At 38.5% G+C, this 65,040-nt stretch overlaps 1 protein-coding gene across 1 annotated transcript; it reads left to right on the top strand.

Moving 5' to 3' along the window:
• Window positions 1–21,275: 21,275 nt before the first annotated feature.
• onecut3b (one cut homeobox 3b) lies at window positions 21,276–45,808 on the top strand. Its single transcript, XM_060906283.1, has 2 exons — window positions 21,276–22,323; window positions 45,516–45,808. Exons 1-2 carry the CDS (start codon window positions 21,276–21,278, stop codon window positions 45,806–45,808), a joined length of 1,341 nt encoding a protein of 446 aa, XP_060762266.1.
• The last annotated feature ends 19,232 nt before the right edge of the window (window positions 45,809–65,040 follow it).

The raw sequence follows: 65,040 nt of genomic DNA, 5'->3' as shown, positions 1-65,040 counted from the left end.
AATAATAATGATAATAATAAACAAAAAAAACCCTAAATAATGCAGAACTGTCATGTCCAAACATACCATGGCTTCCAACAGCTGGCCGGCCATTAGTCTATTATTAATTTACTTTACTTTCACCAAAGTGTGTTTCAATGACAATAAACCAGCCTCAATAGAAGAACACCAATAAAGCTACTTGGTGAAATCCTAAAAAGCACTTTATTATATAAATAGGTCACTGCACACGATCTACAAGTCCATTATTTCATCTTCTGATGTAGTGCACTTATATAGGGAGAAAGAAGAATTTGGGATTCAACCAAGAGCACATGATCAAAGCCTGCTGAGGAGGTGAAGTTGGTGCTGACAGAAAAAACAGCCAATGGTGAATGTATCTGAGGGAAACTTTTAGACATTATCTTCTAGTGTTATCTAGACACAGTGCTATCTATAAAAATAAACAAATTGACAACACAGAGCTTAAAAATTAGTCATAGTTATATCAACATTGTGGACATTGAACACATTACTTGAGGCATTATGGCACTTGGAATGTGACAAGAGTTTTTTTTTTTAAATATATATTTGATTTATATACACGTCATATTAAATACATTTCCCCCTGTGTTATGGTGTATCTAATAAATTGACAGTTGTCGGAGAAGCTCCTTCATGTTGCTGTTTCTCCAGCAGGTTGTGCTAAAGTCCTGTAAAACACTGCAAAATGGAACTTCTAAGGGTCGTTGCCATGACTCCCACTGTCTCCTGGGGCAGCGGCGTATCCATGGAGACAGCTCTGTCCAGTGATTGTTGACCTCAGAAGGTGACCCTTGACCCCAGGATCAGCAGAAGAGGTCAAAGGGTCAGCACTAGCCAGAGGGCACTGGGCACTTGGCTGATTGGCTGAAGCTTCATCTCAGTGATTGGAACATTGACCAATTTGCCAAAAGATCTAGAGCTTTCTGAAGAGCTCTCTCTCTCTCTCTCTCTCTCTCTCTCTCTCTCCATAAACATATTTAGTATATGAATATATGTGCTGAAATATAATTATATAGGATAAGAAATCTAGTACATTTCTTACACCAAAGGCCGCTTGACAGAAGACAATCAAACTACAAATATGTTCCACAAACAGACAGAAAATATATTAATCAATCAATCTAGACTAGGATGCACGGTAGATTGTGATCACCTTCATTTCTGCTAGGCATTAAACACGATTCCATAACCTTACGTTTGCACACATGGACTTCCTATCAGCAAACACAGACAGCCTGCCTGCCAAGCACATTTCAAAATGGCACCTACAGTGAGTGGAGTGTCCATCCCTGAGGGGGTGTGTATATCATTATGGATGGTAAAAGTCACGTGACTGAAGCCTTCTTCCTTCCAATAATTTATGCCTGTGGCAGATGGCTTGTCAATATCAATATATTAATTTAAAGGCGGACCATGCTCTGGAGAGAGCTCTGTGTTAGAGCTCAGAGATGGAGGAGGATGAGGGCAAAGAAAGGAGACGGAGAGAAATGAAAATAAAATAAAGAATGCCATTTAGGAAGTCCTATCCAGGAAGATAAAATGCGAATGGTTTGTGTTTTGTGGTATGATTAAAAAGTAGATTAATAATCCTGACCAAAGAGATGGTCAATAGTCTAATAAGTGAAGGCTGCAGGGTGGATTTGAGAAATTCAAGCAGCCACTCATGACTAACCTGTAGTGTTTATATGCTTAGTAAACTCGACACTACACCCTGAGTGCCTGTGAGCTCATTATAGCAATTCATGATTGAATTCTTGATCATTCTTACATAGTCAGTAGGCTCACGTCAATACGATCTTTGTGTTATGAACAGGCCTGTGCACTTGAAGGGACTCTCACTGTTTTTATGGTGCACTTCCTGAAAACGTGACAGAATTGATAAATACCGATTTGACAGTAAAATTTTAGGGCTTTGTATTGAGCATGTGTGATTTATAGGTAAGTACCCCGTTATTTAAAATAAGGGTTAATACTCCTTGAACCCTCTTGACCCCTCGCTAAAATGCTTCCTTTGAAGCGCTGATAAACCATTTCCCACTTGTGACAGATCATAAACATGGCCATCCAGCTCGATAGTGAGTGCTTACGTAATCCTCCTTCTGGACAATTTTACACACACCGTGCACCTTTGACCATTTTTTTTTCTTTCAACCCTGACCTCTGAACCTCAATTTCACAGGTCTATTTGGGGAAAGATGCCAAAAGTGAAAGAGTCATTCATCCTCTTCTTCAGCGAGAGTGAGTGATTTCATAAAGTGCCTCTTTACTCTTTTACAGAGTCCTGCATTATCCCAGGCTTTTGAGTTGAGAATAGTGGGATAAGGAAGATATTGGAAAAAGAAGTGAGAGGAGGGGAATCATGATGGATGGATAGATGGATGGATGGACTTCTCAAAGAACTACAGTGTAGTTATGATCGTATGTTATCCTCCTATCAAAAGTGAGAAATTCCAGCAGGGAAGAAAAGTGTCTCTCCATTGCTCCGATTTAATTTCACAGAGACCCAGAGTTGCCTTTACATTGAATTGAAAGCCAGTGAGAGGATTTAAAAGAAACTAATATAATATGAAAATAATATGAAACACGTCAGCCATAAAGGTAAAAGACAGGAGATGTTTTGTTTGGGATGGCTGCAGTGTAAGTGCTCTTAACATCTGAATTTCAAAGAGATGATCAGAGTGATGTGACTCAGAAGCCTGTGCCTTGTGACCTATGACCTCTGGCATATAGCCAGGACACTCACTATAAATACAAACTGTAAAATTTGATGCGACATTTAATGTTGGACACCCAAAGCACACAGATGTTGCTTATGCTGGATCTACCAGGGAATATTTCTTATCTTGTTTATATGATTTTTTTGATACACCACATACCGTATGATGTTAATACTGCCTGAGGATGCATAAATTTATTTAATATCTTTAGGATCCATATCGTATCTGTGTACACAATCTAATTCTCAATGTTTTCTTGTTCAGCATTTTCAATACACTCAAGACAAAATGCCTTATACGTATCTGCCTTCTTATATCTGCCTTATTTGTAAATTAATGGACATTATTTCAAATTATAGTATTATACATACGCTCACCAGCCACTTTAATAGGAACTTGTTCTTGATTCTAAGGTTACTGTTCTTGGCTGCAGGAGTGGAACCCAATGTGGTCTTCTCCTGTTGCATGCCGAGTTGGTTTTCTGCTCACCATGGTTGTAAAGAGTTGCTATGAGTTACTATAGCCTTCTTGGCAGCTCGAACCAATCTGGCCAGTTTCCTCTGATGTTTCCACCCACAGAACTGTTGCTCACTCAGTGTTTTTTTTTTTTTTTTTTTGCACCATTCTGTGTAAACTCTAGAGACTGTTGTTGTGTGTGAAAACCCCAGGAGATCAGCAGGTTCTGAAATACTCAAACGAGTCCATCTGGCTCAAACCAACACCCATGCCACAGTGAAAGTCACACGTTGAGATCGCAATTTTTCCCATTCTGATGGTCGAAGTGAACATTAACCAAAGCTCTTGATTTGTATCTGCATAATTTTATGCATTGTGCTGCTGTCAAGGGATTGGCTGATTAGATCACTGCATAAAACAGCTGTACAGGTGGATGGGTGTTCCTAATAAAGTGTGCACAGTGAGTGTATACAGAAGGAGAGTATTTATATTCTTTAGGATGACATGATGGTCATAGTAGCAGTGGTTTCTCATAGTTTAATAGATTTCCTGAAACCTTACATAGGATGACCTTTTGTCAAGCAGAAATAGTCAATATGATAAGAAATCTACCAATTAATTAATGACATATCAGGAGTATACCTGTCAATATACAAGTGCAGCTAATAGAATTCTGTAGCACAAGATGGAGAGCTGAAAAACAGATACTGACAGCATTAAAAATGCACCCCATGTGATTGCGATTTCACTGGAATCATGCTCTTTGATGACAATTTCCTGGAGCTAAGAAACTAATATAATTTAAGCTTTTGATTCCGTTGTTTACAGATAAGCAGACTGAACGACTAAAGCTTCAAAACACAACTCATCAAGTTACTATCGGCTCTTGCATGCTAAAGCAATGTGTCTGAATCAGAAGGGAGACGTTGTCCCAGATACATCGTCCTAAAAGCACAGAAAGATTAGCAGCTAGGCCAGGCAATGCAAAGTGATCACTGATTGAGCAGCCATTTTGCATTTGAAAATACACATTTGTACTATTTCAAATAAAGGATCTGAAAACTTTAAAGGAATACTTCAGTGGTTTTGACATCTCTATTTGCAGCATCTGCAGCTGATTACATTAATTATTTACACCTTTCCCCATCCTGAGAAAAGAAATCATAAATCATGGAATAATATGAGCAAATGTTGGGGCAGCCAATAAGTAAGGAATAAACCAAGAAGGTATGAGCTGTTATAGGAATATGTAGAAAAACAACATGATTCAAAATGTTTTATTCCCCTTATACCACAATAATTTGCCAGTGATTACATTTTTTATTTGAAAATAACAGCAAATATTTGATTTATTTTTAGTTCCATTTACAACCCCGATTCCAAAAAAGTTGGGACAAAGTACAAATTGTAAATAAAAATGGAATGCAATGATGTGGAAGTTTCAAAATTCCATATTTTATTCAGAATAGAACATAGAGGACATATCAAATGTTTAAACTGAGAAAATGCATCATTTAAAGAGAAAAATTAGGTGATTTTAAATTCATGACAACAACGCATCTCAAAAAAGTTGGGACAAGGCCATGTTTGCCACTGTGAGACATCCCCTTTTCTCTTTACAACAGTCTGTAAACGTCTGGGGACTGAGGAGACAAGTTGCTCAAGTTTAGGGATAGGAATGTTAACCCATTCTTGTCTAATGTAGGATTCTAGGTGCTCAACTGTCTTAGGTCTTTTTTGTCGTATCTTCCGTTTTAATGATGCGCCAAATGTTTTCTATGGGTGAAAGATCTGGACTGCAGGCTGGCCAGTTCAGTACCCGGACCCTTCTTCTACGCAGCCATGATGCTGTAATTGATGCAGTATGTGGTTTAGCATTGTCATGTTGGAAAATGCAAGGTCTTCCCTGAAAGAGACGTCATCTGGATGGGAGCATATGTTGCTCTAGAACCTGGATATACCTTTCAGCATCGATGGTGTCTTTCCAGATGTGTAAGCTGCCCATGCCACATGCACTAATGCAACCCCATACCATCAGAGATGCAGGCTTCTGAACTGAGCGCTGATAACAACTTGGGTCGTCCTTCTCCTCTTTAGTCCGAATGACACGGCGTCCCTGATTTCCATAAAGAACTTCAAATTTTGATTCGTCTGACCACAGAACAGTTTTCCACTTTGCCACAGTCCATTTTAAATGAGCCTTGGCCCAGAGAAGACGTCTGCGCTTCTGGATCATGTTTAGATACGGCTTCTTCTTTGAACTATAGAGTTTTAGCTGGCAACGGCGGATGGCACGGTGAATTGTGTTCACAGATAATGTTCTCTGGAAATATTCCTGATCCCATTTTGTGATTTCCAATACAGAAGCATGCCTGTATGTGATGCAGTGCCATCTAAGGGCCCGAAGATCACGGGTACCCAGTATGGTTTTCCGGCCTTGACCTTTACGCACAAAGATTCTTCCAGATTCTTTGAATCTTTTGATGATATTATGCACTGTAGATGATGATATGTTCAAACTCTTTGCAATTTTACACTGTCAAACTCCTTTCTGATATTGCTCCACTATTTGTTGGCGCAGAATTAGGGGGTTTGGTGATCCTCTTCCCATCTTTACTTCTGAGAGCCGCTGCCACTCCAAGATGCTCTTTTTATACCCAGTCATGTTAATGACCTATTGCCAATTGACCTAATGAGTTGCAATTTGGTCCTCCAGCTGTTCCTTTTTTGTACCTTTAACTTTTCCAGCCTCTTATTGCCCCTGTCCCAACTTTTTTGAGATGTGTTGCTGTCATGAAATTTCAAATGAGTCAATAATTGGCATGAAATTTCAAAATGTCTCACTTTCAACATTTGATATGTTGTCTATGTTCTATTGTGAATACAATATCAGTTTTTGAGATTTGTAAATTATTGCATTCCGTTTTTATTTACAATTTGTACTTTGTCCCAACTTTTATGGAATCGGGGTTGTAATGTTGTAGATTGTCCATGAGACAAACGAGCTTATGTTATCACCTACAGTGTCAGTCAAAAGTTTGGACACAGGTTCTAATTCAATGTTTTTTTCTTTATTTTTATTAAATAAAAGACACTTCATGTAATGATGGATGTCGTTTCTCTTTACTTAGTTGCAGTGGCGAACTGTTACTATTTGAGCTGGGACTTGAGCTCAGTCAAAACTTAGCCAGACACCAAAAAAGCAACAGGATAAAGGATTTTGCAAGGGGTGCCAGGTAGCTCTGTTGTGTGTACTTGTTGATGTTGATTTTAAAAGTAACTAAGCAAATTACATAGGGAAATGAATACTTAAGTCTGAGTGAAAAATAATGTGGCGAGCATACATGGAAGAAGAGTCTGGAGACAGAAATCTTAGTTTCTTGGTCGTTAGCCTGTGCCACTTACTCTCAAAAGCACTGGCTTGACCGCTTTATTAGCATTTGCTAGCACTACTGATGAACGCTACACCGGCTGGAAGGTGACTTCACTGCTGCGCTAATGGTTAAGCTAGCGTTGGCCTTTGAGTAGGCCTAGGGCGATAAATTTTTGGTCCTTCCCACTATAAATCAAAATCTGATTGGTTAATTCATCTGTCACTTCCTACATAAACATACACTGCCATGGCCTTCTGTCCCAGCAATAAAGTCCTAACCAATGAGTGAGACAGCTCTAAACTCTTCTCAGCCTAGAGACAACAAACAAACAAACAAACAAAAAATCTCATAGAGTTACCCAATTTTAATGCTTTCAGGACAATAACCCTTTCATTTCTGAAGTAAATTTGATAGAAAATGAGGCCAAATTAGAAATAGAAGAGAAAAAATTATCATGAAATTATGAAAGAATGAAAGAAATTAAATATAATATTTGAAATGCTGATATGTTTTGGCCTGCTCTGAAGGCCTAGAAGACCCTGATGGTTCCCCCCTGCTTCGTTGAGCGGTTCTTGATGTAATATGGATTACTACAGTTTACTGCGTTTTTATTATTTGCTATTTATTGTTTGATCTCAAACACATTAAGAAGGCAAGAAACTTGTCCACTAATTAACTTTTCACAAGGCACACCTGTTAATTGAAAAGCATTCCTGGTGACTACCTCATGAAGCTAGTTAAGACAATGCCAACAGTGTGCAAAGCGTCATCAAGGTAAACGCTGAATACTTTGAAGAATCTAAAATATCAAATATATTTTGTTTATTTTAACACTTTTTTGTTTACCACATAATTCCATATACAACCCTGATTCCAAAAAAGTTAGGACAAAGTACAAATTGTAAATAAAAACGGAATGCAATGATGTGGAATTTTCAAAATTACATATTTTATTCAGAATAGAACATAGATGACATATCAAATGTTTAAACTGAGAAAATGTATCATTTAAAGAGAAAAATTAGGTGATTTTAAATTTCATGACAACAACACATCTCAAAAAAGTTGGGACAAGGCCATGTTTACCACTGTGAGACATCCCCTTTTCTCTTTACAACAGTCTGTAAACGTCTGGGGACTGAGGAGACAAGTTGCTCAAGTTTAGGGATAGGAATGTTAACCCATTCTTGTCTAATGTAGGATTCTAGTTGCTCAACTGTCTTTGGTCTTTTTTGTCGTATCTTCCGTTTTATGATGCGCCAAATGTTTTCTATGGGTGAAAGATCTGGACTGCAGCCTGGCCAGTTCAGTACCTGGACCCTTCTTCTATGCAGCCATGATGCTGTAATTGATGCAGTATGTGGTTTGGCATTGTCATGTTGGAAAATGCAAGGTCTTCCCTGAAAGAGACGTCATCTGGATGGGAGCATATGTTGCTCTAGAACCTGGATATACCTTTCAGCATTGATGGTGTCTTTCCAGATGTGTAAGCTGCCCATGCCACATGCACTAATGCAACCCCATACCATCAGAGATGCAGACTTCTGAACTGAGCGCTGATAACAACTTGGGTCATCCTTCTCCTCTTTAGTCCGAATGACACGGCGTCCCTGATTTCCATAAAGAACTTCAAATTTTGATTCGTCTGACCACAGAAGAGTTTTCCACTTTGCCACAGTCCATTTTAAATGAGCCTTGGCCCAGAGAAGACGTCTGCGCTTCTGGATCATGTTTAGATACGGCTTCTTCTTTGAACTATAGAGTTTTAGCTGGCAACGGCGGATGGCACGGTGAATTGTGTTCACAGATAATGTTCTCTGGAAATATTCCTGAGCCCATTTTGTTATTTCCAATACAGAAGCATGCCTATATGTGATGCAGTGCCATCTAAGGGCCCAAAGATCACGGGCACCCAGTATGGTTTTCTGGTCTTGACCTTTACGCACAGAGATTCTTCCAGATTCTCTGAATCTTTTGATGATATTATGCACTGTAGATGATGATATGTTCAAACTCTTTGCAATTTTACACTGTTGAACTCCTTTCTGATATTGCTCCACTATTTGTCGGCGCAGAATTAGGGGGATTGGTGATCCTCTTACCATCTTTACTTCTGAGAGCTGCTGCCACTCCAAGATACTCTTTTTATACCCAGTCATGTTAATGACCTATTGCCAATTGACCTAATGAGTTGCAATTTGGTCCTCCAGCTGTTCTTTTTTTGTACCTTTAACTTTTCCAGCCTCTTATTGCCCCTGTCCCAACTTTTTTGAGATGTGTTGCTGTCATGAAATTTCAAATGAGCCAATATTTGGCATGAAATTTCAAAATGTCTCACTTTCGACATTTGATCTGTTGTCTATGTTCTATTGTGAATACAATATCAGTTTTTGAGATTTGTAAATTATTGCATTCCATTTTTATTTACAATTTGTACTTTGTCCCAACTTTTTTGGAATCAGGGTTGTATGTTCCATGTGTTATTTCATAGTTTTGATGTCTTCAGTATTGTTCTACAATGTAGAAAATACAAAATACAGAAAAACCTATGAATGAGTAAAATGGGGGTGTACAAACTTTTCATTGGTACTGTATGTTATAGCAATTCTAAACTGTTCCTTCTTCAGCATCTATGTTTTCTCTCTCTTGAGGTTAATAACAAAAAATCCAGCTTGTTAAGTTCCCAAGAAACTGGACAGTGCAAGCAAAGTTACAGCTTTACCTTACAAAGCGCTGACACTGGAGACTCCTTCCAAGAAACAAAAAAATGTTAAATAAACTTCTCCTCACAGAAAACCTCACCATACCACCAACTACAGTCAATGTATTATTTGGTAAATAACACTTTTGATTTGTTTATTATTAGGCTCTGATGATGTGGAGCGTCCAGTGTATTTTGTTATGACAGAAACTCGAATGTACTGGAGCGAGTTCATTAATATAAACTTGTGTTTTATCTTATCTTGTGGCCAGAACTATTGTTAAAGCTTCTGTTATCGAAAATTAATAAACAGTTTCTCTCCAATCAGAATAGACAATTCAACATCACATACATATAAATGTTTATGCAAAGCATACTTCTGTAAGACGCTTTTTTGGATTACTTTAGACAAATGTATTTGAATATAAATCAATAAATCTGCATAATTTGTCCTATCGTGGTGCTGTGGGAGTGTGTAATGAAAACTGAAATATATTTTTTAATGTATTAGTTAAGGGCGGCATGGTGGTGTAGTGGTTAGCACTGTCACCTCACAGCAAGAAGGTCCTGGGTTCGAGCCCCGTGGCCAGCAAGGGCCTTTCTGTGTGGAGTTTGCATGTTCTCCCCGTGTCTGCGTGGGTTTCCTCCGGGTGCTCCGGTTTCCCCCACAGTCCAAAGGCATGCAGGTTAGGTTAATTGGTGGCTCTAAATTGACCGTAGGTGTGAATGTGAGCGTGAATGGTTGTCTGTGTCTCTGTGTCAGCCCTCTGATGACCTGGTGACTTGTCCAGGGTGTACCCCCCCTCTCGCCCATAGTCAGCTGGGATAGGCTCCAGCTTGCCTGCGACCCTGTAGGACAGGATAAGCGGCTACAGATAATGGATGGATGGATGGATGGATTGGTTAAGTGTTTGGTCTGGCAGCTTTGATAGGACTTTGCTTATAATCTTCACAATGTAATTTAAAATCTGCATAATGTAATCACGGGTGGCACAGTGGTGTAGTGGTTAGCACTGTCACCTCACAGCAAGAAGGTTCTGGGTTTGAGCCCAATGGCTGACAAGGGTCTTTCTGTGTGGAGTTTGTATGTGCTCCCCGTGTCTGTGTGGGTTTCCTCTGGTTGCTCCGGTTTCCCCCACAGTCCAAAGACATGCAGGTTAGGCTAATTGGTGGCTCTAAATTGACCTTAGGTGTGAATGTGAGTGTGAATGGTTGTTTGTCTCTATGCCCTGTGCTGATCTGGTGACTTGTCCAGGGTGTACCCCACCTCTTGCCCATAGTCAGCTGGGATAGGCTCCAGCTTACCTGTGACCCTGCACAGGATAAGCGGTTATGGATAATGGATGGATGGATAATATAATCACATAATATTAAAACTACTGCCCTTATCCATCCATTCTACGTTTTTAGTGAATTGTTTTTCCAGGTGCAGTTGAAATTCCAGATGTGACAGATGTGACAATAAACATCTAAGTATTCCTTTTATGTTGCACACCTTGTATGGTTTCAAGCAAATCTAATAAAAACCAGTAAAACACTTTGCTTGTACAGCTATTTATACATTTAAGAACTGAAATGTTTATATCCACAACCATGGTAGGTTCTCTTCACTGAAAATTCAACCTGAGATTGGAGAGCTGTTGCGTGTGTCTAATCAAGGACAAGAGATCGCACACAAAGAAACAAGCAATGCTGGCCTTATAACAGGAGACGTTTTCACACCCAAGTCAAGGATTTAAATCAATAATATTAACCATGCCTTTGCAGTCCTCATGAGGCTTTCCCACCATTGTTAGGCGAGCTTCCTCTTGGCATTCTGGCCTCCTCTGGTGAATGAGAGCTCTTCAATCAGTTTCGAAAACCATCATCCACTGCAGATACTGATTACTAACAGTGTTTTGCTCAAGAACTCTGCAATGACTCTGAGCGCCGAGGGCAAAAGTTCATTCGAACAAAAGAGACAAACAACAACAACAACAACAAATAAACCCCACCCGTTTGGCAACCCAAAAGGCGTGCTGTTTGAAATTTAAACGCTATTTCAAATGGCTGGAGAGTAATGGATCATCATTTTATTGGGTTAAAAACGACATTATACGTGATTGATGGCTTTGGCTTGCCATATTGGAGCAGCGAAGCAGTCAGTCTGGCACACGAGCCAGAATTGCTTCGTTCCTTTGTAGATGTTGAAAATAACATGTCTGCCTCTGAATGAAGGATTGTATGTGAGGTGTTTGCCGTTTATTTGACACAATGCAGAGCTCATAAAGCCCCATCAGGAAGAGAAAGCAGCGGACTGCAGCCGCGCCATTTCAACGCCATCAGAGTCAAGCAGAAGTATGAGTATTTTCCTGCTCCCTCTAATTCCAAAGATTATTTGTCATCTGCAGAGTAAAGGATTTTTAAAAGTCAACCTGCAGCCCACTGCCTCCCTCTACTCCTTCCTCCCACCTCCAACCCCCAATCCCCCTGACACTACCCGACTGCGATCAATACCATATTGATCAACTCTCTCTATCGCTGGCCAGCCAGACTAATCACCTACACACAAGCTCAACACTCTCAGTCTCATACTGTAAGAAAATAACCCCCCCATACATATGTGCACACAATCACACATTGTTCACACACACACACACACACACACACACACATTTATATATTATCAGAACATAGAGATCATATTCTTTCTGTATCTCTACATGCGATTAGTACTTAACCGAGATTCGACTGGGTTCATTAGCAGATTCATTTCTGCATCTTAAAATAAAATTACACAGGAATTTGGCAATGGAATGACAGAGTGAAGAAAAAGTTCAATTTGCCATTCTGTGCATTGTGAAGCAACCTTCCTGGACTAAATGGCATGCTTTCTGCACCCAGCATTTCTGCTCCTCTCCATCTTCTTTTGTTCCCCCTCACAAAATCAATATGCCTGTGGAAAAAAAAAGGCAGCCATATTTCTCTTCCGGTTATGAGTGGAGATTTGAGGAGATACAGATGCTGGGAGGGTTAGAATTAGGACATCTTTAAAATCTAAAAAAAAAAAAGAACATTTCATTGCTTAATGAACACATTTTTGTTGTTGTTGTTGTTGTTTAAAAAAATATATATATATATATGCATGCAAGCATGTGTGTTTGTTTACCAGTACACCAGATGTTGGTGTGATGTTAATATTACGTGATCATGCATATGTTCAGTGAACGTTTTCTGGGATGCATGCTGCATTTTGTTTACATGGCCACGAAGAAGGACAAGTGCGCTCAATCCAATTCCCATTGTCTTTGATTACTCCAACACCAATGTATTTCTAATTGACTCACCACATCCAACAGATCCCGCCTCCTTCATGCTGTCTGTCTTGACCTACCTTTGTTCTAATTGGCCAACATTATCCATCTAATGCAGGACGCTGACTCGTGATTGGTCGGAGGTGCTGAGCAGGCGGGTCTAGAATGTTTTATCTGCTGGTATTAGCGGATCTATTAATCCCCATTGTGAACGCCATCAGTGATGGCCCTGTGTGTCTGATTGCATACGGCTTGTTCCTTTGCGATAAGACCGAATGTGTTCGCTGTACTGACCAGCCAGGCAAAATCAAATAAATCCCCAAGACCTCACTGGACATTCTGTGACCTCACCAGGTGCCTATGTCCTAAGGGCACTAGCTTTGAGTGTTCACTCAGAGAGGTCATTTCAACATACACGCTCACACACACTGGCCACTGATGGATTTGTTTGACAGGATGTGAATAAAATGCGATAAAACAGGTGAATGATTGCACTCACTACCCACACTGCACATTTTATCACTCCTATATCTCCAGCTATTGGACTGGTGGTTCAGAAATCCCTGTAATGTAAATAAGAAGTATAGCCTGATGGTCATTAGGTCATTAGTTTAACCTGTGAAAATTCAACAGCTTACATACAGAATGACGTCACTGTCTGAATATTTACGAAGGAGCAAAGTGGGACATGCACAGGGGTTCTCCACTCGCTCGCTCGCTGTTTCCATAGAGATTGTGGTTATTTTGGTCCTAATATAAATTTTGCACTCTGTCTTTTGCTTCCTTTTCAGAGAGACTCATCCAGTGCTGTACCCTCTTTTGAAACAGACATACGCACAGAAAAAAGCGAGACAGAGAAACAGAAAAATGGAAACGACTGAAAGAAGGAGGGTAGGAGTTTGACATTTAGTGTTACTGTAGCCCAGAAATACTATTGTGTGTGAAGAATAGAGATCAGATACAGCAGGCTATGAAAGACTGGAGCTGACTCGGAGTCGAGATCAATACTCATTCTCGATATGCACATGCATAACGCCGCGTGTGTGTGTGTGTGTGTGTGTGTGTGTGTTTCCGAGCATGCTCCTGTCTGTGACTGCATGTGTGTGAGTTTTTATTATATAGAAAAAGCTATATAAGTCTGTGGATGTGTAGGTTTAGAATAATCGTTCTGTGTGTATGTGAATAAAATAGCTAAAAGCAAGGAAGCAAGTGTATGATCCTATATGAAGATAAACATGGTGGCATTTAGTCACCACATACATGCAGAGAATAAAACTTTCTGGCCCTAATAGATAATAAATTACATTTTTTTCTTATTGCACAACATGCACACTAGAGCATTTTTGAGCAAACATAGAATCTGTCTCACACACACACACACACACACACACACACACACACACACACACACACACACACACACACACACACACACACACACATCTCCCTGAAGAATTGATCGACTATTCCTTCTTAATCCATCTCTCCCTCTGTTTCTTAGCAACCAGTGCTCCAGTGAATTTAAAGGGTGGGCTGTTTTATTATTATTATTTTTTTTCTTTTTACATTAAGATGCTCCTGCTGGCATGTTTTCTGCCCAATACAGTTTGGACATTAATGCAAATTCCGAACGAGACACTGGGCAAAGTGCAGAATTCCAAATGCAGCTGGGTTTAAGCCCAAGAGAGGACTTACTTACTGTACAATCTAAAGGAATTCAATTGTGGTTTTTAATGCAATAACTGTAATGAACAGGAATAAAACATTAAGTAGTGAGCTACAGCAGAAAGCCTTGAGAATGTCTATCTATCCTTATATGAACACTGAACTTGTTCAACTTCACAACTAAGGAGTTTGAAATGAATCTAGTCTTCGAGGCGAAAGTTAATTCTTGCATTAATAGTTAAATTTCTAAAAAGGCAAGTACGTCAAACTAGTTACGAGCAAATACTGTATGAGGATCTATTTTTAAGACCGCAATTAAGTTTTGAAAAGATTGTCGTTCAATAATAACCATTCAAATTATGGATGATACAAGAAGAAAACCATATCCTACATCACCTTAAGGGCCTTGACTCTCATATTAACATGCTCTATAGCTTTATGATACATTTATATTGTCATTCAACCCAGTATTTATTTATTCATATTTGTAAATCTTATTTTATTTCATTTCAAACTGCAAACTAGTCATTATCAACAAAAATGCACTTGAGTTAAGTTCTCAAGGTTTTTTTTCCTTTTACGCTGTGCCTCACCCTGTTAACACATTATGAAACATTAAATAAACAAATTTTTAAAAATGCCAAGCCACACATAAACATAAACATAAACACAAACACTTTCACCTGTAGTCAGCTGGGATAGGCTCCAGCTTGCCTGCGACCCTGTAGAACAGGATAAAGCAGCTAGAGATAATGAGATGAGATGAGATAAACACAAACACAAATCTGTAAACATATGCAGTTAAAGCTTACACCTAGAGGTCCACAATCTTTTGAAGAAGAATCAAAGTAATAAAAACAAATCAATTATAGCTGATATAAAAGAAAACCATTTGCTCATGCATAGACCTACTGTATATACAACAACAAATGCATACTTTATGCACATAGAGAATGAAGAATTAGAGAACAAATCACTTATAGTATATGTGCATTGCAGACTACTTTTCTGTCTTGCTGGAGTACATTCAAGGGTGTGTTTACTTTTACTTTTGAGCTATCTGGTGTGCTTTTAATTAACTTTTAGAATATAGCTTTAAAGTGGTTTAATTATGTACCTTTGGTCATTTTTAAAGGTACTATTTCTACCTGAAAGGTACTTCAGGTACTTAGTGAAGGGTACAAAAGATGTACCTTTGAGGTAGCACCCGAGGAACAAGGAAAAGCCTTTATTTCTGAGTGTGCTTGTTAATGGTATCATTTATCATGGATATGGAAAGGCCAAGTACTGTAGGTTGGTTCGAAATGATTTTAACAAGACAGCCCTAAATCACAAATGAATAATTATTATTATTTTTTTTTTGTATTGGCACTGTAACTGTGACTGTATCAAGTCAAAACACAATTAACATAGCTTCTACTTGGCTATACACTCAATAATTGCTTTAGTGTAAACTGAAGAGCATTTGGATTCAAAGTTCATATTGATCTAATAAATAAATAAATAAATAAATCTTGGCACACTTTTTTTTAAAATAAATAAAATTATATTGGACCTCGTGAACACAAAAATGATTGAAAGGCTTGAAAAAGGGAAGTTTTGGCAGATACTTATGGGCTGAGTGAAAAGTTTTTCTTTGAAGGGGTATAGGAATGACAGCTATACAAGACTTCACTTAATATTGACAATATATGGTTCTGGATCAAGATCAAGATGAGGAGTTGCCCAGGAGAGGCCCAAAACCCACATCATTTAATGGTCTGATTTAAGTCCACCATTGCAGGTTAAAGAATACAGCAAATATCCTATTCATGGATATTTCACTCACTGACAACAAACTTCATCTTCATGTCTTCATTTTATATATATATATATATATATATATATATATATATATATATGAATGAATAATGAATACTATTACCTGTTTCACACATTCTCACCTGGCCCAACAGCACTTTTTCACATGCATATCTTTTTGTTTAACACGTGATTTTTATTTTCTGCATACCATTCTTTGATTTTTAGAGACTAACTTTTCTCATGAAGTTGTATTTTTCATTTTTCCCCCACATCCGAACTTGATGTGTTTTCTGTGTGTGTGTGTGTTTAAAACTAGAATTCGTACGTGCAATTTCAGGGTATGACCTGGTGAAATCACGTGACCACAATCCCATGATTATTAACATTGAAATAATAATAATAATAATAATAATAATAATAATAATAATAATAATAATAATAATAATAATGCGTTATAAAAACAGATGGATTAAAATTGATCTTATGATTAAATGGGTATGATTTTATCCTTAAGGTGAACAGAAGTGGAGGATCTCAGTATGAGTTGAATATTAATCCCTTTTCCTAACAAAAGGTAACATTTCCAGCTTTCATTACTAAATAAAGCTTCATCCTACATGATATGGAAATAAAATCTGGAGTGTTCTGGAATTCCTGATCCGTTTTTCCCTCCTTGTCCTGTTGTCAATTGTTGAAAAGCACTTATTTGACGCACACTATTAAGACCCAAGGCTTTGGAGTGCCTTAAAATATCAAGTAATCTGTCCAAGCCGAGTTCAGGACTCCAAGCTTTGTGTTTTATTCGAGCAGGACAGAGAGCTTCAGATCCGCGATTCCATTGACTTAAAGGATATTGATTCCCGATCACATCGAAGCAGGAGAGAGCAACGCATCTTCATCTTTACCACACACACACACACACACACACACACACACACACACACACACACACACACACACACACACCATGCTTTTCCTCTCTATTTCATAAAGCGGCTAGAGATAATGAGATGAGACTCTCTACATAAACACCTCCTAAACTTCTAACACTTTTTCTATTATATATATATATATATATATATATATATATATATATATATATATATATATATATATATATATATATATATATTGGTTTAATCCAATAACTAGGCTTTTTTTTGTATTTTTAAAAAAATCTCCTTTTCCCCCCACATGTAAAGAATTTATTAATTAATTCATTCTCAAAGGAATAAAAATGTAAAAAATCGATTCTGAATTAGAGCAATAAATAACAGATTCATTTGTTTCATTTCATCCAACTGTTTATTCGACTGATTTGCTGGTTTGTAAGAAAGCATGGGAATCAAACTTTTTTTTTAAATAAATAGCACCTTGAAACAACAACAACAATAAAAATATCAACACTCGTCTAGAGCAATGGAGCAAACAAGATAGCTATAGAATAAATAAGACATTCAGCTTAATAATAATAATAATAATAATAATAATAATAATAATAATAATAATAATAATAATGCTAAAGCTCTTCTTCTCACACGGTCATCTCCTGATATACACCATATTCTCATATTATATATACGAAAATAATTTTCTTAGTCTAAAGACCAATTATTATCTTACATAATTGCAAAAAATAAAAACAGTAAAATTGCTTATGAGTTAATTATTGTAAGGCTACACGCAATTACATATTTCCATCAAACAATCCAAGGTAAAGAAAAGAAAAGAAAAAGTAAAAACAGCACCTCAGTCTAAAGCAATATCCATACTGAGAAATTATGAGATGAAAAATGTGAAGCTTGTCAGTCTTGGCTTGTGCATCAGTTTAGCCGATGATCTTCCTATAGGCTCGGATCAATAGTTCATCAATGCAACAGCTGCTCCACATTTCATCAATTCGGGGGGAAAAAAAAGCATCAACAAATAAAAGATTGTGCCAGATTCAGATTTATCGGCCGTGAAACAGGGCGGAAGAAATTATGGAGTGCAAATGCTTTCGGCATTGCCAAGATTCCCTTAATTATAATGCATTTAATAAACACTTTTTTTTCCTCGGGCATAGCCATTTTTCTTCCACTATGCAGACTGGGCTGAATATAGAGTCTCTCGAAATCATAGACAAATGAAGGGATTAGAAAGGACTTCACAAAGTCTTAAAGCTTCAAGTTGAGTGAGTTGAAACTGAGACTCATCAAAATTCGAACAAGTATTTATTTAGTTAAAAAAAAAGAATATCAGAAAGAATCATGACTTATTCATGAAGATTTCCCCTTATACACATAACTATAAATGCATACACTATAATAACTACCCTGTGCTATTTATCAGGTTATTACAGCAATCATTTTTTGATTATTGCTCCAAAAATTAAATACCGGAAATACCTACACGGGTCATTAACATAATCTCTTATAACGCAATTATTTTTAAACATATACAACTGTGTTATTGAGTTATCATGAAATTAACTTTTGTAGCCTGTAGTAATGTTTATGCTGTGAATTGCATTTCTGTTCGGATCCTAATGAGAAAAAAAAGGTGGATATAATAAATAAGAGTTCATATTAATCGCTTATAATTCAGGCCAAAAAAAAAAAAAAAAGAGTTGGGTTTATTCAGCTTTATATAATTAGAAACCTGTCCTTGTTGTAAAATTGTGAAAGAGTCAAAGATGCTCAAACGTCTTCAAGGAAGCAGATTTAATAGTTGAATAAGTCTATTATAAATACTGTATCATAACGCGCATATCATGATGCATAATAAAAGCCATGCTGTTGAATTAACACCTGTACTGTTGAATTCTTGCACATTGGTCATTGATGTCGGGTCTGTCTTACAGAAAAGGAAATAATTTAACTGATTATATATATATATTTTTGAGCAAGCTCGATTCATATAGCAGAAAATTAGACCGATGAGTCTGAGTTTGTTCATGCAAGGAATAAAATGTTATATGAAAACATACTTGTGGATTGTTTGATTAAGTCTACACTAATTATTTGAGTGCATTTGGACTTACAAGAAGTGACAGTTTAGTCCTAAGAAACAGAAACTCCTCTGTATCATTCTGTAGAGCTAGAAACACAAAGATGGACTGTTTTTTTTTTTTTATAGAAAGTTCATCCACAGCCACGGATACGAGCATGAAAAGTTTTAATGAGTTATTTTATAATGCAACAAAACACATAAAGGCCCATGCAGTGCGCACACAGTCGAAACGCCCCCTCCACCCACCCGTTTAAGGCTCAGTGAGAGAGCTTGTGTGTGCATAAGTGCAGGTGAATTAAAGGAGAGAGAGAGAGAGAGAGAGAGAGAGAGAGAGAGAGAGAGAGAGCGAACATCCATCACCTTGTGTAGTCAGGGCGCCGATGCCGGAGCTCGCGCTTGGCTGTGCCGCGCGGATTTAACGGGAACCGTAATTTATTTCCGATAGAAGGCGCTCATCGATAGAGGGACATTAAAGCGAGGAGACACGGCGCTCATTTGTGTGCACCGTTCACTGAGACAGCTCTAAAGTGCGCCCATTACCCTACATCTCCAGGCCGCTTCCAACAACTTAGAGCACTTAAGTTCACTGTTAGAGATTTTACTGCACAATAATACATGCTTTGTTTGGGCATTGCTTATATTTAGGTTTATACCACTACTCATATTTATCCACACATCAGCATCCTTTATGAACTACACCTTTACTTATAGGCCTAGATGGTGCGTAAAATAGCCTCTGTACCTGTAAGCATGACGAATTTCATCATCATCATCATCATCATCATCATCATCATCATCATCATCATCATCATCATCCACTTGATTGAACACCAGTGCAATAATTTGGTTACATGTTTACAAGCCAAAAACACATGAGAAAACAATGTCACAGCAATGTACGTGGTGTCAGGTTTACCTCTTGACTGTCCGCTTTGCCAAATCCTGTCCGTTTTTGCACCGCGCTCTCACTCCTTTCTCTGCTCCCAACTTTCTGACCTACACGGTTGCTCCTCACCCCGGGTCAGAAAACATCATTAATCAGTGTCAGTCAATATATTGATCTGATTTATCGATGACCACGGAAAGTGAGCGCGTGCTCTCCTGTGCAAAACATAGGCCAAGCTTTCATACTGTTACCCCATTTTGGTATTTTGGCTCGAAAATGATATATTAGGCAACTGGAAAGGACATTTCGTGGGTCACATATTTAATTACTGAATGAATGAATGAATGAATGAATGAATGATCCGCTGTTAAATTTAAAAAAAAATGTCATATTTGTCCTTTAATGATATGCATCAAGGACCCACTTTGGATTAATTTATTAAAGTTTTAACGCTTCCAGTCTTAATGTTTATCTGTTTTGAGCTGGCCTGTATGAACACAGCCTAAGAGTTTGCTCAAGATTTGGTTGATTCAACATTTAAAATTTCGCTGTGCTCCATATTTAGTATTTATATGCATTGGACAACATACTTAATTGTACCGTATATTGTACTTCTGAAATTGCAGCGGCTACAAAGTTCATATTTTATGCATAATGTGTGATATTTAGACAAAAAATATTAAGCTTTTCCACAGAGAGTGAAAAAAAAATGTAGAAGATGCTGGTGCAGAACCCGCACACATACAAATATCGCAAGCGTTCACTGGATTGGTGGGAAAGACGCGACTTCAGGACCACAGACAGCGTGCGCGTGACCGAGAGATTTTACACACGGGAGCGCGCGCTCGCGCTCGGGCGCGGACACTGCGCCCAGCTCTGGTCTCTCGGTAGAAGCGCTGTTGCACAGTGAATAAACTGCACGCGTAGCCTACATCGTCCACTCCACACACACACACACACACACACGCATTCACACACGCGCGCGCACACACACACACACACACACACACACACACACACACACACACACACACACACACACACACACACACAGTGACCCTGCTGAAAGCGCGAAGGCGGCGAAGAAGGTGAGGGAGAGTGTTTACAGCATCATGCTCGACTGACTGATCGTCGACGCTCCGAAATCGATGGATTGGTTTTGAAATTGTTTTCGTGAAAAGAAGAACTAAAAAGAAGAAGAAAACAAAAGAAGAAATCTGCTTCTGTGGGAGGTTTGTGGAGAGCGCGCGCTGTGCGTAGAGCGAGTGACAGAGCAAGAAAGGGAAAGCGCGAAAGAGAGAGAGAGAGAGAGAGAGAGAGAGAGAGAGAGGGAGGGAGGGAGGCAGAAAGACAGTGTTTCTCAATATGGAACTTACAATGGAGAACATCGGCAACATGCATGGCGTCTCGCACTCGCAAGCGGGAGAACTGATGAACGCATCGCACGGGAGACCGTCATCATCAGCGTCCCACCGGAACCTGGTGTCGCACGGGCGCTCGGCGATGGTCTCCAGCATGGCTTCTATCCTGGATGGCACCGCTGGAGAGTACCGGCCCGAACCAGCACTATCGGGCCACCTGCACCCAGCCATGAGCATGTGTGAGTCGGGTATGAGCCTGTCCAACACATACACTACGCTCACCCCGCTCCAGCATTTACCCCCGATCTCGACCGTGTCGGACAAGTTTCACCACCCGCACCCGCACGCGCACCACCATGCCGCGCACCAGCGCCTCGCCACGGGCAACGTGAGCGGCAGCTTCACGCTCATGCGAGATGACCGCGGCCTGGCTTCCGTCAGCAACCTGTACGGACATTATCCTAAAGACATGTCTGCCATGGCGCCGCCCTTGTCGCCGCTGTCCAACGGACTCGGTTCTCTGCACAACTCTCAGCAGGCTCTGTCCGCATACGGGCCAAGCGCGCACCTCGCCAACGACAAGATGCTCTCCGGCGGCTTCGACTCTCATGCAGCGATGCTCTCGCGCAGCGAGGAGCACATAGCCCGCAGTCTGGGGGGCCACGGACACGGCATGATCTCCAACCTGAACGGCATGCACCCCCACGGACACCTGCACTCGCAGGCCAACGGGTCCATGCTGGCCGAGCGCGAGAGGCACGCGGCTGCAGGCGGGCATGGGGTCGGTGGGAGCAGTGGTGGCTCTGGCCAAGTGGAAGAGATCAACACGAAAGAAGTGGCTCAGCGCATCACGGCCGAGCTGAAGCGCTACAGCATCCCACAGGCCATTTTCGCGCAGAGGATCTTGTGCCGCTCGCAGGGCACCCTGTCGGACCTGCTGCGCAACCCGAAGCCCTGGAGTAAGCTGAAGTCCGGTCGCGAGACCTTCCGGAGGATGTGGAAGTGGTTACAAGAGCCCGAGTTTCAGAGGATGTCCGCGCTCAGGTTGGCCGGTGAGTGCGCGCTCACGTTTGTAAGTTTTGCAATTGTTTAATGACCACATTGATAAAACGCTACATGTGACAGAATGAAAGTCACGAGAGCATGCCATTATACCAGAGTAATATGTTCAGCGTTGCCAGATTGGATCACAATTCTTTATATGAAATATCAAATTTAAATTTCACAACTATTAGAATACTTTTGCTTCAATTCAGTAGCTTTTCATTAAAAAAAAAATACTAAAAAAAAAAAAAAAATCTGGCAACACTGCATATCTGCTCATGCACCATGCCACTGCTTATCTTATTTTCATCCTCTGTCCAGTGAATTCAGGGCGAGTGGGTCATGTTTACACTTTAATCCTCAAGAGAGGCAACGTTTACACACACACACACACACACACACACACACACACACACACACACACACACACACACACACACACACACACACCTTAGGCTGAACTAGACCATTGTCCAATCTTATTCCAAATAATTTATTTAGTGTGAAAATACAAGCATGCAAACTATACAGGATTTACGTCCTATCAAAGCATGCATGATGGAGCTGTTTATTATACTGTATATACATTCACATGTGAAATGTTGATGAAATAAATGCAACACTTTTAAAAACGTCAAACAACAACAACCTTCTACCAAACAGACAGGCCATGCATACAGTAAAATCCCCAGTGTTGAACGAACCCATAGGATCCAGTTCAACTGGACACCAATAAACATTAAAGACTATCAGAGATCTGTGCAACCGTTTGAGTTAATTCAACACTCAGGTGTTAAGTCAGTGCTTAAGATTTTGCTGAGTGTGTAATTAAAGCAGTTGCACACGCGACTGAGGCCTATTCGCGCTTTTTAAAGATTTAACACAGAAAAAGAGAGGCTCTGAATGAGTGCTAAACTGGATGGCCATCAGACATTTAAGAAACGATTTCCTGTCAGCGACTTGATGAGTGTGTACAGACCTCTCTCTCCCATGCACAACAGATGGGGGATCTCTCTCTCTCTCTCTCTCTCTCTCTCTCTCTCTCTCTCTCTCTCTCTCTCTCTCTCTCTCTCCGAGGCTCTGCACAGGGGGCTTTCCTGCAAAAAGGTCACTTTTTGTGTTTTCGGCCATGTTAACCCTCGCACCCCCCCCTCCAGTCAACCGGAAATGAAACCTCTCGAGATCCTCTGTAGTAAACTCTTTCACTTGATTAAGCGTCCCTGTGCCCTGTATCTCTCTCTCTCTCTCTCTCTCTCTCTCTCTCTCTCTCTCTCTCTCTCTCTCTCTCTCGGTGCATACTTTCCTAAAAAGAGAGTGATCTTTTAAAATACAACTATAAACTCTATCGTTATTAGAAGAATAGTAACTATCTGGCTGTCAGATTAGACATAGGGTCTAATTAGCCTACTTAAGACTATTAATTATGAGCTCGTAGATTGTCTTTTGTTCTTCCTCTGCTCTCTTTGAGCTTTTAATTCTGCCCATTGTCCCCTGTGGTGCCTTATAAGGCTAATATGTGTAACTTTTCAGAAGGTTAAAACAAACAAACAAACAAACAAACAAACAAACAAACAAACAAACAAACAAACAAACACAAATCCCGACAATTTAAATAATTTAAGCTCCCAACCCTGAGAAGTCAGACACTTTAAAAAAATATTTATTTATTTATTTATTTTTTAATTTATTTATGGCATTTTATTCTGTCCACTGGCCCCTGTGGTGTCTTAGAATGTTACAAGTCCACAACAGTTTAAACTGTCAACCCTGTTTAAGAAAGCAGCTATTTTCACAAGAAAAATACACCATAAATAAACAGCCCAGACCTCGTTTTGCGACCTTTGGGTTTGCGTCATTTTCCTTTTTATATGTCTTTATTTTTTATAGGTACAACACACTTTAGTGCTCTTGAACGACCAGTGATGAACTCTTTCCTAATTTCGGAGATTAATAAAGTATGTAAAAATAAATAGCCATGTTTAAATGATGATTACGCACAGGACAGAGGGACCCCAAGCTGGCCTCCGATTTATTTATTTCCGTCCTCATTTTTTGCATGAACATTTAGCTCTCTTAACCCAAACTATTTTACCAGTATTAGTGCATGGTATAGGGACAAACTACCTCACCGACCACCTCAGGCCTTTTGAGTGTTCACCTCACGTTGGGATCCTGTGTGACCTCCAGCCGATCAGAGCCGCGTCTCTTTAAATGGAGCGCAAAAATCAATACTCGATTGAGAGCTGGAAGCGCAGATAGAACCGCACTGCTGCTGTCCGGATTTCATTTACCTCGCAACGCTTTCCTGTTAAACCATGACACGAGCATTTATGCATTTTATGACGAATCCTGGCATCTGGATTTTGGCTGTGCAGCTGTTGCCATGTGCATTTTAGCCATTCTTTAGTAAACAAAGCCATTAGGGTGAATATAAATATTAAAAAGCAATAATTACACAAGTTGTTTTTTTGCACCTATAGTGCCATATCACTAGATGGAATGATACACTCTTAGACAAAAATGCACTGTCTTACTAAACTGTATCTTTCCTTGTGGTATCCTCAAAGGTATCTTTTATCTCTAGAAAGGTGCCTAGTGGTCCATTTATATACCTAAAATAATTTTAAAGGTCAGGTAAATAAATAATAAATAAAATAATAATGGTATAAATAATGATAAAAGTACAGTACCCACCCCAGCAACAAGGAAAGATACAGTTTAGTACCTTTGTATCTCGTTGTGTAGATATTTTTCATATAGGTTTGGGAAGCAATCGAAATGGGTTAATATGATAAAGTCATGAGCATATGGTTTGATTCGAAGTAAATCCCAAAATGAAAGGTTGATAGAGATGCTGTGCCATGAAACCACCCAGAAATATTGCTTTCCAATAGGGCTATGGGAAATTCAATGACCGCTTAGACATCCCTACATCTATTTATTGGTCAAACAATGAATTCTGCAACTGCTGGATAGTTAAAGCAACCAAAACAATAAACAAGACAACTTCAACCATTTTGAATCAATATATAATGCAATACAAATAATAAAAAAAGGACTTCAAATTGTATCTACTTTTCCAAGATGTTGTTTTTCAATGCCAGCGTGATTATAAAATAGCACGACTAGGCAGGAAAGCGATGTAATAGCTTTAAAAATGCATGCCTCTACAGACAATGAAGTGTAAATATGGTAGACAATATGGCTGAAACCCCATCTGTTCTCCATCCCACTATCCCATCCACAGATACTTATTCATCTGATGTTCTCCATTCAAATCAACTCAGAGTTATTAATCTACAGAGCATGCTGTGGTGAAATACTTCACTCTATAGAGTTAGAGTTATAATATCAAATTTATTATGATCCCAATCGATGCAAGATTGGAATCTCTTTCTCTTAGGCTTGTGGAGGTGGTATGGATTGCCCGGTCCTGGACCCTTGAGACAGGGTCTCGTGGTTAGGGAGGGCAGCATTAGTGACCTGCACGCGGACACACGTCCAATGTGGGCGCGTTTGAATGCCTAATGGATAGCCGTGATTAATTGCTTCTCAGCACAGTCAAGACACTCTCTCTCTTTCTCTCCCTCTCATCCATAATGATTAAATTATTCATTAACAGAAATAACAGATGTTTTAAGACCTAGAGAGAAATAATTGCTAAAGTATGGCATTGAAAGTAAAAAAAAAAGAAATTAGTTACAGTTTTGCAGATCTGGTGCACTTTCATAATAGATCTGATCTCATTTCTTTTAATGAAACATGATACTGAATTACCTCACAGATATGGATACAACAACGCACCTGTGTGGAATAAATCAAGAGCACGCCAAGTCAGACGTCTGACTTCCTGCTGTATCTAACAGACTTCTGCTCGAATTATTCTTGACTGCATGCACTCCAGGCCACAAGTCTGAACAGGCTGAAGTGTGACAGTGTGAAAAAGTAAAAGCTTGTTTGTGAAGACCCCATGCAGGATCACAGTGGGTCGATTATAGTGTTGTTATCGCTTTATGGCTTCAAGGTGAAGTGTGGTTCAATCATCTAGAAGATGACAAGTTAAGAAGTGGTCTAAAGTACTGAATGAAATTAAATTTTACTTGTCAGAGCACTTGGTTAATCTCTGTCGCAAAGCTAAACTCCTGCTTAAGTGAGTTGTAGCCTACTCACTTTAGCTAAGTTTGCTCAATTTGATTATGTCTTGAATAAAAGTAAATTGCTAAATTAATTAACGTAGACCTAGTTAGCAGGTAAAGCATATCTGAGGCCAAGCTGTCGATGTTTGAGCATTACTACAGACCATTTAGCCTAATCTCACGTGCTAACAGGCCCCTATTAGCTTTCTTTCATTATACACAATGTTAGCATTATTGTATGAGGTAGCTATTCTTTTACGGAAAGTCAATGTCGAATGTGCAATAGAAAAAAAACCCTGTCTCGGTAGAAAAATACTTGGGTGAAGTCCAGCGCTTCTCTAGAATAGGCTATAGCTTAGAGAGATATTACAAGCGCTCTCCAGACTGAGGAACATACTCAAAATAAGGCCTTCCTAGTCCTTCTAACACCGAGTATCTGTGTAGGATTTAATTAAGAAAGCCTCAGCAATACCTTTTGTCTTAGAAACGATTTTCCTGTGGATCAGAGCTCATAAGGGTGTAATAAGGGGTAGGATTTGAGTCATTTGGACCAAGAATGAGTGGATGTTAATACTTAAAGCCTTATATAATCAATAAACGGCCACTCATAATCACCAGAGCGCTCTGTTTGATAATGAAATATAATTCGAAATATAATTGGATGTAATATCATAGGCAACTACGTCTACATATACGCAATCCTGATTGGCATTTGAGCAACTATATCAACATATTGATATTGTGATCTATACCCATCCATAACAAGGCAATAATTTACATTCAATTACAATAAATAAATGAAAAATGAAAAATCTTGCGCATCATGTAGAAAGAAAACAATGACCTTTGTCTCAGTGTGCGCTGCATGCGTCAGGCTTTGATTGCACTTCTGGATGCAGACGTATGAATTTATATTATTATTTGATCACATACATAACGTACTGTCTCGTTATGCGACCTGCACAAGAATTAAAGTAAATTCAATTGCACATGCAATATCTGTGCCTTTTCAGCATGAATAACAAGCAGCAAGGTAACAGGTTTAGTGAAGCAAATACATGAGTACATCAAATTGCTCATCTCAGGAAATCTCATAATTAAATGTAAGTCGAATCCAAAAGTGAAAGTCAGCAGTTGGTGGGTATCGCTGGTTGGGACAGAATGACAGAATAACAGAATGACAGAATCCGTCGCTCACGTTCTGCTCGGCCACACAGCGCCGTTTAAGCTTGTGCTGCTCCTGCGGCTTTGTCATTCTCATATGTTTGCCTGGCTTTGCACGTATGAGAGATCAATAACATAGCTTCCCATCCCCCCTCTCTCCTCTCTCGCTCCCCTCTCTCTCTCTCTCTCTCTCTCTCTCTGCAGCACATCACACAAAAAAATGGCCTGCCATCTATTACGACTGCCACAGTAGTACTGAATAAGATCTGTTGATGGGGTAGATTTACCAATGCAGGGAAAAAAAATGACAATACTCCTTCACAGACATGTCAAGATGTAATGAAATGGCTGAGATTCTAAAATGCTGAAGAGAGTTGTAGCCAGTGACCAAAAGAAATCTCCAGTAGGGCACAATCCTTTGATGAAGTGGAATGAAATGATTGCAGTTGTGCAGGATGAAGTGTGTATGAGTGAGTGAGTGAGAGAGCGAGAGAGAGAGAGAGAGAGAGTTAGAGAGATATTAATGCATGTGATTTAATGTGTGAACTGTACCACAGATGAGCATGATGTTTAACTGAATATAGCTTCTATAATCAATGTTTCGTATTTAAGCTTTAGTTTACCTCTGACTTTTCTGAAAAACTTCATTTTATCCATTGCTAAATCAATGCTTGAATCTTGAAGGCACAAAACGGCACACCAGGTGAACAAAAGGCGTCACCAAACCTGCAACAGAAGCGTTCAGTTGAATAACATCAGTGTTACAAGATTATAGAAGTGAACCTATGCATATATAATTAACAGTTATTCCATGAAATCGAGTCGTACGTGAGCTGATAGCCGACGAGGCGAGACACGTAGCGTGGAATCGGCTATAAGCCGTGTGCGACGAGATTGAGTGGAATAACTGCTTTATTCTATCCACATTCACTGGATTCTGAGAAACAGGACATTTTTATTTTTTGCAAATTTGATAAATAAAAACTTTATACAAAACGTCCGACAAAATCATTTCCGCTCAGAATGTAAACAAACCCGTGAAACGACAGGAGCAATTTGTGAAAAATGCAATAATAATAGTAATAATAATTCTTGAAAAATAAAAAAAAAGATACGTTCTGACTATGAAATACTTTAATTCCATATTTTGTTGCTTTTTTTTGTGTGTGTATTTTTTGTGGTTTTGTTTTCGAGTAGTTTTTATTTCGTCCTCGGTTGGTTCAGCAACACGCTCCGCCATTTTGTTTTTCTCTACTCACGGTATATAAGCTGATATCCTAGTAGTAGAATAGCCAATCAGAGTGCACGATTGCTCATATCCAGTGAATGTGGATAGAATCTTTTTTTTTTTTAATCATTCTATTCATAGTTTTTGCGCAACCCCAGTAACCCTGTTTGGCTGATTTCTGATTTTGTGTTTCAAATTTTTGTGCGTTTAACCACTAAAACTCTCAATGTATTATTTACCCATCTACACTGAAGCATATTATTCAGTAATTGCTATAAATTATTCCATAACAGTTAAACTCAGAGGAAATGTCTGTACCCTGTTCTGGACCTGCTGACAGATCTCAAGTGTTTAAATGCTTATAATAGTATAAACCTCATCACCTAAAGGACCTAAATAGAAACAGACAACTTCCATTTGTGTAACTTATATCCAGATGTCTGTGTTTATAAGTAGAAATGCATTAAACACAAAAAAGAGCGAGTCCCTGATGGTCTAGTTTTAAAATAGCTTCATGTCAGGAGCCAGAATAAGACACACACACACACACACACACACACACACACACACACACACACACACACACACACACACACACACACACACAGCTTCTGCATCTTTCAGTTCAAAAGAATTTAAAAAATCTGTTTGGTATCTCCTCTCATCTCCTCCAAACTGTGGAAATGAATGTAAATATGCTTCAAACTCCCCAAAACGTCGAATCGTACGCGAAGAAATGTGTGCTTGGTGAGATAAAAGCAGACGGCGGGGCACTACGATTGATTGAGGGTGGGAGAGATTTGACTTTGTGAAAAGCAGCAGATCGAGGCGAGCTGCTGAAATGATCGATTCGGGCGTTAATAATTGATAAGCGCGAGGGGAAGGCGGGGAGGGAGGCGAGGGTTGTGGCTGCTGTAACCAAGCTGGTTCTCGGTAAGCAAAGTGGAACGTGTGGTGAATGTTTAGAGACAGCATTAACATCAACATTGCGAGAGATACATGGCAGGATGGGTCAAAAATGGGGAATCCGGGCCAAGCACTCCTGAAGCTTACGAGTACTTAGAGGGTGTGGTTGGGGGTTAGGTGTGTGTGTGTGTGTGTGTGTGTGTGTGTGTGTGTGTGTGTGTGTGTGTGTTATGATGCGAATGGACTCAGAAAGAGTGTTCACTCATTTACATGCTCTGCTCATTATCATTTTGTGTTCGTCAGCAAATACAGTACAGTGCAATCCAAGGTTGTAATCATTTGAGATTTAAAGGATGGAGAGAGGTGTGTATTGTGTTCAGGGTCACAAGGTGTGTGTGTGTGTGTTTACATATCAAATGCATGTGTGTGAGGTGATGTGATGGGATGTGTATGTATACATGGGTTTACTGTACATCCTTCCATGTACTGTATGTGTGAAAGCAAGACCGGGGCACTCATGGGAGACGTTTTGTGTGTATCTGTGTGCGTGTGTGCACGCACATGTGTATGTTGCAATTTTAGTCTGAAAGTGTGTGTGTGGGCATGCGTACGTTATGTGTGTGTGTTTATGAGTGTGTATGTGATTGGGTTATAGAGTGTGCCTGTGCTATATATTGTTAAGGCTTATCTGACTTGAATCTCTGACTCTGAATCTGTATTGATTTCCTTTCCCCTGCTCTCTCTCCCTCCATCTCTGGGGCTCCCACCAGCAGCAGCTAGCCAAGCAGACACACACACACACACACACACACACACACACACACACACACACACACACACACACACACACACACACACACATGAGGAACAGCCAGCAGCAGCAGCCAGTCAAACAGGGGCCTTTGCCCACAGTACTTTCCCACCAACAGATTTTTGGTTCTCACACACACACACACACACACACACACACACACACACACACACACACACACACACACACACACACAAAAGAACACATTCTATATGAAAGACGGCAGAAAGCATTCTCCCAGCTGAATACCTTCAGCCACAGACATTGTGGTAAATATAATAAAGGCTTCAATTAATCATTGAACAGTCGAGTATAAATGCATTTGCGAAGACATCAACAATATGAAACGCACTGAGTCTTTATTACACGTGTTGCCCTTTATTTTCCTCAATGCATCGCCTTTCTGTGCTCTCAAGAATCACATCGTGTAATTATTAGATATTACAACTCACACCTTACCGATGAAAGAAGGGATTTCAGAACAACAAATTGCCTCAAAATGTGCTTTATTCTCGAACATAATGGGAGTGTATGAATATGGAAAAGCAAACCTAATTACATAACTAATAGCGGGTGAAAAAGACTGCACGCTCCAAACACTCATCACTCTCATAACTACAGACGTTATATATCAGTTTTACTGAATAATTCGTTCAGTGGTTCCTGAATAAAATGCTAATAAACAGAGTTGATGGAAAAATGCGCCACTTCATTACGTTTTAAATGTACTACATTTATAGAAACTCATATCTATCTATCTATCTATCTATCTATCTATCTATCTATCTATCTATCTATCTATCTATCTATCTATCTATCTATCTATCTATCTATCTATCTATCTATTTCATTTTGTTCAGCTGTTCCTGAATAAAATGCTAATAAACAAAGCTGATGGAAAAATGTCACTCCATTAAGTTTTAAAAGCAACATTTATAGCAACTCTTATCTTATCTTATCTTATCTTATCTTATCTTATCTTATCTTATCTTATCTTATCTTATCTTATCTTATCTTATCTTATCTTATCTTATCTTATCTATCTATCTAGCTCATTTTGTTCATTTGTTCCTGAATAAAATGCTAATAAACAGAGCCGATGGACAAATGTGTCACTTCATTACGTTTTAAAAGTACCACATTTATAGGAACGCTTATCTTATCTTATCTTATCTTATCTTATCTTATCTTATCTTATCTTATCTTATCTTATCTAGCTAATTTTGTTCATTTGTTCCTGAATAAAATGCTAATAAACAGAGCCGATGGACAAATGTGTCACTTCATTACGTTTTAAAAGTACTACATTTATAGGAACGCTTATCTTATCTTATCTTATCTTATCTTATCTTATCTTATCTTATCTTATCTTATCTTATCTTATCTTATCTTATCTTATCTTATCTTATACATCTATCTATCTATTTCATTCATTTGTTCATGAATGAAATGCTAATAAACAGTCAATGGAAAAATGTCACTTCATTACATTTTAAAAGAACTACATTTATAATCTATCTATCTATCTATCTATCTATCTATCTATCTATCTATCTATCTATCTATCTATCTATCTATCTATCTATCTATCTATCTATTTCATTTTGTTCAGCTGTTCCTGAATAAAATGCTAATAAACAAAGCTGATGGAAAAATGTCACTCCATTAAGTTTTAAAAGCAACATTTATAGCAACTCTTATCTTATCTTATCTTATCTTATCTTATCTTATCTTATCTTATCTTATCTTATCTTATCTTATCTTATCTTATCTTATCTAGCTAATTTTGTTCATTTGTTCCTGAATAAAATGCTAATAAACAGAGCCGATGGACAAATGTGTCACTTCATTACGTTTTAAAAGTACTACATTTATAGGAACGCTTATCTTATCTTATCTTATCTTATCTTATCTTATCTTATCTTATCTTATCTTATCTTATCTTATCTTATCTTATACATCTATCTATCTATTTCATTCATTTGTTCATGAATGAAATGCTAATAAACAGTCAATGGAAAAATGTCACTTCATTACATTTTAAAAGAACTACATTTATAATCTATCTATCTATCTATCTATCTATCTATCTATCTATCTATCTATCTATCTATCTATCTATCTATCTATCTATCTATCTATCTATCTATCTATCTATCTCATTCATTTGTTCATGAATGAAATGCTAATAAAGTCAATGGAAAAATGTCACTTCATTACATTTTAAAATAACTACATTTATACTCACGCTTGTCTACATTACATTTTAAAATAACTACATTTATACTCACGCTTGTCTATCTATCTATCTATCTATCTATCTATCTATCTATCTATCTATCTATCTATCTATCTATCTGTCTGTCTGTCTGTCTGTCTGTCTGTCTGTCTGTCTGTCTGTCTGTCTGTCTGTCTGTCTGTCTGTCTATTTCATTTTGTTCAGCTGTTCCTGAATAAAATGCTAATAAACAAAGCTGATGGAAAAATGTGTCACTTCATTAAGTTTTAAAAGCAACATTTATAGCAACTCTATCTATCTATCTATCTATCTATCTATCTATCTATCTATCTATCTATCTATCTATCTATCTATCTATCTATCTATCTATCTATCTATCTATCTATCTCATTCATTTGTTCATGAATGAAATGCTAATAAAGTCAATGGAAAAATGTCACTTCATTACATTTTAAAATAACTACATTTATACTCACGCTTATCTATCTATCTATCTATCTATCTATCTATCTATCTATCTATCTATCTATCTATCTATCTATCTATCTATCTATCTATCTGTCTGTCTGTCTGTCTGTCTGTCTGTCTGTCTGTCTGTCTGTCTGTCTGTCTGTCTGTCTGTCTGTCTATTTCATTTTGTTCAGCTGTTCCTGAATAAAATGCTAATAAACAAAGCTGATGGAAAAATGTGTCACTTCATTAAGTTTTAAAAGCAACATTTATAGTTGCACTACATTTATAGCCACTCTTCTCTTCTCTTCTCTTCTCTTCTCTTCTCTTCTCTTCTCTTCTCTTCTCTTCTCTTCTCTTCTCTTCTCTTCTCTTCTCTTCTCTTCTCTTCTCTTCTCTTCTCTTCTCTTCTCTTCTCTTCTCTTCTCTTCTCTTCTCTTCTCTCGTTTCTCTGTAAACTTTGTGCCCTGTGCTGAGCTACTTCTCCCATCATATTAGATTTGTGCACTGAAAGTATTATACACTATTTCACATCCAGCTCATGTCTGGTACAGCTCACACATTAGCACACACTCACACACACTTCAGCCTGGACACAAACGTGTATCACTGGTCCATCTGGAACATGTCTTGAACCTTTCAGATATTTATTTGACCTCAGCAAGCGAATTAAGTGACCGATTAGAGTCCTGCCTTTTAAAAGTACTACATTTATAGCAACTCATATCTTATCTATTGTATTCCATCCTATCATTTCTTATTTATCTCATTTCATTGCTTAAGTGTACATTTGAGTGCTAAAACATATACCTGCTTTCGATTATTGAAGTATTTCTTCAAGAGTAAATAAAATTGAAAAAAAAAAAGTCTTGATGAATTAAGTTCTTTACTTTGACTTTAAGACTTTAATAATGCACATAAACATTGATTTATTGACTTATGTGTAATAAGTGAGCAACTAGGATTTAATGACATGCGACAGAAATTAAAAAACAAAATGTAAAGTATATAAAAGTAGCATCACAGCAGTTCTACAGAGATGGTGCATGGTAAAGGGTTCTAAGAGTATAATGTGGGATTAATATAAGATCTGTTATAGATCTTTCACTTCTCAGCTTCCAGATCAATCCATCTGTCTATGAATGGCATTTAATTGAGCTGCTCGGGATAGATCTGGCTCGTCAGATGTTTGTCCACTGAGCAATTGATTTTGGTGAGCAGTTAGGAAACGGTGTGCACACAGAGGAACTGCCCCTGACCTGAAATATAGGAATACTTGGTTTCTATTACACCACTCTCTAAAGGCCAAACTTACTGTGTAATGTTCACACACTGTCTCATATCCAATTAGCGTGGAGATGTTAAGAAGAGGCCACAATCCTTAGATACACTTATCCGGTGCCAAGTCGTATATCTCAGCTGCATTGAACTGAGGATGGAGGACATGTGGAAGTTGAACATGTTGCCGAAAAGGAGAATTACACTGTATCTGCTTATAGTCAGGCAGATTTAACTGGAACAGTATGAGTGAAATGATTGAATCAGTGCACATGTTCAAAGAGCTGTTCATCATCATCATCATCATCATCATCATCATCATCACCATCACCAGTTTCATTTTAGCATTAGGGTTAGTGCATTCAACGGTGTGCAAATTCAGGGTTAATTAGTCAGCTGGTTTTGTTTGCTTCTTTTCCTTCTTTCTGTTTCCTTCCTCATTTTAACCAACCAATTCAAAACTCTCAATCATTACTGAGGGTTGTCATAAATCTGAGAAAAGACATTTTGAAGCAATCATGACCTGAATGAAAGTTTAACAAAGTGTTCTGCATCACCTGTTTAAATCAGAGTTGTTTTGAGTGATGCACACACACACACACACACACGCACACACACACACACACACACACACACACACACACACACACACACACACACACACACACACACACACACACTGTGAGCAACATCTTAAATACAGCAGTTTTTTGCTATTTACAGTTTGGTAAGTAAATTGATTTAGGTTGAGATTGAGAAGAGATTTCTTTGTGTTGCACTGCATGAGAAAAAACCCCCACTGAAATGTGTGTGTGTGTGTGTGTGTGTGTGTGAGAGAGAGAGAGAGAGAGAGAGAGAGAGAGAGAGAGAGAGAGAGAGAGATATTGAGATGTTTGAAATTGTCGCAAATTATTATTATTATTATTATTATTATTATTATTATTATTATTATTATTATTATTATTATACACTCTGATACAGAGTGTTTTTATGGCTCTGTGTGTATCTTTCCTAAATACCTTCAAATCATAGACGATCCATTTGATCACATCCCATATTGCCTATAAATAATACTATATGCTTTATAATAATAATAATAATAATAATAATAATAATAATAATAATAATAATACCCACAGCTTTACAGTGTAATGTTATGTTGTTTTTATTTTGTTCTGTTCTACTTATCTATTCCCTTCGGAAAGCTGCACTTTTTTTTTCTTTTTTCCAAATTTACTTATTTCGCGTTGCACATGATGCGCGTCTTTTATACTATCCTGGGGAAAAAAAACCCGCGTATTTATTTATTTATAGTGATTCATGATCTGAATACTGACTTGTACTCACAAGTCAGTATTCAGATCATGAATCACTATAAATAAATAAATAAATAAGAACGACTTTTTTTTACATCAGCTCAAGAACTCACAGAAATTACAAAACAAGAATCATCATGTTAAATAGAAAATATAAAGCTCTGTAGATATAACCCTACATACACAATAAATCGGCTCTGTTTTTATTTTCCTTTAAACCATTAAAACCGTTACATTAACCACTACGAACAATAGTTTACAAACAACAACAACAACAACAACAACAACAACAACAACCAACTATTACATTTTTAGCCTACAAAATGATAAAAAGGAAAATATGTTTGTTGTTGTTGTTGTTGTTGTTGTTGCTAATAATCCTATATGTATTGAGTCTATTCAGCAGTAATATTTAAAATGCCCTGCACGCGCGCTTGTAGGCGACAGAACGGGCTCTGGTCGAAGCCCCTGTATTCTGGTTGAATGTAAAATACGGGCGCGTTTGTAATATTTCCAGTTTTTGTGTGATTATCAATTTCTCCTGTATTATTCCACTCCAGTGTGCAGGTTTATGGACATGACACGGTGCAAATTTCATCTTTTGATGAAAAAGTGAGAATCGAATGGAAATGGCTTTATTCCTGCTCTGTGTTGTATCTGAGAGGATCGTGTCAATGTATTGATGGAGAAAATTGACTTAACGCTTAAATCACCCATAAAAGAGCCAGGATGCAGTGCTTGGCCATGAAGAATCCCATTCAAGTCTCTCTGGCCTCCGTCATTACGGGTGCACTTGTGGTAAAAATGATTAAAAGATAAAAGTAAGAGGTTTTCAGTAATAGTTTTAGAATAAAAATGAGACCCCTTAATGTGAATAAATCACAACAGCAGATTGGAAGCTCTATCAGTAAACTGACCTGATGAAGAACATCTGCCGGAGCCTATTCTCTAACTCCTCCGCCGTTTAACCAACTTTTACATTTATTCCTGAAGTTACACCGCAGTAAACTCTCTAGAAAGCTTCTTTCTCCCGCACCCCCCAAAAACAAAAGCTCGGTCCTGGGTATCGATCCTGCAGCCCAGCGCTTATAGCTGCATGCTGCGGTTAGTTATTGATCGCGGCCTCGGCTCTCTCTCAAACCAACACTCAGGATGTGTCCCAAACCGAGAACTACACAGGCTACTACTCACTTATCTGCAACCCCAGACCATAAAATACTGTTCAGTGTTGGTTTGCTTGGTACAACATTAAAGCCACACTGAGTCACACACAGTGTCACACAAAAAAAAACACACACACTGCTCACACATTCACACACACACACACACACACACACACACTACTCAACTTTACTTTTTACCTATCGAGCGAATTTCTCTTTAATAGGCTGTGTAGTTTTCACCTGGAACTTTGGATAGGCTATAAGGTCCATAAACGGACTGTAAATGCATTTTAGAGTAAACCTACAGAGATTGGAAATATATCTGAAAGCACTGTGGATAGATATAGACAGAATAATATGCTTTGTTTATATTTTAGTTTAAAAAAATTAAATGTATGATAGATACATGCACACTTAATGCTATATGCACACATGCCTCCTACATAGCTACTGAAGCAGGAAAAGATGCACCATTCCAGTGTGTGTGTGTGTGTGTGTGTGTGTGATTTTTCTGAGAGTGGAGGCTGCGACCTCTATAGATTTAGTTTATTCTTGTTTCGATCTACTCACGTATTTTCAGTTTAAAAAATATCAACAATAAAATCACTCATATTTATTTTCTCAATTTTGACCTTTATGGTTTCCACATAGGTGAAATGAGTCTAATAACCAGGGACCGGTGACGTCACGGTGCATTACATGCAGTCCATCATTACATTATAAATAAATAAATAAATAAATAAATAAATAAATAGAATGCGACTTGAGCTTCCTGGCCTCAAATTAAACTACCTTCACGTTTGAACTAATGAAGGGAAAATGTGTTTGAGTTTCATTCCCCTTCACTGGCCTCCACTGAAGGCTTAAAAAAAGGACTGTGACCCCCAGCTACCACTATTTGTACAAATTAAATGGTGAGATGTTTTTTTTTTATTTTTATAAATGTTTGGCTTGATAGCCAGAGACGAAATTGAACCATTCAAACAAAATAAATAAATTCCGAACAAACAAACAAACAAACAAACAAACAAACAAACAAACAAACAAACAAACAAACAAAGACTGTGTGAATTAAAAAAAGATGCATAAAATTTTACCTGCCCAGTTGTTTCGCATTTTTATAGGCCTACTATCTATCTATCTATCTATCTATCTATCTATCTATCTATCTATCTATCTATCTATCTATCTATCTATCTATTTGTATTTAATACTTTGTTCATTTTTTTAAACATGTATAAATCTGCATCGAGGAAGTCCCATCAAGAATTTTATAGTAATTTTTTAAAATACATATATAAGCTTTTTTTTGTGTCTGTGTGTGTTGTTAGTACATTTTTGGCATATCATTCCTCCTCCTACCTCTTTCTGTCGCCTCACTCACTGCACACAGCTACCGAAATAAATAAATAAATAAATAAATAAATAAATAATTCTCAATACATTTCAGTTGACTTGGCCTACTTTCTGTTGGACTCCATCAATCAGGTTTCATCCGATTTCAGTATAATCCTATAACTCCCTCATTAATCCACGTCATTTTGATGAGCTGATGGCCATATGACAGAAAATACAACTGTATGAAATTGTTAAACATTAAAGAAATGTACAAAAAACCCCAAACACTTAACTAAACTATTCTCTTCATCCTTACAGCAGTGCAATCTCTACTACTCATAAGTGCCAAGTTATCAGAGTACTTATAAACAATCCCGAGTTGCAGTGTTCAGGGCATGTAGCCTGCAGTAATTTGAGATGTTGGCATGGAAAGGAGCTGTTTGTGTTTACTTTCTAACGTTCAATACACGAAAAATGCTCTTACAGCAATCAAATAGCCTAAAAGTACAGCAAAGTATTTAAGAGAACAGAATAAAATATTGCTTTCGGCCACAACCATGGAGAACTCCATCCATCTTAGTGATAACATACCAATAAGTGTGATTACCACTGGATTACGAAACTAAACAGTCTGGGGCAATTAAAATGTAGTTTGCAAACAGGCAAAGAACAAAGTAGGCTTTCATTTGTGAATGTCACCGGAAAGTATTCTCTCTCTCTCTCTCTCTCTCTCTCTCTCTCTCTCTCTCACACACACACACACACACACACACACACACACACACACACACACACACACACACAGAGTCCAACTTCTTTCACGAGTCAACAGTACAGTCTAATTTATATTATTAGGCTATACTCACTATGAATATCATTCAGCATCACTGAAATGTAAAGACAGTAATTATTTCTTCTCCAGCAAAGATAGATAGCAAAATAAATACAATTTTGCTTTGATTATGAAATGTAGTCATAGTTGCAATCTTCATATAAGCTAAATCAGCAATAGCATTATTATTATTATTATTATTATTATTATTATTATTATTATTATTATTATTATTATTCTCTCCAGATTAGAGCAGCTCTGTGCTCCCCCAAGTTTCCCACCACAAACACACACACACACACACACACACACACACACACACACACACACACACACACACACACACACTTCAACCATTGCATTGACTTTTTTTTTAATCTCGCATGTATAGGTAAACCTATAAGCCTAGTAAACGTCCATTTATTCATTAAAAAAAGGAAAAAAAAAGGATGGACTGCGTCTAAAGGAAGACAAAGAAGCAAATTTGTTTGCAGTGTGGAAAACGCCTGAAAGTAAATGACTGGTTAAGCAAAACAGACATTATGTATTAAATTATCAGTATATTAGTGCCAACACTCACTCATTACATTATTGAGTATTGAGTCGGTCGAGTCGGAGCCAGAGAAAGCTTGGCATGGCCTCGGGTGGGTGAAGACTGAATTAAAGAAATGCCCCATGAAATGGTTTTAAAGTGCAGCTCAATCGATATTAACGGACTCTTGCTCTGTAAGAAAACTCGTACCGTGGACCGGAACAGGTTTATGCGTGGGCCACATACCATTACCACTGTGTATACACATCCAGATGCGTTTAACACGAACATTCTTACACTTTCTGTTGCATAAAAATACCCTCAAGATATTGAAGTTTATTTCTGCTCGGTTCACTCCAGGAGCAGTAAGTAAACTTTCATTGTGAGCTCCGCCCCCTTATTGATTATCAATAACCTGATTCTGATTGGTTGTTTAATTTCTTATGTTTGGTTATGTAGCTCTGTCAGGATTAGAGGAATAGTGTCTGAATCTGAAATCACACCTTATTCACTATTTGTCAGGACCTTCTGGCATTTTAAAAGTAATTTCTGAAAACATAGACGAATAAAGATTCCCACAATGCATTGCAGCAGCCTTGGTAATATCCAAATGACGCACTTGAGTACCCATAATGCAGTTCTCTCACACGAGAGGCCACGACTTAAGTTTCAGGTGACTAGATGTTGCATACGGTAAATGAATGAATGCAAAAGACATCACACACACACACACACACACACACACACACACACCTTTGTGCTAAGAGAGCTTTAAGTACTGTATAGAGTACTGTGGGCCTTCTCTAACAGTGTAAGGGTTTTGATGAAGTACTGATTATAAACAGAATATTGCATTATTTGGCATCATAAATTGAACCTTAAGTGGCATCAAGCATAGTCTCTTCTATTTTTAATATCATTTAACAAAAATAAAGCACTTGCTTGTAAACTTTTAGGAGTGTTATATAGTCACTTTTAATTGCAGGCCAATTCAAAGACAATGACGTCATGCAAATTGAGCTGCATTCCTGAACCTGTGCATATATTTAAACAGAAATTCTTTATCACTGACTTGTAAAACTGTTTACTGCTAATGTTTCTAAGATTTGAAATGTTTTAAAAGCTTTTTCCAAACACAGACTATTTATCCCGCCCCTAGACATTAAAACAACTGGGCTATATATAAACAGTAAACAGTTTTACAAGTCAGTGATAAAGAATTTCTGTTTAAATATATACACAGGTTCAGGAATGCAGCTCAATTTGCATGACGTCATTGTCTTTGAATTGGCCTGCAATTAAAAAGTGACTATATAACACTCCTAAAAGTTTACAAGCAAGTGCTTTATTTTTGTTAGATGATATTAAAAATAGAAGAGGCTATGCTAGATGCCACTTAAGGTTCGATTTATGATGCCAAATGCTACAATATTCTGTTTATAATCAGTACAAAATAGGTTACTTCATCAAAACCCTTACACTGTTAGAGAAGGCCTACAGTATTCTGTAGTACTTAAAGCCCTCATATATATATATATATATATATATATATATATATATATATATATATATATATATATATATATATATATAAAATTTGCACGTTTTATTGAAGAAATATTGTCCGAGAAAACCAATGAGAGCTTTTAAATGTGGCTGATGTTGAAATCAGGTTTCAGACCTTCAGAACTATCGAAGAAAAGAAACCCAGAAAGGTGCTAAAAGAGGCAAATTTGATGACTGATTTATGATTTATATGAATAATAACTTCGAGTTTAATTTCATATTGATCTGCAAAATTCAAATTAAAACTCCACTATTGCTTTCTTTGTAGCAACACGCTGGGTCTGTTTTGATCACAGTGCTGGAGATTGTAGGTTTGGACAGGTTTGGCTGTAATTTGGGTTAAAGTGGAGCCTTGAGACCAATAAGAGTGCAGTGTTGAATTAACGCTTGCTGTGTTAAACATACAACTGTAGTGATCCTGTGTCCTTTTGAACAGAAGCACCACAGGTGTGCTGTCAATCAGGGACAGTCAGTCCATTCTAAACATCTATTTCATATTTTGTAAGCTCGGACTGCGTGACCTTGGTGGATTTGGACGCACCGGATGGTCCTGCAGAGCTTTTTGCGGTAATTATGCGGTGTGTACATTAAGCAGGCAACTGCACCGCATCCGCTGTGTGACTCTGGAGAACAGACTCGGGTGTGTGTGAAATTGGACAATGGGGAGAATTGTATTGACAGGTACTGCTGTTATTTTGCATCAGCCTGTACGTCATATTGGTCTTGATTCTATACACTCAGCCATGAAACGACCTCGTGGAGATTTAAAAAAAAAAAAAAAGGTGAGAAGAAAAGAAAAGAAAAGAAATAAAATAAAATAAAACAAAATGAAATGAAATGAAAGGCTAGTCTGGATGAAAGTGGATGTAGACTCGAGCCGCCGATTATGGTGGTATGTGTCCTCGGTTTTTTTTTTTTTGAACACATTGGATGGATTTTTCTTTTTCTTTTTCCCTTTATAGAATTCACGGCTACAGCTCGAGTTTTAATGCGCGAGGCAGAAATGCACGTCTTTGCTTCTTTCAGTCTGCGCGCGGCTGTGGCCCTAAAAGCTGCAATGATCGATTTTCCCCCGTTTTCTCCTGCGCACGTGGTCCAGCAATCAGGGCCCCCTTCCCGCGCGATCGACCCGTATTGATCCCCCCGAGCCCAGCGCGCGCCCGCTCACGGTGAGGCGCGAGAACCGCACCGGAACGACTGACATCAAGAGGCAGAACGTGGGAACGAGCGAGAAGGTGCTAGTCTCGCGCTCGATAGCAAACGGAACAGACAGAAAGAAAGAAAGAAAAAAAGAAAAAAATAGGTCGTTAATTCATTTGATATATTATACAGTTTTGTAGGTCTGTAAGTTCGCAAAGAAGAAATGCTTATTAAATACGCATGCGCGTGCATAGATGTTGATTGCGTTAATACTTGAATGAAGATGAGGTCGCATACTGTATGTGTCCTGCATCATGCGTGCTGTAGAATTATACAGCCTCCAATTCATGCAACAAGAAAAATACTCTTGCACGAGCATAATCTGTTGTAGTTTAGTAAATTAATGCCTGATACAGTGTTTTAAGTGGTGTGTGTGTGTGTGTGTGTGTGTGTGTGTGTGAGATGTGCAGTGGTATATGAAAATGATGGATGAGTGTGCTGTTGCTTTAGATGGCAGCAGTAAACTGATTTGACTGTGTAGGAGAGATCGATCGGCTCATGGCTCTCTGTAATTAGACATACAGCGCTAGGGCCTGGCTTTTCCACTCTCAGCACAATCTCACTGGGGGAACCCTCTCTGCAACACACACACACACACACACACACACACACACACACACACACACACACACACACACACACTGGAATAGAGGAAGCAAAGACAGTGCGCGAGACAGACAGACAGACAGACAGACAGACAGACAGGAAGAGAAAGAGAAAAGGAGAGAGAGAGAGAGTGCACGGCTGAGGGTGATGGATGCTTGTGAGAAAGAGATGAAAGTATAAGGCTACACTAGGCACACTAAAAGATCCTGTCAGTACTCTGCATGCACTTTTTTTTTTTAACATAATGATGCAAGCCACGCGCCGGGTGGGGTGGGGTGGGGGGACATGTAAGCACATAAAATACAAATAAAAAGCAAGCGAATTAAATGTTGCATTTGTGCATTTAATTGCTACTTTATAAAGAGTGCACAAAATAAATTCACTGGGCTGGATAAATAACAGCGCCTTTTAAAAGCAAATGATCACAGTTTATGGTCATCTTCCCCAGTCGTGCATGCTGCCATGGTGTCGGTCTCATCTGTAGAGTCGGCAGGTTAAAAGGAAACACTAGCATATGAATGTAATTCCTCTGAATGAGTCCAAACAGCTTGGAGTGAGGTAGTGGATTTTGCTCGAGGGTTCTCTGATATAAGTCCCTGAGGATGACAGCTTCCTATTAAACACTGTACGCACGCACACACACACACACACACACACACACACACACACACACACACACACACACACACACACACACACATTTACATTTTGCTCTCCTCTCCATGCTTCAGGCAATCACCTCTGACGAAAAAAAAAATCGAATATTAAAGGACCACTGAACTCAAAAACGTGCTTTAAAATGAATAAATAAATAAATAAATATCTGATATCTGTTGATGTCTAATTGTATAATGTGTTACCATGAAGAGACTCTCTGGGTTTTTCTATTAAGAAAATAGACAGTGTGATGTATGAGCTCAGGTTGTGATGTCACGAAGATAATCATGATTTGAGGATGATGGATGTGGGCAGTGCTACCGAGAGCCTAGATAATCTTAGAAATTATCTATCTATCTATCTATCTATCTATCTATCTATCTATCTATCTATCTATCTATCTATCTATCTATCTATCTATCAAACACAGTTATTCCACAAAATCGAGTCGTACATGAGCTGATAGCCGATGATGTGTGTAGCACTGACGAGATTGAGTGTAATAACTGTTTTATTCTATCCACCTTCGCCGGATTTTGAGAAACAGAGCAGTTTTATTTTTATTTTTTGCAAATTCAGTGAAATTTTTTTTTTTACACAAAACGTCCGACCAAATCATTTCCGCTTAGGATGTAAACAAAGTGTCAAAACGACAGTAGGAATTTGTGAAAAATGCTATAATAATAATAATAATAATAATAATAATAATAATAATAATAATTCTTGAAAAATAATAAATAAAAAGAGGTACGTTCTTACAGACATCAAATACGTTTATTCCATATTTTGTTGCTTTTTTGTTTTTTGTTTTGGGGGGTTTCTTATCAAGTAGAGTTTTCATTTCATCCTCGGTTGGTTCAGCAATGCTCTCCGCCATTTTGTTTTTCTCTACTCACAGTATATGAGCTGATATCCTTGTAGTAGAGTAGCCAATCAGAGTGCTCAATTGCTCATTTTCCAGTGAATGTGGATAGAATAACTGTGACTGGTACCTTGTATTTTGACAATTGCTAGTGAACCAGAAGTGTTCTAAAGCATGGTGATAGTGTATTTAGATTGGCACACTGACTGAATGTTCATTTTCAAATGAAGAAAGATATCAAATATTTTACATAAAATAATTTTCATGAAGGATTTAGGGAGGAAAAACCCACTTAGTCCCATCATGAAATTTATATTACACATCTGTGAATTTTTAATCATAAATACTGTACAAGTGTGTTAGTAAGGACAGCAGTTATTTTCTGGAAAAAACATTAAAAAATCCCCTAAGTCACAAAAAAACCCCTTAAAAACCCGAATATATTTCCAATCAGCAATATAAAATATTAGTGTGACAGCAAATTAGTCTTTTTCCAAACTTTTTCAAAGAAATACAGGCACCAAGCTGTACTTTTCCTGGTTGGTGTACCATCAAGGAAATCTTTTGTATGTATCTTTTATCTGGGAAAGTGAACGTGACGTCACTATAAAGGCACATCAGTGGTCCGTCAGGTCCTGCTATAAAGATACATGCTAAAGGTATACATGTACGACCCCAGCAATAAGGGAAAATACAGGTTGCTACCTTTATATGAGAGTGTGTATATAGGTTTGCTTTAAAATGTCAAATTCACCTCAGATTCCACCTTCCTTCACACTGCAGCATGGTTTCTATTTCATTTCTCGTTCCTCATCAGCTCTATGCACATGACCATGCAGCAATCTATATATTTGATTTGCGGCTTTATTGGTGTTTCTATTCAGCGTGTCTGTGACTCTCTTGTTCTGTGTGCTAGCCTGCAAAAGGAAGGAACAGGAGCAGCACAAAGACCGCAACCTGGCGCCCAAGAAGCAGCGGCTGGTCTTCACCGACCTGCAGCGGCGCACGCTCATCGCCATCTTCAAAGAGAACAAGCGGCCCAGCAAAGAGATGCAGATCACCATTTCGCAACAACTTGGACTGGAGCTCTCAACCGTGAGCAACTTCTTCATGAACGCACGCCGCCGCTGCGTCGACCGCTGGCACGAAGAACCCAGCACCAGCCCTGGGCAGCCTGGCACCTCAGCCACCACCTTCTCCAAGGCTTGAACATTCATTCAACTCATGTCATACGCTGAAACCTGCTCGGCTGGGCATGGCTGATACTGGATGCCCTGGTTATTGGACACCAGATGCCCGTGACTGATGATATATAGGAGTGTCAGAGGGCACTGTGTTTTAGCCTGTGTGTTTTTGTTTTAGAGTCTGAAATATTTCACTTTAGGATGCAATGAATGGATTTTTTTTCTTTTCGAAGGCATTTCTCGTTTTCATGTCATTTGCCCAAGAAGGCCTAAGGCCTGGTCTGAGGGGAGGCTTGATATTTAAGCCTTAAGCCTTCAGTTCTCTTTACCCTTCGATTTTTAGAGTTGAAAAAAAAAAATCCAAGTGAACCAGGATTTGTTTTTGTCTCTTAACTAGTAGGTAGTAGGAAATAAGGGAGAAATGGCAATAAGTGTCCTGGCACATGCCCCTGTAGTTCTCTGTGATCAATCAGTAGGCCAAGTTCTGCTCAAAATCTCTAATAATAGGCTATTCGTTGTTTTTTGTACAAATTTGATCTTTGTTTATCAGAGTCGTGGTGACTGGCTGCGAGAATTTACACGAAAAAGGAGTTTTGCGCGTTACAATCATGCCTCAGACGCGCCACTCGTCTAAATTCTCTGGCCACGTTTCCTGTCCTCGATTTTCTCGATCGCGTCTCGGTTTTGTTCACTGCCAGCGTGGCGCCGAGCTCCTGCTTCAGCACAACGACAAAAGGGACGGGGAAAGAATCAATCAGTCCTCTGAGCCGGCGCCTACTGAATCAGATTTTTTCCACGCCAAGGGGCCCCGACAGAGATCTCCTCCTGCACAGAGCAACGGCGCCACCTCCTGGACAAACAGCTAACATTCACCTCCGAGACAGTTTTATTTCCCAAGTCCTCAAATCCCATGATCTCACCAGTGTCCTGGGGGCCAACCAAAGTTTCACAACTCCCAAATGCCAAATAATCTCTGATTTTATTTAGTTTTTTTTTTTGCATGAGTTTTGATATTTGTAGGCTATCCAAAGGATTTTTTGTCCTCTTTGATTTACCAAAGATTAAAAAAGGATAAACAATCATGAATCCGAGGGAGTAGGGTAGAGTTCAGCTGCTGCTTGCTTCCTCCTTTGCATGGAGGAAGGCAGTGTCTAGTGGCCAAACGTGAAGGTAAAATGTCACTGTATGATTGAGTGCCAATGACAGATGCCTTAATGATAATCAAGGAGGATGGCATGGCTCCGAGCCTCTCCATCCCCCCCTAAAAAAAACCCCCCTCTCGTCCCTCCTTCCAGTCTCTAAAGTAACAGAGGAACCGACAAATCATGCAAAGCCGCTCATTCTCAACATGGAAATGTGTTGAAGTAACGTCACAAGGTTAAAACCATACCAAAAATATGAAATGTATATAGCCTGTTTTCTCTTCTTTCCTGTTCCTTTCCTTTCTTCCTCCTCTTTTTTCCTACCCTGACTCCCCAACCTCCTTTTCACCCCACCTGTATTCTTCTTTCTTTCTTTCTTTCTTTCTTTCTTTCTTTCTTTCTTTCTTTTCCTCTATAATAATGATGCGGGTATTTAGTACCATAGACACAAAGTTTCTATTAAATGTAACTCTTTGTGCTCTGTTGTGCATAAACTACAAGTGAAGAAGCACCTTGTTAACGAAGTTGCGGAACAAACAAACAAACAAACAAACAAACAAACAAACAAACAAACAAACAAACAAACAAACAAACTCTGAGAAAGACAAACTGGACGAATCAGAGACAGAAAGAAAGGGTTGTTATGGATACCGGAACAGGACAAAGTTTGTGAAGAAATGGACTCCTGAAACTGGAGCGACCTCTGAACTTCAACCTCTCTGACATCAGATCTGGAATGGCACCATGGCCCAGTGAAGGATTGTGTTGGTATGAAACACAGTCTGTACACCATCAGGCTGGATACTGGGAAACATTTCCAGTGAGTTTCCCAGTGGTTGTCATCGGCATACCTGAAATTGTGAAATTTCACTTTTCAAATGAGAGTGTGAATGTACAAAAAGGCCAAAGTTATATTTGTAGCATCAAACAGGAAAGAAAGAAAGTGCACACACACACACACACACACACACACACACACACACACACACACACACACACACACACACAATCAAGTGATCACTGATTAGTGACCAAGTCTAGACCCAGCGAGAGCCAGAGAGGTTCAGAGGTTTTCTTTTTTAAAAAGCAAGGTTCTTAAACAATGTTGTTTCAAAGTCGAAATGTGAAAAAAAAAATCTGAACATACACACATCGTTTGTAGTGAGAACCAGTGCGGCTACCTCACAGAATAATAGTGGCACATGGGACACAGCCACTGATACCAAAGATATTTCAGCCTGCCAGTTCTACCAAACCACACTCATTATTGCCGTACGCCATTTCTATGTGTCATTCTACACACACACACACACACACACACACACACACACACACACACACAACTATGTAATAATAATGTAGCGACAAACAACTTTTCCTTGTTATTACAATAGCACACAAGCAGAATCACACACACACACACACACACACACACACACACACACACACACACAGAGCAGTCAGACTGCATTATGCCACGGTGAAGGAGGTGGCTCCTATGCAGTATACGTTGAGTGCCTTTTTCCTTCAACCACGGGTGGGATTGCTCTGGACACACACACACACACACACACACACACACACACACACACACTACAAAATCCACACACAACATAATTCTTGTGTCCTCTTTGGCCTATTAGAGGCCTCACTTTCCATTCTGATAAAGAAGCACTTTGTTTTCGTAGGAAATGTTAACTTTTTCGCTGTATCTATGTCATGAATTATTTATGTATGTATGTCTGTATGTATTTATTTATTTATTTACATATGTATGTATGTATTTATTTATTTCAATGGGTGCTTTTTCTTACCATCCAAATACTGTTTGGATGACCGAGGAGCGATTTGCTAAGTGTGCAGTGTGATTTTGCTCCGAATGCACCGATGGAGCACACATACACACACACACACATACTCCCAACAGAGCTATTTTTGTGTGTCTTACAGTATTCCGGGAGTGTGTATATGTGTGTTGGAGGTGCTGTGATCAATTTAATCATATGCCTTTTTAAAAGAAAAAAAAATCGCAATCATAAACATCTGGCCAAAATCCCATCCGATTCCTGATTAATTCTCCGCCAATCACTTGTCCTTCGACTGGTGGTACAACCTGGCAGGCATGTGTTGACAATGAAAATTCTGATATACCTCAAAAGCTTTAATGTAAAGGCTATGTAATGAAACAATAACAAGGATAGTACTGATACCTAAAGATGAATATTGCTAAATAATAGTTTTGGAAATATTGTGACTTGAAGCTTTATACTGTTCTGTAATCTCTTTTTCGCTTTGCCATCTTTCATTTGGGTTTGGGTTTTGTCCCAGTAGCATGCTCCCTGAACTTCCACTTTTTTCTTTTCTTTTTTTTTAAATTTGAAGGCAAGACTTCCTGAATGTTCGACCTGTAATAATGTAAATGTGTTGCAGCGTTCCCTTTTCATGTCAGATAGAACCTGGACAAAAATGAATAAATTTTAAAGCTAGACGGCCTTTCGATTTCATAAAATCGGTGAAATTTAGTTCCCTTTGAAATTTGGTCATTGTGATATATGTTTATTTCTGTAATATCTCACAAAATATCAGGCCATTCCGTGGCTGGGTAGTTAATTTGAGGTGATTCCTTAGCAAATAACGTGCATGAAATCGCTTGCTTTGTGAGGAAGTCCGTATGTGCATGCGCAGGTTTACCACCTTCTTCTTCTTTTGGGTTTTATGGCAGCTGGTATTCACAGTGTTGCATTACTGCCATCTACAGGTTTACCTTTGAGCGTGCACTGACAGTTCCATCATTATTTCGCTAAACGAACAGCTGATCACACCGAGGTGCTTGCTGAGTGCCGATATTTATTAGTTTGGCCCTGTGTTTCCTTTCCTTCTTGCTTTCCGTTACTGTAGTCGGTCTTTCACGTTTCATTCGCACACTCACGTCCTCCATTTTTCTCTCCGGTTTCAAATTCGTATCCCACAATGCCTTGTGCAAACAGGGAAAGCCCACCACGTCATGCATGATGTCGTATCTTGAATTGGGTCATGGTGAAGCAGGAAAAAATAGCGGAGAATTTAGGGCCACATGGCTGTAAATTCATTAATTATTCTATTAAAAAAAAACTAATAAAATTTGAAGTCTGTGATTCAAATTCAGTAGCTTTCAGTCCACTAAACAAAAATAATTGGCTGTCGGGGAAAATTCTTTTTATGACCTACACTTGACAAATCTGAAAGGCAGTCTAGCTTTAAATGATACAAAAGAAACAGTTTTAGGTTTTAGGTTTTAGGGTACGGGGGAAGACGGGAGCGTAGGTAGGTTGAAAGCAGAATAAAGCGTGACATGTGAACTGATTCATGGAGCAAAACCATCACTGAGATGTTATGAGCAAATCTGATTTCTGTTTTTTAGATCTTTTCGGTTGTAATTTTTTTTCTTTTTGAATTCATGTACAATGCAACTGCATTTCTGTTTAGATAATGTTACTTGTGTGTTGTTCCAGTGATTCTGATATTTAAAAAAAAAGAAAGAAAGAAAAAAAAGAAATCGAGAAACAGCAGCTCTGTTGTTAGGGAGATGCAGACCATTCTTTTATGCATGGATATTAAACTAAGTGTGTAGAAAAACTGCAGGATTATTCGTCCGTCTTGGCCAAGGAGAGGGGGAGGAATGAAGTCACATCAAATGGGTGGGATCGGATTCAAAGGCCATCTGAGTTTTTATTTCCTGTGCATTTTTTTTGTTGTTGCTTTACTTTTTTTCTTCTCTCTTGTTGAAACGCATGCGTTGTATTCTCTCCTCTCCTCTCCTCTTCTCCGCCTCTCCTTACGTTGCATTTAAACTGTATATATGAATCAAAACGCTAAAGGTGACGGAGGTTCTCGGTCGCCCAGCTCTCTGTACAGCGTCACACTGTGTGTGTGTGTTTTTTTTCTTTTCACTCTGCTTTTATGATTTACTCTGTTGTCTATTGACCCCATAGTCTGTTGCGCCAGGCGGCCGACCCCCTCCTACCCGCCGTTGTCATCTTCTTGAGTCGGAGTGGAGCGTTGGAGGGCGTTTTTTTTCCAAGCCCCCAGTGGCAATGTTTCTCTCCCTCCTCTGGTCCCCGAAAAATCAATCAGAAAACAAGTGTCTTTGTGATGGTAGAAGACAATCAATTTCCAATGAGGAGGAGAGAGAAAGACAGGAACCAAAAAAAGGGAAAGAAATTAGAAGAAAGAAAGCTTGGAAAAGAAAAGGTAGAGTCACTGTCAAGTGGCTGAGATGTAAAGACCGGGAGAGGGAGCTCCTCAGAGAGATGACAGAGTTCTCCTCCAAACACTGACCTTCAAATCCAATTTAAAAAAAAAAAAGTTAAAAAGTCACAACATTTGGTTTTTAAGGATTGCTCCGAATCACCTCTGTAGCCTCTGATTCACATATTCTTAGTTTGCAACCACGTGACTAAAACTTCTTGCGTCATTGACCGTCGCCATGTTGGAGGATATACAAAGAGCCCTTACTGGGCGAGGAGGCTGCAGTAGTGGATTTGAGGTAGTGGATTGACATGAATCTTATTCGATTGACTCTGTGATTATTTAGGAAGATTCTTCAATAATTTTGTGTTTCTTTCTGCACTCTATACGCCTAGCATTTCGAGCTACCGCTTTAGTACCGTCTTTGATTTTGTTGCGGCCCATATTTTGTATCGGAGCCCAGTCTGGATCTGTAAAATTGTACAGATCAGCTGGTTTCTTTCCCTAACGGAAAGAAAAAGCAAAATAAAAGCAGCGCCATCAAAAATTATATACGGCTCTTTTTAAAATGAAATAATCGCAGAAGCCTTTGATTGTCGGCTCATGCACTCAATGATCACGGCGAGTTTCTGCACGATCAGGTTATTAAATGATCCAATATTTCTTATAGATTGCGATCAATCATTAATAACTAGTTTGTAGCACTTACCATTGATAAAATGTTCACTGCAGACTCGTGTGGTTTTTGCTTTCTCGTCGCTTAGATCAGCCCGGTTTATATTAGACAGCCGTTGATGTCTACGCTCCGTGGACAACTCTTGTTTTTTCTCCTTGATTATTTATAACTGCTGGAAGTCTAAAGAACTTACTGTAAGTCCCCTTGTCCCGAATAGAGTTGTGCCTGCATCCAGTTACAGCACAAAGAGTCGGCATAGTGAAGAAACAAAAGGAATTCTTGAGCGTAACGACCTCTCCTATAGTAAATATGCGTCATGTGAGTTTGTGTTTATCCTCCAACACGGCCCATTTCCGGTTCAAAGCCTCATGCATAATTAGCTATGACGTCACGTGCAAACGAAGAATACTGGGTCTGTCCACACTTATTAAAAGTTTCAAAGTAAGTGCTAATCTAGACATGAGAAGAGTCGATTTCTCATTTTATTTCAGTAAGTGTGATTGCACTGATTAGCAAGCTTAGTCTGAGACCTTTAATAAACACCAGCCATTAACACACAACCCCCAGCATGACATTTCCCTTCACACGGATATTCATAAAGATCTCCCACTTTCCCACGGACTCGTCTGGAAATGAACGGTTCGGTCCAAATCAATCTGATTTACACAAACATAATCGGTTGACGTGAAATAAGTGAATAACAACATGACAAAATTCAGCCCTTTAAGCCTTTACTGAACTGTACCAGTGTCACCAAATCCTTAGAGATAGTAAAACAGTCCAATTAGAGCATGTGCTTTCGATGATTTGTCAATTTAGGCAACAACATCCACTGAAAAGTACCATTAGAGAGAAGTCACATGACCTTTACGTGTTAAAAATCATATGATTCATGTGAGAAATTTACACATGTAACTTTTAGACGTTTCACATGTTCTGTTTCACATGTTTTCTGCATGAAGTAGATTTTTTGCGTGAATTGACGGTATTGTATTTTTCTCACATGATTTTTTTTACATGATTCGTTTTTTCCCGTATTTTTTTTAAATATGTGGTTAATTGATTTCCACATGTGATTTTTACACAATTTCTTTCCACATGTGATTTTTACACGATCCATTTATTTTCATGTAATTTTTTTTACATAATTAATTTTTTGTGTTTTCCACTCCATTACTTATTTTTTCACGTGATTTTTACGCAATTCATTTACTTTCATGTGATTTTTAACATAATTTTTGTGTTTTCCACTCCACGACTTTTTACCACGTGATTTTTGCACAATTCATTTATTTTCATGTGATTTTTTAAACATAATTTTGTTTTCCCCTCCACAACTTTTCTTTCCACATGTGATTTTTATGCAATTAATTTACTTTCATGTGATTTTTTTACATAATTAATTTTTTGTGTTTTCCCCTCCATGACTTATTTTTTCCATGTGATTTTTATGCACCAAAGACATGCAGGTTAGGTTAACTGGTGACTCTAAATTGACCGTAGGTGTGAATGTGAGTGTGAATGGTTGTCTGTGTCTATGTGTCAGCCCTGTGATGACCTGGCGACTTGTCCAGGGTGTACCCCGCCTTTCGCCCGTAGTCAGCTGGGATAGGCTCCAGCTTGCCTGCGACCCTGTAGAAGGATAAAGCGGCTAGAGATAATGTGATGTGTGTGTGTGTGATTTTTATGCAATTAATTTATTTTCATGTGATTTTTTAACATAATTTTTTTGTTTTCCCCTCCATAACTTTTTTCCACATGATTTTTCATGTGATTTTTTACATAATTAATTTTTTGTGTTTTCCCCTCCATGACTTATTTTTTTCCACATGTGATTTTTACATGATTCATTTATTGTCATGTGATTTTTTTTTACATAATAAAATTTTTGTATTCCCCCTCACAATTTATTTCTTTCCACATGTGATTTTTACACAATTTGTTTTCACAAGCAATTTTTTAAAAGACTAATTTCTTTCCATATCTGAATTTTCACATGATTCATTTATGTTCACACACTTTTACACAGTTAATTAATTTCACATGTGATTTTTACATAATTGATTTTTTTCCACATGCGATTTTTCCACAATTTGTTTTCACAAGCAATTTCTAAAATACTCATTTCTTTCCATACATGATTTTCACATGATTCATTTATTTTCACATGATTTTACATAGTTAATCAATTTCACATGTGATTTTTACATGATTCATTTCTTTCCATATGTGATTTTTACACCCAATCCATTTATTTGCTTATTTAATTATCCACTTATTCACATGCTCTCATTTTTCAGATGATTCACCTCTGAATGTCTCATGTGAATCATTCTTTTTCACGTTTGATCACATTACATTACAGGCATTTAGCAGACGCTCTTATCCAGAGCGACGTGCAACATACCCAGAGCAACCTGTGGAGCAGTTGGGGGTTCGGTGCCTTGCTCAAGGGCACTTCAGCCATTCCTGCTGGTCCAGGGATTCAAACCGGTGACCTTTTGGTCCCAAAGCTGCTTCTCTAACCATTAGGTCATGACTTCTACATATTATTCTGCTCACACATGACATGCATGTGATTTTTCTCTGAAGGTAACTAAAGCTACAAATCTTCCCACCCTCGTGACACGCTAAAGGTACAGTTCAGCGTCATTTTTTCACGTGTGCTATAAAGTGTGTGGTGTCTGGAGAAGAGACTGAGGAGTGAAAAAATCATTTTGCACAGAGAGCTATGCAAACACCCCCTACCCTTTTTCTTTCTATTTCTCATGCTCACGCCCTACACCCGTCCATTGCGTTCCTTCCTCCGTCCATCCACAGTATTCCTCGACATCACTTCTCACTCAGGGTATTGGGATTAAATGCCTGGAGGAACAATCACAGCACAGTGTATAATCACGGGAATTCAGTCATGGCCGTCACGCTGTTTCCATATGGGACGGAATTTCAGCTTTAATTTTCAAAGAAGTGCCTATGCTACATGCACCCATGCTCATCCACCCTATCAGGTTTCTCTCTGTTTCTCACCCTAGGTGGCACTATAGGCAAGGAATTATGACCCAGATGAGGAACTGGAGCTCAGACCGTACACAAGCTAATGTGAGTCAAACCTGCTTTTAGAGTCATAATAGTTACAGCACTGGAATTGGCATTGGAGGTTTCAGGATTATGAAGAAAGTTGCAAAAAGAGAAAAATGTTGAGAGAGAGAGAGACTGTAGAGAGACAGAATGATGAGACAAGTAAGACAGTCAGACACATGATCTTTGCACACGTGATCTGCACTATGAGAGTGCCTGTGGGAACCAAAGATTGTAGGACTGACAATCTAAACTGACCTCTCCATCTCTTCATTCATGCATCCTGCAGTGACCCAGTGATGAATCTCTCTCTCTCTCTCACACACACAAAACACAGAGCGTTGTCATTTTCTCGGAGTCTGTTCTCTCGGTCTTGATCTCTTTGGTACAGAGGGCCTGTACAGTTCCTTATGTTCATGTGTTGTGTCCTTTAAAGAAGGCAAAAACTGAGTAATAATTGTTACAGAACATAAACGAACTAAAACAACTAGTATTGATACATAAATCGATTGTGTGTTTTTGGTTGATTAAATAAAGAAGCAATTGGAAAACAAAAGCTGCCATCTCTGACTTTCACTTCTCCAGTACAGGTATAACAAATTAAAGGTGTAGTCTGTAAGTGCTTCCAGACCTCTAATGATACATGAATTTCAAATATGACTCACATCAGCTTAACCAAATACAGTATTCAGAATTAACATATAATACAGTACTGTGCAGAAATCTTAGGCACCCTATGCTTTTTTTCATATAAACTTTATTATAGAGTTCTATTTTATGACTTCTCCATTATCGAGTCAAAACATGACAAAAATGTTTTTGAGTTCCAAACATTCGTTTTTTTTTCCAGCACAAAATTCAACGTTACAGGAAAAAAAAAGTTTGTATCTGAGCAGCATATTACACTTCTAAGAGAGCACTTTCTTTTCAGATTAAAAAAGAAAACATAATGAAGACTACTGGGTTTTGGTGCAAAATTAAGAAGTGTGACAAAGTGTCCAGAAGAACTGTGGCTGGTTCTGCAAGATGCTCAGTAAAACCTACAGCTCATTTCCTTATCTATCTATCTATCTATCTATCTATCTATCTATCTATCTATCTATCTATCTATCTATCTATCTATCTATCTATCTATCTATCTATCTATCTCACACCAAATATCAACTTTGTTTCATTTATTATGGCTTACTGCTGACAGTTTATAGGATTTTTTTTAATGTTGAAACATTTCATTTCATTTCATCACTTTTAAACCGTTTTTGGTCGATAGCATTTCTTTACATGTGCCAAAGACTTTTGCACAGTACTATATGTTCGAAAAATATTTTTTCTTTTTATTTTTTTAAGGAAAGCTTGCCAGAAAGGTTCATATGGCATCTGGTTGAAACTAGAGGTGTGTATCAGGTTTGGGATTCAGCAGGATGCAAAAAAAGAAAGAAAAAGGGTTTTCTTTTTTAACAACCTCAAAAAAAGTTGGGACAGTATGTTGAAATTGAAATTAAAACCAAAAACATCAATACATTATCCATAACCGCTTATCCTGTGCAGGGTCACAGGCAACCTGGAGCCTATCCCAGCTGACTATGGACAAGAGACGGGGTACACCCTGGACAAGTTGCCAGGTCATTGCAGGGCTGACACATAGAGACAAACAACCATTCACACTCATGGTCAATTTAGAGCCGCCAATTAACCTAACTTGCATGTCTTTGGACTGTGGGGGAAACCGGAGCACTCAGAGGAAACCCACACAGACACGGGGAGAACATGCAAACTCCACACAGAAAGGCCCTCGCCGGCTGCTGGGCTCAAACCCAGAACCTTCTTGCTGTGAGGTGACAGTGCTAACCACTACACCACCATGCTGCTAAACCGAAAACAATAATAAAAAGTAAAATTAGTAAAAAAGTAAATAATCTATCTACAACCCCGATTCCAAAAAAGTTGGGACAAAGTACAAATTGTAAATAAAAACAGAATGCAATAATTTACAAATCTCAAAAACTGATATTGTATTCACAATAGAACACAGACAACATATCAAATGTCGAAAGCGAGACATTTTGAAATTTCATGCCAAATATTGGCTCATTTGAAATTTCATGACAGCAACACATGTCAAAAAAGTTGGGACAGGGGCAATAAGAGGCTGGAAAAGTTAAAGGTACAAAAAAGGAACAGCTGGAGGACCAAATTGCAACTCATTAGGTCAATTGGCAATAGGTCATTAACATGACTGGGTATAAAAAGAGCATCTTGGAGTGGCAGCGGCTCTCAGAAGTAAAGATGGGAAGAGGATCACCAATCCCCCTAATTCTGGGCCGACAAACAGTGGAGCAATATCAGAAAGGAGTCTGACAGTGTAAAATTGCAAAGAGTTTGAACATATCATCATCTACAGTGCATAATATCATCAAAAGATTCAGAGAATCTGGAAGAATCTCTGTGCGTAAGGGTCAAGGCCGGAAAACCATACTGGGTGCCCGTGATCTTCGGGCCCTTAGACGGCACTGCATCACATACAGGCATGCTTCTGTATTGGAAGTCACAAAATGGGCTCAGGAATATTTCCAGAGAACATTATCTGTGAACACAATTCACCGTGCCATCCGCCGTTGCCAGCTAAAACTCTATAGTTCAAAGAAGAAGCCGTATCTAAACATGATCCAGAAGCGCAGATGTCTTCTCTGGGCCAAGGCTCATTTAAAATGGACTGTGGCAAAGTGGAAAACTCTTCTGTGGTCAGACGAATCAAAATTTGAAGTTCTTTATGGAAATCAGGGACGCTGTGTCATTCGGACTAAAGAGGAGAAGGACAACCCAAGTTGTTATCAGCGCTCAGTTCAGAAGCCTGCATCTCTGATGGTATGGGGTTGCATTAGTGCATATGGCATGGGCAGCTTACACATCTGGAAAGACACCATCAATGCTGAAAGGTATATCCAGGTTCTAGAGCAAGATATGCTCTCATCCAGATGACGTCTCTTTCAGGGAAGACCTTGCATTTTCCAACATGACAATGCCAAACCACATTCTGCATCAAGTACAGCATCATGGCTGCGTAGAAGAAGGGTCCGGGTACTGAACTGGCCAGCCTGCAGTCCAGATCTTTCACCCATAGAAAACATTTGGCGCATCATAAAACGGAAGATACGACAAAAAAGACCTAAGACAGTTGAGCAACTAGAATCCTACATTAGACAAGAATGGGTTAACATTCCTATCCCTAAACTTGAGCAGCTTGTCTCCTCAGTCCCCAGACGTTTACAGACTGTTGTAAAGAGAAAAGGGGATGTCTCACAGTGGTAAACATGGCCTTGTCCCAACTTTTTTGAGATGTGTTGTTGTCATGAAATTTAAAATCACCTAATTTTTCTCTTTAAATGATACATTTTCTCAGTTTAAACATTTGATATGTCATCTATGTTCTATTCTGAATAAAATATGGAATTTTGAAACTTCCACATCATTGCATTCAGTTTTTATTTACAATTTGTACTTTGTCCCAACTTTTTTGGAATCGGGGTTCTATCTATCTATCTATCTATCTATCTATCTATCTATCTATCTATCTATCTATCTATCTATCTATCTATCTATCTATCTATCTATCTATCTATCCTTTATTTTACCAGGAAGGTCCCATTGAGATACAGTATCTCTTCTTCCAGGGAGTCCTGGCCAAGATGGCAGCAAATAAAATAAAAAGTTTCATATACGGTACATATACAAACAGACACAGGTAACATTAACACAGACTGAAACACAGACAAACACTCTAAATCTCAAAGCAGACACAGACATAAGGAGACAATTACTAAAATGAACCATGGAAAAAATATAAACAAATGACCATCCATCCATTATCTATAATCGCTTATCCTGTGCAGGGTCGCAGGCAAGCTGGAGCCTATCCCAGCTGACTATGGGCAAGAGGCGGGGTACACCCTGGACAAGTCGCCAGGTCATCACAGGACTGACACATAGAGACAAACAACAATTCACACTCACATTCACACCTACGGTCAATTTAGAGCCACCAATTAGCCTAACCTGCATGTCTTTGGACTGTGGGGGAAACCGGAGCACCTGGAGGAAACCCACGCAGACACGGGGAGAACATGCAAACTCCACACTGAAAGGTCCTCGCCGGCCACTGGGCTTGAACCCAGAACCTTCTTGCTGTGAAGCAACCGTGCTAACCACTACACCACCGAGCTGCCAAAAGATAAACAAAAGACACTTATTTGAAACAGTGACACTGTTCTATGAGAACTGAGTTTAAGAGATTTTTAAACACAAAGGCAAGGAATCCAAATTCAGAATGTTTTGTAACTCATTCCATTCACGTGGTGCGTATGAACAAAAGGCAGATTTCCCCAGTTCTGTCTGTGTGGTTGGAGACTGAAGGAAGTCTGACTGGTGAGCGAGTCTTGTACGTATGAGTGTGAAGTGTCAGTAGACTGCATACAGTATGTACTGAGGTAATTTGCACATTAAAGCTTTTGCAATAAAAACTAGGCTATTAATTTTCCTTCTCAGATATAATGATGCCCATTGAACCATTTCATATAGTTTAAATTGATGTGTTCTTGTGGTAGCGCCAGTTACAAACCTCAAAGCACAAAAATAAACTACATTGTGCTCAAAACAATACAACAGCACATTATTTGATGTTTTACCTCATGAATATTATTGTTGTTTTTAAATAAACACATTTCAATTTTGATTCTTGCAACACACTTAAAAAAAAAACCCACAACAACGTTGGGACAGTAAAGCATTTACTACTTTATAATGTTGCCATTCCTTCTCACAACACTCACAAGATGTTCAGGGACTAAAGACACCAAGTGATGAAATGCTTCAGGTGTTATTTTGTTCCATTCTTCCTGCAAACAAGTCTTAAGGTGTGTAACAGTACGGGGTCGTCGTTGTCATATTTTTCATTTCAAAATTCTACACACATTCCCTGTTGGGGACAGAAAGGACAGGCACTCTCTCCTTCTGCAGCCATGCCTTTGTAATCTGTGCAGAATGTGGTTTTGCATTGTCTTGTTGAAATTTCCCTGGAACGATGTCATCTTGAATGCACAATATGTTGCTCCAAAATCTCATGTACTTTTCTACATTAATGCACCATCACAGAAGTGGAAGCTACCTTTGCCAAGGGCACTGACACAACCACAACCCCATACCATGACACGTCCTGGCTTTTGGACCTGGAATGCTGATTCATCTGACCACAGTACATGTTTCTACTGTGTGATGATCCATCCCAGATGCCTCCGAGCCCAGAGAAGTCGACGGTGCTTCTTGACACAGTTAACATAAGGTTCCCTTTTTGCACAGTAAAATTATATCTGGCATTTGTGGATGTAACTCCGTATTGTTGTGCTTATCAAAGGTTTACCAAAGTAATCCCGAGCCCATGTGGTTATATCAGCTATAGATGAATAACGGTTCTTGATGCAGTGCCATCTGAGGGATCGGAGATCACGGGTGTTCAGATTAGGCTTGTGCCCTTTGCCCTTTCAGCACCAAAATTCCTTGAGATTCATTGAATCGTTTAATGACATCATGCACTGCAGAGGGTGAAATATCCAAATCCCTTCCTGCCTTTCTTTGAGGAACATTATGTTTAAACATTTCAATAACGTTCTCATGCACTTGTTGACAATCTGGAGATTTTGATGCATTTCCAACCTTCATTCATTCATCCTTAGTAACTGCCTGGGCAGGGATGTAAATGAGGCTACTAGTTTATTTGAGAAATAGAACCAAGTACATTTGTTCAAAAATATCACAGGCAGATGCAAGCAAAAAATAACTACAAACAGGAATTATAAAGCAATCCTGGGCAAATCTCTAATTGAGACCAATTATGAACACGAGTAATGTAGCTGAGGTTGAGGAACTGTCAGAGAGGCAGAATTCACAGGTCAGGCTGACAGTGCTGACATTTCTGCCTCTGAGTAGAAAGAAAGAAAGAAAGAGATACAGAAAATGTCAGTAATGCCTTAAAATAATTCTAATCCACAGTAACATCATGCAATATATAATTTCTACTTTCTTCATTTCAGGATTCGGTTTTCCATTTTTTTCTTTTTTTTTTCATAAGACAGTGAATACAAGATATGTAAAGAACAAAGGGAAGAGGTAGATTTTTAAAGTACAAATTAAATCCTTAAGTGATTCATACAGTATTAATGATTTGTAGTATATACACCATACCAGTCAAAAGTTTGTACACCCCATACATCCCTACTCTTCCTTTGTTTTTTTTTAATCCTTGAAATGACTTTGTCTGAAATACTGATCAGTGGTGGGTTTCCCAAAAGCCTCTTAACACTAAGAGCATCTTAACTCGGAAACAGAGTGTTCATTGTGCTGCTCGCTCTACCATTTAACGATGATCTTTGTGCTGCGATGCTTTTGGGAAACTCAGCACAGCTCTGCACCTTTCCTCTGAAAAGGAAGTCAAAGACAGAAGGTGGCCTCAGATGGTGAAAAAGGAAAAAAAAATCTTGTCAAAGTTTTCATTACGGTTCATTAGAATTGATGACAAATCTGGTATCGCATGCACATGAATTAAGTACCATGTGTATATGTACATGTTTACCTGTAGGGCTCATGATAAGAGTGCACATTAACACACACACACACACACACGACAAAACACAACAAAGAGACGGTCCACGGTGTACAACATGCTTTTATGAATGCAATGTGCTTTTTTTCTTTATAAGACAAACAGTAGAAAACATATATATGCTTAGAAAACACAGTATCCGAGACTGGACTGAGCTACCATGGGGTTGGATGAAGTTGTTGTACAGATAAAACCAAAGGCTCAAACAAACACACAACACACATACACGAATGACATCTACGTATATATAAACCATATGAGCACAACACAAAACACATATTTCAATAAAAATATATATAGAAAATTAAATTATCTATCACATGATACATTATCTTATACTTCCTTTGTGTTTGTCTACTTGGCAGCTCTCTGTGGCACTGTATGTATGTGTGGCTCATGTTTCTCAGCAGGACTGAGTGAAAAAAAAAATCAGAGACCAGAAAGCAAGATATTATAAACCTCTAGAATGACATATTAAAAAAAAAAACCCTTCAGTCTCCACTGGATTTGTGTATCAGCTTCGAAACGTGGTATAAATGCTTAAAGCAAGACACTGTAAGAAAAATTAATAAACATGTTAGTCCTTGGAAAAGTCATACAAATAATAAGCCTCGTTCTGAAAATCAGTCAGTACTTTTTTAATTAAAGCACATAACACCAGCAGGTAACCGTGCACACATATGTATATGGCTCTTATTCATAAGGATTAATATCCTGGATAATATATATATATATATATATATATATATATATATATATATATATATATATATATATATTTCATCCAACCCCACAGTACGCTTTGAAGACATGAAAAGAGATTTACACAAGAACAAGTGTTTGGCAAGTTTTTAAGGAGAGGCATGCATAGATCACACAGATCTGCTAGTTCACAAGAGAGAAAATTGTCAACAGTATAATTCCTAATCTCTTAACAAGATTTATTGGTCATAAATACAAATTATTAAGATATGGGTCACCAAAAACCATGGCACTTCAAATACTGATCATATGGCCTACTCTAATTCCAGTTTGTCTTTCACAGTTAAGAACAGATATTACAACTGCTTTTTTTAATTTGGAAAGGAAAAAAAGTTCATAAATTTCATTTTTTGTTACACTTCACTCCAAATGAGTTCAACCTTCTACTATGTGTCATAAATATAATAAATCATCAGTGATATTATATTAATATTTATTTTATTTTTGAAGCTAACAGTCACAGTTTGCTCTGTGTAAAATAGTCTAGAGCATATGGCAGGTAAGAAGCTTTTTTTTTTTTTTAAATTCACATATACAATAAAATAGGGGAAAATATCATTCATGCTATTACAGGTAGTCGCCTGAAGATGGCAGCAGAGTCACATTTTTAATATCTTATAAGCTTGTTACCAATTTGTATCAAAGTCTGCACTCCCTATCTGCATACTACGTCATTAAATAATAAACTAGTCAAAATAGTAGCCAAAGCCACAGCTAGTATTACAGTTGTCACAGCTAGTATTTTGACATAGCCTGCAATTTTGTATATGGTTTGGGACGCAACCTTTTACCGTATGAGCTGATTACTTGTCAAGCTCAAGAACAACAAGAATAACAGCAAAACTCTAAATGCTATGTTTCGATACTCTAGAGTAAATGAGTCTCATAAAAAACTGAACTCACACCCACCACCCAGACACATGATGAATACGATCCTATTAGCATTAATAGCAAAAAATGTCACTTTTATTTAAATTAGCATTGGGGGAAGCCATCGACCTAATGGTTAGAGAAGCAGCTTTGGGACCAAAAGGTCGCTGGTTTGATTCCCTGGACCAGCAGGAATGGCTAAAGTGCCCTTGAGCAAGGCACCGAACCCCCAACTGCTCCGGGTATGTTGTATGTCGCTCTGGATAAGAGCGTCTGCAAAATGCAGATAATATAATGTAATGTCTCACCAAAAATAGGTTCATTTCAGTGAGTCATGTAAACGTTTCATTCTTGTTTTCAGCTTAAAATGTAAGGCCTACATGCTTTTCTGATGTTACCAGCCTTCATCATGGTATCGCAATGATGTCAGTGCATTAGCTAGACACATATCTTTCTTTGCATGAGCAAAAAGAGACAGGAAAGCGTGTGCATGTGGATATCTGAAAATTAAGGGTCTTCTGTCACCTGGGTATGCGGGAAGGGAAGCTCAGACAGGAGCAGACGGTTGAGGGGGCGAGGGAGCATCAGACCTACTTTCGGAAGCTCGGAGAAATAAAAAGGAATATTATTCTGCTCATTGTGCAAACGAGACACAACTGACAGCACGAGGAAAACGTCTGGTGTCTACCTACTGCAAATCCATAACATGCAAATACAATAAGTACTGCTGCTTAATCTGGGATGGTGATATTTGACGTATCAATTCTGTGCACTCATATGGGTCAAAGTTCAGCGTTTCATATGGAAGCTCATGCAGAAAATAATTAAAATGCACAACTAAAAAGTATAACATCAGGCGATACTTATAAGAGTACTCATTTACCACTTCTATGAGTAATTATGTTTAATTTAATTTAATAGCTGCTCCTCTGAAGTAGCATTCCTCTGATTTCCATCCCAGTGATGAAATATTTTCAACTCCTCCATCCATTTTTTATGCTATTGCGACAAAGTGTGTCTGGGAGGCAGGTGTCAGAGCTTCAGTCCTTAGAGACGGAGAGAAAAATGAGTATATCTGTCTGTTTATCATCCATACAGCTGATGCACTCAGCAGGGGGGCAGAACAGAGGCAGTGACAGAAGTGGAGCAGCTCCACTGATTTGATGAGATCTGAAAACTGTCAAACACTGCCAGGAAGATATTGTTCCACGAGAAATGTCAGGTTTTCTCCTGCATTAAAAAAAAAAAAAAAGACCAATTGCTTTGTAGTTTGGTTTGTAGTTAGTGAGCAAATTCACACCTGACCACGTGATATTAGAACGTAAATCGATGTGATTAGACATGATATTTTAATTTCTTATCACTTCAGAAGAGCGACTGCAGTTAGACTGCACATTAAAAATAGCTGACCTTTTCTTCAATTCTGTTAAATTATCAGTTATACTAAGAAACACTTTTGTGCCACACTTTCCACTTTCAGATCCTGTTCACGCCCAATCTGTCTGCATTTCACACTCCATTCTGTATTCCGAAGTGTAAACAGTAAATCAGTATATTTCATGACAGATACAGAGTGTTCCAGCTGCTATGCAATGTTGCTGGTGTCGTAAAGAGGAAAACTGGGTCGGGTCGGGATATAAGGGGTCATGTGACACCGGGAGGGTGTGGAGTCACATCCCTGGCTGAACCTCCTTTCTCACCATCCACCAACCACACCACACCTAAACACAGTGGCTGACTGCACGACTAGGAGCTAACGCTAACAAAAAGCTAATAAACTAGGAAACAAATCTGATCAAACAACACCGAGTCACAGGCCACCATCGAGTCAAGGACAACACCGATTGTAC

This window comes from Neoarius graeffei, chromosome 23, assembly GCF_027579695.1.
Source record: "Neoarius graeffei isolate fNeoGra1 chromosome 23, fNeoGra1.pri, whole genome shotgun sequence".
NCBI classification, from domain to species: Eukaryota; Metazoa; Chordata; class Actinopteri; order Siluriformes; family Ariidae; genus Neoarius; species Neoarius graeffei.
The sequence above is the reverse complement of the archived record's forward strand: the minus strand, read 5'-3'. Positions and strand labels throughout refer to the sequence as shown.

Bases quoted from the DNA above. Each gene is read 5' to 3' on its own strand.
- onecut3b (XM_060906283.1), top strand. From the start codon at position 21,276: ATGGAACTTACAATGGAGAACATCGGCAACATGCATGGCGTCTCGCAC. The intron at 22,324-45,515 runs GTGAGTGCGCGC...TCTGTGTGCTAG, and splicing joins GTCCGCGCTCAGGTTGGCCG to CCTGCAAAAGGAAGGAACAG.